This window comes from Pan troglodytes, chromosome 19, assembly GCF_028858775.2.
Source record: "Pan troglodytes isolate AG18354 chromosome 19, NHGRI_mPanTro3-v2.0_pri, whole genome shotgun sequence".
In the NCBI taxonomy this organism is placed as follows: Eukaryota; Metazoa; Chordata; class Mammalia; order Primates; family Hominidae; genus Pan; species Pan troglodytes.
Genome location: NC_072417.2, coordinates 38,574,533 through 38,629,710, shown reverse-complemented (window position 1 = coordinate 38,629,710; position 55,178 = coordinate 38,574,533). Strand labels below are relative to the sequence as shown.

General features: G+C 53.8%; 1 protein-coding gene across 2 annotated transcripts; it reads right to left on the bottom strand.

Annotated features, from left to right (window-relative positions):
* Window positions 1-3,003: 3,003 nt before the first annotated feature.
* SEZ6 (seizure related 6 homolog) lies at window positions 3,004-54,067 on the bottom strand. 2 transcript variants are annotated; one of them, XM_001139913.5, is made up of 17 exons: window positions 53,838-54,067; window positions 29,450-30,118; window positions 27,760-27,893; window positions 17,834-18,029; window positions 12,051-12,236; window positions 8,895-9,063; window positions 8,595-8,761; window positions 7,788-7,982; window positions 7,424-7,562; window positions 7,115-7,311; window positions 6,038-6,232; window positions 5,438-5,629; window positions 5,135-5,332; window positions 4,809-4,847; window positions 4,440-4,557; window positions 4,249-4,351; window positions 3,004-4,084 (listed from the first exon to the last, which is right to left on the bottom strand). In XM_001139913.5, the coding sequence occupies exons 1-17, from the start codon at window positions 53,890-53,892 to the stop codon at window positions 4,052-4,054; spliced, it is 2,985 nt and encodes a 994-aa protein (XP_001139913.1). In that variant the 5' UTR covers window positions 53,893-54,067; the 3' UTR covers window positions 3,004-4,051. The 2 variants fall into 2 exon arrangements, with proteins under 2 accessions (XP_001139913.1, XP_511368.2); XM_511368.6 differs by having other exon boundaries at window positions 3,004-4,068.
* Between the last annotated feature and the right edge of the window lie 1,111 nt (window positions 54,068-55,178).

Here is a 55,178-nt window from a genome sequence, read left to right as displayed (position 1 = left end):
TGGGATATGGGCTATCATGCCCTTGGAGTCCTCAGGCATGAACAGAAAGGAGCAAGGTGTGGTGTTGGATGGAGCTGGTCGCCTGTCGGTGACAGCAGTATTCCTAGGGATGTTGTACTTGACCGTTTGGTTCTACCATCAGGTGTGGCTGGACCAGGCCACCATATTGGTAAAGAGAAAAGCCATTTGAGACAGAAAATGACGCTTTTGGAGGCGTGTGGGATGACTGTGGTTCCTAATTCTCTCCCGCTCCTGACAGATAATTTTATCAGTTAATTGTATCCTGAGCATCCCTGTCTTGCGTGGTGGTGGCACTGGAGAGTTCCGCCTGCCCGTTACCACCCTCTCTTCACCACTGTCCCTGAGATCTGCTCTTCAAGAGGAAGCCTAAAGTGGAGAGTTTGTAATCCTGACAACGCCCAGCTACCTGCGTACCCCGGACTCCAACTCCCAGTTTGCAACGCCAAAGGGTCTAAAGGGCGAACGGGGGCGCATTGCATCCTGGGAGCAAGAATCGCGATAGGTCTGATGGATTGTGGGAACTGTAGTTCCATGTGCGTGCGATGCACTCTATGGTAGGATAGACCCGGGGAAGAGTCATTTGCCGGCCAGGAAGGGATACTTTTGAGAGCGTCAGTGCTGCATGCCGGGATTTGTAGTCTGAGGGCCCGCCTCGCATTCTGGGCAGGGATTCATGCTCCTTTTCAGGGCGCCCGCTCCTCCCCTTGGTATTGCCGTCAGAGATGGGCGGCTGGTTATTGCTGCCTGATGGTGGATGAAGCAGTGGAAAAGAGAATTGTATCGTTGTGCTTGACACTAGGGGTTTAGTTGGAATTGTTGCTTCGTAGCTGTGCTCGGCCCACTTTTAATGTTAAGGGACACAGCATTCTCAGAGTCGTCAAACTAGCAAGGGTTTAGAGACCATCTGATTTAATCCCCTCTTTTCCAGATGCACAGGGAGGCGCAGTGATTTGCCTAGGTCACATAGTGCATTTATGGCAGACCTAAGAATTGGATTTCTTGATTCTCAAGCCAGACACTGTCCATTACACTATGTCGACTGTGTCTAAGGAATTACTATGCTTGCTTTGGGGACAGTAAGGAGGATGAGTTAGATAGAGTGGGGATGTCAGTGTATGGAGTCTTAGGTTTCTGTTTTCCTGACTTTTCGCTTTTCTGATGACCCTCTTGGTGCCTGGAAAGAATGATAAGGTCATGGATGGTGGGGTGGAGAATGTCATGTGAATTGGCTGCTCTCTGCTTTCTACCATTCTGAGCCAACAGTAAACTTCAGGAGCTGTGGACCAGAGATGTGGCCGTCAGAGAGGGGAGGGCTGAGCTAGATTGTTTGTATGAAAGAGGCAAGATTTTCTATCTCCTATGGCTATATTTTATGTCACAGGCTCTCAGAGTTTAGAACCTCATGTGCCCTCTCTCTTTGGCTTTTTTTCCTACTGCTCAGGGCCCAGCTGTGCTGCTGTGTTAACCTGGAGGCATTATGGAACAGGTAAGTAAGCCATTGGCATCCATCCACTGGACAAGGCTTTGCTTTGATCAACACCATCAATTGCAGCTGATAATAGGAACTATGGGCTAATGAGGGAAATAAGACTTGGCTCTGTTGACAAGAGCCAGGGAAACTTCACACATCTTCCTCTTGGAACTTGCAGGATGAGGTTAGGCCAGTGGGGCCAAGGAATGCTCCCACCTTGGAGAGCTCCCGCCCTGACAGTTGAGGGGGGATTGAGGGGCGAGCAGGTGGGATACAGACGCCTTTGGAAGTGACCTCTTGTGGCTAATCTAGGCACTGCACTCTGCATGGACAAGAGCTTCTCCATCCTTCAAGGTGGCTTGTGCTAGAGCCAGGGGTAGGCAGCATGAGTGATCAAGACCTCCCTTTTGGAAGACTGTAGAAGCAGAAGGTGCTGGTTGCTGCTATTATTTCTTTCATGGATTTTTCTCTACTGGTTTCTGAGCTCCCATAATTTCCTGTTGCCTGCCTCTTGCTGTCACTCTTGGAGAGCAGCAATGCAGGGCACACCTCTCAGCATGGAATGTGCATACTGGGGGCCAACGCTGGGCACTTTCCATCTTGGTAGGTGCTGGGGCCCATAGGGAAGGGGCAAACTTGAGCAGATCCTCCCAGCCACCTTTTTCCAGAGCCCATGGTTAGGGCCTTTGCCTAACTTAGAATCCAAGCCCCTAAGCTGCATTACCACTGCTCCTGACAATCTAAGGGTTTTCTAAGGCCAAGCCAGATTAGGGCTTCATGTTTCGGGGATCAGTCTCTGTTTCCTATTCTAATTTCCCAAGCCTTGCTTACTTAGAAATAAGGGGAAGGAGAGATGCAGCAGACTTCCTGAGCCTAGTTAGCATTGAGAAGGGCATCAGTGGTGTTGAGAAGGATTTGGGAGTGTGCCAGCCTGTAGTTCTGGACCTGGCAAAGATGAGGAAATAAGGCATTGGGTGGATGTGCAGTGGGGTTCCTGGGCTCCCACATCCCTGTAACATCAGCCATTGGGGCCTCTGATTTTGCCTGCTATCTGTTGCACTGTCCCTTTTGGGACAGGGGACCCTGTTCAACTGCATGCAATAATTTCTTTTAAAATAAAATCTGAGCACTTTGGGTGGCTGAGGTGGGAGGATCACTTGAGCCCAGGAGTTGGAGACCAGCCTGGGCAACATAGTAAGACCCCATCTCTACAATAATTTTTTTTTTTAATTAGCCATGTGTGGTGGCCTGCATCTATAGTCTTAACTATTCAGGAGGCTGAGGTGGATCACTTGAGCCTTGGAGATTGAGGCTGCAGTGAACCGTGATCCAGTCATTGCACTCCACCCTGGTTGACAGAGTGAGACCCTATCTCAAAAACAGTAGTAATAAAATAAAATCTGAAGATGATTGATTGGTGGGTCTAGCATGCCTTCTGGTCCTGAAGTCCATATCCCATTTATCTCCCACCTCCCGTCCCTCCAAGAAAGCATCATTCACCTGGCCATTGCTTTTTTTTTTTTTTTTTCCAAAAACACCATTTTAATAAGGAAACAACAGAAATAAAAGATTGTTCTCTGGCTGGAGCCCAGACCCCATATAATACATTACATGTACAAAGTGGCTTTCAGCCAGCTCCTGGGCGTCTCCCTGGGGCTCTCCTACCACCTGTTCCATGCCAAATTCCTGGGTCCTTGGACCTCTGCTCCTCTCCAGAATATGCCCACCCCCTCCCCTTATCCCATAACACAGTGGTCAAGAGGAGAGCCTGACAAGTGGCTGGAATTGGAGGAGGGACTATTAGGGTGAAGATGTTTGCAACAGCTAAATAAACATCGGAGGAAAGTCTCCCTTTCCTCAGGGTATAGGGTGGTCAGTGGAAAATGGCGTGTCCTGCTTTGGTGTGGAGCATGAGTGCCCAGGGAAGCCCAACCTGAGGTGGGGGTAGGGTCCCCCTGAACCCCTTAGGATCTCCTAGAATTACTGCCTCCACTGGGACAGGGCAGGAGGCAGAACTGTCCAGAACTTTAGAGAACTAGAGACCTCCCAAGAGGCTGATGTTGGCATGCCAGGACTACCCAGAGGTCACCGTTGAGAGGAGTTTTGGCCATTGGTGATGGCGCTGTGAGGAGTACCCTGGTGCAGTTCCCACCATGGTCAGGTTAATCCTGCTGCAGGTTGCCATGCCAGGGCGGGATGGTGGTCATGTGAAGAAAGGTACTCCTGCTCTGCTAGTATGTTCCAGGCTGGTCCAGGGCATGAGGAGGCTCAGGATGCTGGCTGTTGATGCTTGTGCTCCAGCTGTGTTCTGCCCACAGATAGATGCCCCCTGACATGGGCCCAATGAAGGGCCCCAAGTGGGCAATGACACCAAGAAAATAGGCCATGGTGGGCATCACAGGCGGGGGAGGGCACAACTTCTTGAGGGCTTGGTGGCATCTCCTCCTAGGTGGTATGTACAGGAGGTGGAGGGACAGCAGGAAGCAAGGAGCCTTGCTGCTGGACTGTGGTGCAAGTCTGAGTTGACTTCCCTAGGCTGCCCCCACCTAGATGGAGACTTCATATTCTCTCGTCTCCTGCAAAGGAAAGAGACTGCTGGGAGTTGGAAACTTGTATTAGGTTTGCCAGGCCATAATTCACCTTCCCTAGGAAAAGGGAAAAAGTGAGAGGGCTTGGCAGGACCCTCAGGGTTATCTGCCCAAAGAAGCAAAGAACTGGGTCTTGGATAGGGTGGCAAGGCTGGCATGGTTACTTACTCCAGTCTCGTAAGTTGGATTGTCAAACGCTGACTCTATGGTAATGCGGTTGTAGGGGCGGGGGCGTGGGCGGGGCAGCTGCAGGGAGCTTTTTCCCTGGAGCCTGTGGGGCAGAGAAGCCTGCAAGTCAGGAGCACTGGGTAGGAGTGAGGTATGCAGGTATGCAGAGCAGAAAGAGAAGCCAGACTCACCTGGAGAAGTAGAAGTATATACCTCCTACCAACAACATCATCGCCACCAGTGGCAAGAAGATGGCAGCTGCAATGTGGGCAGCATCCAGGGTGCTGGAGGCAGCAGGTGCCTTGGCAACTGAAGACACAGAGGGTGTGACTGGAGCAGAGGTCTCTGTCACCTGGAGCCCATATTCTCTCACCTCTGCCCAAGGGCATCTGACTACCAGCTCCCTCTAGCTGGCTGGGTGTAGGGAAGGAGCTTTTTATCCTGCTAGGCCCAAACCTCTCTCTTTCTCTGCCCTCCCTCCTTGGGAAGCCCATGACCTGGGAACCGTGAGAACCAGGACCAGGGAGACCACTTCTCTGGCCTCAAGGGTGGAGACTCACCATCCAGGCTGCGACTGTTGTAGAACCCATCCAGAGAGGCTGGAACAAAAGGGGAGGGCCAAGGGCAGTGGGTGAGCCCAATGGGCCAAACCACTAAGGCAGGGAGAGGAGGTAGTGGGATGATCATGGGAAGGATTTGTCCAAGGAGAGGCCACTCCAGCATTTGTCTTGGTGATGCCAGGTCAGAAGGATCTGGCAGAGACTGGGGAGACCAAGGGTAACATGAGGGTGGCATGGGCAGGTGGTTCTGGTTCTAAACATTGGACATCTTTGCCAGAGCAGCTCTATGGGCCAGGGAGGGTTTTGAGGGGTGACAGGGCACTCACCAGCCCTACAGATGGGTGGGGGGTCACTCCAATGCGAGGGGTGCCCAGGCACACACTTGATGCTGGCCTGGCCCTTCAGCACATAGCCAGGGGCACACGAGAAGTGGATGGTGGCCCCTGCTGGGTGTAGCCGCTTCTCAGGACTTCGGGCACCATTCTCAGGGGCACTGAGACCATGGCATGGCTTGAGCTGTTCCACTGCAAAGCAGGCAGAGTGCAGTGAGGGTGTCATGCCCTTGGCCTCCAGGGCAGCATCTTTTATCTCCAGCTAGAGGTTTTCCCTCCTACTCAATTGACACTTACGGAGACATTTAGGGGCCCGGTCACTCCACTTGGGGCTGCCAGCCTGGCGATCATGGCAGGTGAGGATGGAGCTGCCCGTCAGCACAAAACCCTGGTCACAGATATATTGCACGGTGGCCCCCACGGGAAACTTGGGGCTGGATATGAGGCGTCGGCTGTGCTCCACATCTCCAGGATCGTGGCAGGAAGTCACTATGGGTAGGGGGTGATGGGGAGAAGTAGCCCAAGAAGAACTAAGCAGAGGCCAATCCACCCTGGCTTTGTTCCAGGCCAGCTAACTTCTTCATGTCGTATGGGTCTACCCCCTACGTATCTGTCCCTACCATTATGCTGGTGTGTCCTCCCATTTGTCCCCTTCCCATCTATTAGGTTCGATAAAAACTGATTGGCCATCTACCAGGAATGAAATACTTAGAGTTCGTGGCTGATAACCCCATGAAAAGATATCATCCCCATTTCACAGATGAGGAAACTGAGGCTATAAGAGGTGAAGGAACTTTGAAGATACTAGCTAATAACAGCTACAGTCTGGTTCAGAATCCAGGAGAGAGGTCTGGAGTTTGTGTTGGGAAGGGGAGCGTGGGGAACAGGTATACTCACCCCTCTGGCATGAGGGCAGGTCCTCACTCCAAGTTAGGTCCCACTGGCACATGAGGACACTGGATCCCACTACCTGGTAGCCAGGGTAGCACTGGTAAGTGACCACGGTGCCGTGCACTAGCTCAGGCTGCGATGGGCTCTTCCAGCCATTGGGGATCTCAGGCAGCTCCGGACATGTGTCATTGCGGGGCACCTCTGGGGGCACAGAGGCACAAGATGCAGGCCCTCGGCCAGCACCAAAGTGACTGTCCCCCTCACCTTGAGGGCACTCTGGCTCCTGCTAGTTTGTCCTGGACCTAGACTGTCCTGGGCAGGCTCAGGGATCCATTCCTCCCTGCTCAAGGGCCCCTCCTTGACTGCCTGACATTGCTCTGTCTCGTAGATTCCAGGGTTAGCATTTAAGCTTTGGCCTTACTTCCAAAAGCACCTTGACCAGTTCCTTAGGCCTGAGAGATGGGGCCAGGTAGGGTGAGGGAAATCGTCACTTCTATGAAAGATTGTCAGAAAGATAGAAGCCAGCACCTTTCCTTAGTTCCCCCATTTTTGTTTGAAAGTTGTTCTGGCCAGGTGCAGTGGCTCACACCTGTAATCCCAGCACTTTGGGAGGCTGAGGTGGGCAGATCGCTTGAAGCCAGGAGTTCGAGACCAGCCAGGCCAACATGGCAAAATCCGGTCTCCACTAAAAATAAAAAAATTAGCCAGGCGTGGTGGCGTGTGCCTATAATCCCAGCTACTCAGGAGGATGAGGCACGAGAATCGCTTGAGCCCAGGGGGTGGAGGTTGCAATGAACAGAGATCACACCATGGTCTGGGTGACAGAGGGAAACTGTCTCAGAAAAAAAAAAAAGGAAGAAAAAGAAAGTTGTTCTGCTGCCTACCCAAACCCCTCTTGCCACTATAGAATTCTGGCTCTCCCTCAGGGCAGATGGAGAACAGGACTAGCTTCCTCCAGGTGATCCCTGGTGCTTTTCCAGCTTACTCTTGTCTGAGACAGCATTCAGGCACCTCACTGCCCTAGCCTCTTTGACTTGCCATGGCTTGCTGTCTGCACTCTGAGTGGGGTAGGGACAAGCTCACCAAAGAAGTGGATGACGAAGCCCTGCTGGTAGCCCAGCACTGAGGTCCCGGGGTCCGACTGGAACTGAATGGTGACATCAGCCATGGAGGTAAAGAGCTTGAAGTGGCTACGGGGCCCTGAGTACTGGCCCAGAACCCGGGCCGTCAGGTCATCCCCATCATAGAAGGTAAGCACATCACCAGGGCCTATGCGCAGCCTGTGAAGGAGGAGCGTCAGGGCAGAGCCGGCCTGGGGGCCTGAGGATGGGCTGGACAAGGGATATCCCCAGACCTCAGGAGTTGGCTCGGCCTGACCCGGTAGGCACTCACACTCGGATGTCCAGCATGATGCGCTTGTCCTCTTCCACATGCACACCCCAGATACAATCCTGCCCACGACCGTAGGGCTCTGGCCAGTTGGGAGAGAGTACCACGCCAGCCGAGTCTGTGATCTCCCCGCTGCACACGGCTGGAAGGCAGAGGAGGCCCAGAAGGGTCTTTTCAAGCTTACCATGGTGTTGCTTACCATCTGCCCACAGGAGTGCCCACAAATTGCTGGGACCCCCCACCTCCTCCTTGGAGGAAGCCTGAACCATGCATATCACAGGGCCCCTGTGGCCCCGGGCTCTGCTGCTATTCTCCTGGTATGACCCTGCCTTTTGCCCGGCAGGCCCATCCACTGGTGTCTACTGACCTCGGCAGGCTGGCTCTGTCTCATTCCACTGGGGGTCGTGGGGGTCAACACACTCGATGATGATGGAGCCCTGCTCCAGGGTGTAGCCAGGGTCGCAGCTGAACTCCACAGTGGTACCCACAGGGTAGGTGGGTTCGCTGCTGCTGAAGTTACCGTATTTGACAAAGGGCTCATAGCAATGGCCCTGCTGGAAGGCTGTAAACCACAGGTCCCAGCCCAGCTCAGCCTTGACTGGTATTAAACACAGTGGGCAAGCATCCCCCTACTTCCCTCCCCAGAGCCTTTCTTTTCCTGGGTACGAATGACAAATATATGTCCTGGGGTTGGAGCAGGAATGTGATGGAGGAGGGACAGCCAAGAGCATCCATCCCTATTATGCTCAGGAGGCCATCTTGATCACCATCCTGTTCCCACTGCCTGGTTTTGTGCTTAGTACACAGAAGGTACTTCATACATGTTTTTTGAATGAATTAATCAATGCATGCATGCATAAATAGTTCTAGAATGTCTCTTACAGCAATTCTTTCTTAAGGGTTGAGGCCTTTTTTGCTTTTCAAAATCTGGAGAATTTATTCCCTTGGACCATAGGGCCTGGGTCCAGGCAGAGGTTTCCTGCAAAGCTGCGGTAGGGATCCCGGACCCAAAGAGAGGGGCAGGGAAAGGGGGCCTAAGTACTGAGTGAGCAGGGGCTGACTTGGAAGGAGTGACAGCATGGAGGCAGAGAGGGGTAGGGTGTGGGAGAAAGACCCTAGGCCCGAGCCCATCCCCGTGGACCCGCCACCCCCAGTGAGGCCCCAGCAGGCTCACCCTCATAGCGCAGGGCCATGCCTGCAGCTGCCCCGCTGCTGTCAGTACTGAGCTCAACAAAGAAGTGTTTGCCAGAGCTGAGCAGGCCCTCAATGGGCAGGTATTCCACCTCATAGGAATCATACACCGGTGGGGCCTCCACGTTGTCCCCATTGCGAATGATGAGCCTGAACCAGGAGAGTGGCAGCTATGTAGGCTGGTGGCTGACCCAGATGGGGTGTGGCCCCAGGCTTGGGTAGCGTCCCTCCAGCAGGGTATTACCAGGCCAGGCACTCCCATTCCACTAGGACAGCCCCTCACCTGTCATCATCCTCTGCCAGGGAAACCTTCTCAAAGTGCAGGTGTAGCCGCTGGCCCTCAGGAGCCTCAAGCAGCCAGTGACAGGTGAGGTTGTTGCTGTAGTTGCCCGGGAAGCCTGGAGAGACGATGCGGCCGGTGGTGGCATTGCGGATCACTCCGCCGCAAGCAGCTGTAAGACCAGGACAGGACGTAGGCTAGGCCCCTGCCTGAACCCAGGCAGCCTAACATGCCTTCCTCCCTATCCCAGCCCTATATCCTCTCCTTGGAGCAGCGGGGACCTTGCCTCCCTGCCATCTTGGCCCTCATGGTCCTGAAGGTCAACCTTTTAGCCCTGTGAACCTGCATCTCCAGGCAGCCTGAGCTCCAGAATCCTGCCGCCTAACCTTTCCCACCCCTGGGACTGACCAGGGTAACTCTCTTGACTGTGGGTAGATGTATCACTACCTGGCTGTGTGCCCAGGTAAGTCACTTTCCCTCTCTGCTGACTTCTCTAGAAGGCCGACTCTCCCTAGGTAGACTTTACTAAAGCCCTTACTGTGGGCTTCAACCTTCTTGGATACATCTGCTACTTCTACCTCATGCCACTTTCCTAAAATCAGTTGTTTGGGTATGTCCCTTAACTAGGACCCCCTGGAGCAGGAACCAGGTCTTTCCAGGCCAGGCACAGAGTTGGTGTTCAGCGTTGGTTGAGTAAAATGAGTGAATGAATGTAAAAAGGGGTTAGCACTAGATCCGGGCGGCAAACACCTGATGTGCATGCCATCCGCCCCGGCCTCACTACCACTGCCGTTCCTGGGCTGACTGACCTTTCTAGTGCTGACCCTACTGGCTTGGGGCTGTCCTCTCTTTCTAAGGAGAGACTGAACAGTTTGCCTATGGCTGTCTGTGAGGATTGCTGGGTTACTTGGCCACAAACTCCTGGCGGTTATGTGAGGCCAGAGAGGGGTCCTCAGGCAAGAGGAGTATGGCTGGTTCCAGGCAGTGCTTTCCTCTCCTGGACACATAGCTCTGACCTACCCAACTCTCAGAGACCAGGCTGCCATGACCAATACACAGGACCTTTGTCTCCAAATGCTCAAGGCAGCAGAATATTGTAACCTAGTAAAGCTCCTGCGGGGCTGGGGCAAGTTTCTTCTCTGCAGAAAGGACAGACCTGCCTCGGCTTGGTCTCAGAATGGAACTGCCCTTCAAATCTGATCATGCCCCATCCTTTGCTGAAAATTGCTTAGTGGCTCCCCATTACCCTCAGGATAGAGTTAAAGCTGAAAATGGTGTTCAAGCCCTTTATGAATCCAACTCTCTCTAGACTCAGCTTCAGTCCCCTCTCCCCGCATACCCTCTGCTTCAGGCACACTTCACTGTGTGCTCACTATCTTGTGCTATTTCATGCCTGCACACCTCTGCATATGCAGTTCCAGGAACCCACCCCACTTTCCCAAACTAATATTTCTGAAATCCTTCCATGCTGTCTCCTTGGGAAGCCTTGCTTGCCTCCTCTCTTATCTTGGAGTAGCTCTCCGTACCTTGGGCTCCTCCACCACTCTGCCTTTACTCCTATTGTAGCATCCTCTGCACTGAGCTGCTTGCCAGCCTCCCCGCTAGATCCTCGAGGGCTGAGAAAGCATCTGTGTTATTCAACTCTGGTTGTGCCTGGCACCCAGGAAGAATTTATAGAATGAAATAAGATTCATGGCTGGGTATGGTGGCTCAAGTCTGTAATCCCAGCACTTTGGGAGGCCGAGGCAGGTGGATCACCTGAGGTCAAGAGTTCGAGATCAGACTGGCCAACATGGTGAAACCCCATCTCTACTAAAAATACAAAAAAATTAGCTGGGTATGGTGGCATGCACCTGTAACCCCAGCTACTCTGGAGGGTGAGGCAGAAGAATCGCTTGAACCCGGGAGGCGGAGGTTGCAGTGAGCGGAGATTGTGCCACTGCACTCCAGCCTGGGTGACAGAGGGAGACTCCATCTCAAAAAAAAAAAAAAAAAAGATTCAAAAGCCTAAGCCCATACCCACTAAAAAGAAAAAGCCCGGCCAGGCGCGGTGGCTCACGCCTGTAATCCCAGCACTTTGGGAGGCCGAGGTGGGTGGATCACGAGGTCAGGAGATCAAGACCATCTTGGCTAACACGGTGAAACCCCATCTCTACTAAAAATACAAAAAATTAGCTGGGAGTGGTGGCGGGCGCCTGTAGTCCCAGCTACTCGGGAGGCTGAGGCAGGAGAATGGCGTGAACCTGGGAGGCAGAGCTTGCAGTGAGCCGAGATAGCGCCACTGCAGTCTGGCCTGGGTGAAAGAGCGAGACTCCGTCTCGAAGGAAAAAAAAAAAAAAAGCCCAAGTTGCTTTTCATACTGCAAACCAAACACTGAGTCTTCCTTTCTCCAACAAGCCCCTTTTCATTGGCAGCAATCCCAGACCTGATCACTCAGGACCAGACCTGGGAGTCCCCTTTCCCTTTTCCCAGTTCCCATCAGTTTCTGGAACTTCCCTCTGCTTCATTCCCCAAATCACAATCTAAGTTCAAACTGTCTTGCCTGGCTGGCCTCCCAGTCATCTCCTGAGGAATTCTAAGCCCCTCCCTTCTCATAAGCTTCAACAGCTCCTCAGCCTGTATCTTGCCCTGACACTCAAGGCCCTTCCATTGCCACATGTCTCAGGCTTCAGCCAAACCTGGCTGTCTTCTGTGTCCCTAAACACCCTCACCTGCCTGCCTCTATGTCCCTGCCCACGTTGTTCTCTCCATTTAAATGTCAAACCTGCAGTGCCTCCTCCCCTAGGAAGCCTCCTAAATGTCCAGCTAAGAATGATTGCGCCCTTGCCTCCCAGGTCACTTTATGTCTTTTCATTGGTGCTTTTTACTTCTTGCCCTGGAAATTGGTGACCTCTGTGCTTTCTCCTTTCTCCCTTTCCTGGAAATGTGGGTTCTTTGAGGGCAGAGTCGCTGTTTAATTCAGCTGTTTGTACCTGTGGTGCCTTCATCTGGTAGATGCTCAATAAGTGCAGGTTGGATGAATGCCACTGAGGTGCATGGCCATTTTCTGGCTTCCTTATGAAGAGCAAATGAAAGTGGCAGAGAGCAATAGAGAGCAGGGATGAGCCCCCACCTCACTTCTCTGCTCAGCACTGAGCCCTTTCCCCTGGGGACACTCACCAATGCAGACGGGCTCCTTTGAATCCCAGAAGGGCTGGGTGGCATTGAGACAGGTGAGATGCCTGGTGCCCTTCAGCTGGTAGCCAGTGGCACAATGGAAGCGGGCACTACCCCCTGGGTGGAGGCTGGTGACAGTCACATCTCCATAAGCTGGACGACGGGGAAAGTGGCAGCTCAGGAGATAGGCTGCAAACAGAGAACGGGTGACACTGTGTATGTGTGCAGGGTGGGGGTGGGAGCTGGGCCATTGGTTGGGGGAGGTCTGCCTCAGTCTGCCTGGAGGTGTCATTTGGGGCCAGAGGAAGCACTAGGAGTTCCAAAACAACTCCAATCTCCTCCCTAGAAGGTTGCCAGTGATATTTCCAGCAGCCTGGGCTGGTTAGTGGAGCAGACAGAGCTGGAAATTAGAAGGGTTAGGTTCTGGCTCAAGCTTTATGACACTTTAGGCAGGTTATTTAATCTTTGTGTGTGTGTTTCCTCGTTTGTTAAATGAGGTTTAAAATCCTAGCCCACCTACAGCGTTACTGTGAGAAGAAATGATAGAGTATTTTATCTAGCTTGGTATCTCTGGTACCCAGCTGATATTATATCTTCAGGAAATGCTTATTGAATGACTGGTAGACATGAAAGCACTTGAAATAGTGAAAAACCTATACAGATGTAAAGTGTTGATACTGTTTTTCCTTTAGGGAATAAATATGAATTGCAGCAGCAAAGAGTGAAATCAGACAGTAAAGGCTTTCCCAGTATTCACTGAGAAATGCTAAAAAGCTTGATGCCAATGGCCATGGACTTCTTTTAAAAACAGAATGGTGGCCGGGCCGGTGTCTCATGCCTGTAATCCCAGCACTTTGGGAGGCCGAGGTGGGCGGATCACCTGAGGTCGGGAGTTCGAGACAAGCCTGACCAACATGGATAAACCCCGTCTCTACTAAAAATACAAAATTAGCCGGGCATGGTGGCGCATGCCTGTAATCCCAGCTACGGGGGAGGCTGAGGCAGGAGAATCACTTGAACCCGGGAGGTGGAGGTTGTGGTGAGCTGAGATCGCTCCATTGCATTCCAGCTTGGGCAACGAGAGCAAAACTTCATCTCAAAACAAACAAACAGCCGGGAGTGGTGGCTCATGCCTGTAATCCCAGCACTTTGGGAGGCCGAAGTGGGCGGATCACCTGAGGTCAGGAGTTCGAGACCAGCCTGGCCAACATGGAGAAACCCCATCTCTACTAAAAATACAAAAATCAGCCGGACGTGATGGCAGGCGCCTGTAATCCCAGCTACTCGGGAGGCTGAGGCAGGAGAATCGCTTGAACCCGGCAGGTGGAGGTTGCAGTGAGCCGAGATCGTGCCATTGCGCTCCAGCCTAGGGGACGAGAGCGAGACTTCATCTCAAAAAAACAAACTTACAAACAAACAAAATCCAGAATGGTGGTAGGCTAGGGCAAGGTGGGAGGATTGCTTGAGGCCAGGAGTTCAAGAGCAGCCTGGGCAACATAGTGAGGTCCCCATCTCTGTAAAAATTTTTTAAAAAATACCCAGGCATGGTGATGTGTACCTGTAGTCTTAGCTACTCAGGAGGCTGAAGTGGGATCGCTTGAGCCTAGGAGTTTAAGGCTGCAGTGAACTATGATTGCACCACTGCGCTCCAGCCTAGGTGACAGAGTGAGTCCCTGTTTCGAAAAACAACATCAAACAAACAAGAAAAAGATGGGGACGAGGGTAGGGAGGCAGTGCACTGCCTTCATGGAAGTTGGGGGAAGAACAAGTTGCCCTGGGAAAGCTGGTAGCTTTGGAATTGTCATACCAAATTTGACCAAATGGTGGCAGCAAATCCTACAAAACAATCTGGCATATCCCGATCCTGGGGTCAAGCTGGGGTGGTAGCTAAAAGGATCAACCCGGTGCAGTGGCTCACGCCTGTAATCCCAGCACTTTGGGAGGCTGAGGTGGACGGATGGCCTGAGGTCAAGAGTTCAAGACCAGCCTGGCCAACATGGAAAACCCCATCTCTACTAAAAAAAATACAAAAATATTAGCTGGGCATGGTGGCAGGCGCCTGTTATCCCAGCTACTCGGGAGGCTGAGGCAGGAGAATCGCTTGGACCGGGGAGATGGAGGTTGCAGTGAGTCGATATCATGCCATTGCACTCCAGCCTGGGCGACAGAGTGAGACTCCACGTTCCAAAAAATAAAATAAATAAATAAAATAAAATAAAATAAAATAAAATAAAAGTGAAGATCCAGCTGGGCGCGGTGGCTCACACCTGTAATCCCAGCACTTTGGGAGGCCAAGGCAGGTGGATCACAAAATCAGGAGTTCGAGTCCAGCTAACATGGTAAAACCCCATCTCTACTAAAAATACAAAAAAAAAAAAAAATGATCTGGGCATGGTGGCACGCGCCTGTAGTCCCAGTTACTTGGGAGGCTGAGGCAGGAGAATCGCTTGAACTCGGGAGGCAGAGGTTGCAGTGAGTGGAGATTGCGCTACTGCACTCCAGCCTGGGCGGCAGAGTGAGACTCTTTCTCAAAAAAAAGTGAAGATCCTGGCTTGCGTCTAAGAGGTGAGAGCAAAGGCCTGGAGGGGTCAAGGAGAGGCTGAGAGGCTTGTGCTACAGAGCCTGATAACCCTTGGGGTGGTAGGAAAAGTGAGGACTGTCTAGACTGAAGATCTTGGGTCTTGGGGTAGGGGGCAGCCCCACTGATGGTATCAGGTAAATGGGAGAAGAGGTCCATGCAAGGCCTCTGTTCCTGGGTGCCTTTGTGTGAATAGAAAAATGGGCCCTCTTTCTTCCCCCCATTAAGAAGAAAAAGAAAAAGAGGCTGTCTCAGGGCAGACCAGGGTCCAGAAATTTGAGTTTTATGACTTTCACCTGTCCTGTTACTATGTCTGTGAAAGTGGGAGGAGAATTCCTCCTCTTCTGTCTCTCACGGGGCTCTGGAGAGAATGGTCGGTAAGTGGCTAGTTGTGCTTGGCAGGCAGTACAGGGCAGTGCTTAGCAGGTGGGCTGTGGGTCAGACTGCCTGGGTTTGAATGCAGGCTTCTTCCCTACGTGCTGTGCCACCGTGGGCAAGTTACCTAAATTCTCTGTGCCTCAGTTGCCTCATTTATCCACCCATTTTCAGTATTACATCCAAGGTTGTGGAGGTTAAGTGAGAAGACATATGTGCAGTTCCTGAACAAATGCCTAAGACATCAGCCTGCTGTTATTGTTTGTAATCTTGATTAATAATAGCACCTCACATCTGCATGTACTTTCCAGATTCTAAAATGCCTTCACACTCTTCTTTCTTGATGTCTACAATATGCTTGGGAGAAAGGCAGGCAAGGTAGGAGCTATGAGCCCATTTTCAGATGAGAACAGGTTCAGAGAGACCCTGTGCCCTCATCACACAGCAAGGAAGTACTAGACCAGGAACTTGAAGCTCCTGGGCTCTGAAGCCTTCTTGCTTTCCACCACCACCCCACCTGCTTCCCCATTTGAAGTAGAAACTTGGGTTCAGGGGTCAGAGAAATCTGAGAGTAACAGACAAGCCTGCTCTGGGTGGTTGTCCAGGGCAGCCACTCACAGTGACCTGGGGAGAGATCCCAGGCCAGGATGGGACGAAGAAAGGGGTGTGGGGCACCACGCCCAGAGTGGAGGAGGTTAAGAGGTTAACTGACGCCTAGTGGGGTCTAGACCATGAGCCAGGCTCCGGCCCAGCATTTCCCCTTACATCTTCCCCTTTGAGTTCTTATCACCACTCTAGTAAGGGAGGGCCCTCGTTTCACAGATGAGGAAACTGGGCTGGAATGGGGTGGAACTGGGCTGGAACTGTAGGAGGCTGGGGGCAGACAATGAAGCCCCCAGACTCCATAGTAGTTAAAGTATCACTTCCCAGGATGAGCTTCCTCCTGTTGCCATGACAACCGTTCCCGGGGAGCCTGAACCACTGCAATCTGTTGAGTTATTTTCTCACTGGAGTCTGTTTCTGGAGCCAAGTCCAGTGCCAGGAATGCTGAGGATGGAGGAGGGGGATGTCTGTCAGGGCCGTCTGCCTCCCCACCCTGCCTGAGGCTGTTGGAGGGGAGTTGGAACTTGGTCTTGCGATAAGGCCCTTGTGAGGGCTCATCCTTGTGACCTCCAACATCAGCTTGGACAGCTCCAGCACAGGTGTGGGTACTAGGCCCCTCACCCCCTCTTCTGGCACCCTCTTTCTCTAGCCCACGGAGATTTGCGTGTGAGCACACGCTCCTCCTGTTCCCATCTCTGGGATCAGGGCTAATTACAGCCTATAATTAGGGGAATTACACTCATTAAGGCAAGAGCTGATCATTGACAAAAACTGGGCTGACGAGGGAGGGCTTCTGGGAGCTGAGAAGGAGGCAGGACCAGGCCAGCTCTTCCAGCCCTTCCTTGGAGGTTGCTCCCCCTTGCTGGGCCTCCAGCTCACTGCCATTCAGCCACCTTTGTCTGGCCCGACAGAGAGGAGGTCCGGAGTTTTGTGCAAAGGAATTTGCAGCAAGAGAGAAGGTTATCATGGCGTGAAATTATGCCTGCTGCCAGGGAGGATTGATGAGCCATTAGGGAGGCTAGCTGGGCCGCCTAGACGTTTCACCCTTGCCTCAGCTGGCCCCTTGCCTCTGCCAAGCCACTCTACAGCCCCATCCACTTCCAGGCTCCCAGACTGCTCCCTTAGTTTGGGTGGAGGGGTGAGGGTAGGGTGAGTGCTCCTTAGGTGGGGTTCCAAGCAGCCCCATCTCCAGAGTGCTGGCTTTTCTGCCCGGCTGTGGTCCCCTGCAGGACCGCGGAAGTGGTCCATGACAATGCAAGACAATCCCTTGATTGTTCACACCAATTATTTCCCTATTAGTTCTCCCTAGTCTCAACTAGTTAACCCATGCAAAGGATCGAGCTGACTTTGTGCTCAGAGAGGGGGATGGGTAGGAGGGACACAGCTGAGACAGCGGCAAAGTCCTGAGCCCCTTTTCCTCCCTCTCCCATCCTGCCAGTCATGTAATACTGGTTTCCTTAATGAAGCATGTGCTAAGCACTTGACATGTACCATTTTGCTTAATCCTAACCATGACTTTGTGGGGTAGGTGTTTTGGTTTCATATTACAGCAGAAGGGTCAGAGAGATCAAATGACTTGTCCAAGGTCAACAGCCAATGAGGAGATTCAAACACAGATCTGCCCATTGCCTGAGTCTGTGATTTTTTTTCATTACATCATGCTGCTCCCTTATTTCCAGAGGTGTTCTGAGCTGATTGGGGCATGGGCCAGGTCAAGGTGGGTGAGGCAGTTCAGGAAGGGCAGTCTGGCAGCTAAGCAGATGGTCATTGTCAGATCCCTTTGACCTTCACCCTCTTGCATTTGGGGAGGGCTTCTATTGTTATTGCCTGTTTAAGTGTCTGCCTCCTCCTGAGAAAGAACTCCTTGAGGACAAGGACCTTGGTGCATCCTGACATTGCCAGTGTCCAGCACAAGCCTGGCAAAGAGCAGGTGCTAGGAAAAGTTTGCTGAATGAATGAATGAGGGACAACGGGCACACCTAGAGGCTACCTGATCCTGAGTCAAGACCAGCTCTCTGCAGGGTGGTGGGTGGAAGAGAGAAGATCCTGGAGGTTTCAGATACGCGATACTTACCTCCAATTGTCCAGAGCTTCACTGGACATTTGTGCTATGTGTCACTAGCCCCTCTCTGCTCCTTCCCTCTAGGATGTAATTGCACAGAGACCCCCCTCCCCAGCAAGGAGGGCAGCGAGTCTGGGCTGGTTCCACCTTCAACTACCCAGGCCTTACCTTGGTAATGGAAATGGAAGGTGCCAGGGCCAGCCGGTGGCGGGAGGCTCTGGAACCTCAGGGCCGCTTGGTGGGTGGGGCTGCGGATGACTTGGCCCCGCAGCAGGAAAGACTGGTTGGCCAGGGGCAGTGGGTCAGGCCCCCCCAGGCCTTCCACAGTCACTGTCTCCCCTTCCCGGAGGCTGATATTCTGGACCTGTCGGTAGAGTAGAGAGAGAAAAGCAAAGTAGTCAGACTTCTTCCTGCTGCCTGGATCCTGCCGCCCTCAGGATCCTGCAGGCCCCGGGCAGATCAATCCTCAATGCTCCTTGAGCATCGGAGCCCCCAGGCCCTGAGCTGGGCACTTCAGCAGTGCAGGAGTTGCTCATCTCAGTGTGAGACAGGACCAGAAGTTCAGAGATTAAGTAAATTATCCAAGGTCACATAGAGATTCTTAGCAGAACTGGGGTTTGTAAACACATCTTACTGTCTCCAAGCTTTTAAGATACACCAGCTGCTTCCTGTCCTGCCCCTCCCTGGGCTCTGTTTTCTCATCTGTAAAGTAGGGATGGGGTAGGTGTATTGAACCAGATGGTGTCCGAGGCCCTGGTCAGCAGTATGAGGTCTTAAATATCAGATCCATGTGCCCAGCTTCCCCTGGACATCCCTGTTGGATGCTTCACACCCAGCCTGCCTCATGCTAGGTGACTGTCTTCCCCTAGCCAGCAGTTCCCCTGGGAATGATCTTGCTATCTCCCTGGGTGTCCAAATCAGAAACTGGCATCTTGCCTCCTCCCTCATACCTGGTCAGTCATTCAGTCCTGTCAACTGGATCTCAAATCTGTTCATTACTCTTCATCCCCACTGCCATTCCCCAGCTTATCGCCATTACTGTGCACCTAGATCACCGCAGCAGCCTCCTGGCCAGCCTTCCTGCCTGTAGGGCTTAACCCACTCCTCCCTCTACAGCAGTATTTTCTGAACTATAGCCAGCTAACGGTCTTAGATCTGTTGCTGATCATGGTGCTTCCTTGTTTAAGTCCTCCAGTGGCTCCCCATTGAGTCTGTGAAGCCGATAATATGTAGTTCAAACTCTTTGCTTAGCCCTCAAGGCCCTGCCCAACTTGGCCCCTGCTGACTGTCAGCTGGGCCTTACACCATGCCCCTCCGCATGTCAATCGTGATTCTCTCTTTTTTCTGAGCCTCTTTCTCCGATCCTTTCCCCTGGCTGTCACAGTCTCCTCTGCTATCATGCTGATCTTCAGGCCCTCAGTCCCTTGAGCATCTTTCTGGGCTCCATGCCTCCATTCAGGCAAACAAGGATTGGACAACGACGGACTCTGCCCAGAGGGAAATTAGCAGCATGGCTTGATAGAAGGAACACTGGATTGATTGGGAGCCCAGAAATCTGGGACCTCATCCTAACCATGTGATCTTGGACAAATATGCTGCTATTTGAACTTCAGTTTCCTCATTTTATAAAACGAACTAGTGGAGTTCTTTGCTACTTAAAATGTGGTTCCTGGACCAGCATCAGCAGCCTCACCTGGGAACTTGTAAGAAATGCAGAATCTTGGCTGGGCGCTGTGGCTCACGCCTGTAATCCCAGCACTTTGGGAGGCCAAGGCAGGTGGATCACCTGAGGTCAGGATTTCAAGACCAGCCTGACCAACATGGAGAAACCCCGTCTCTACTAAAAATACAAAGATTAGCTGGGCGTGGTGGCACATGCCTGTAATCCCAGCTACTCAAGCAGCTGAGGCAGGAGAATCGCTTGAACCTGGGAGGCGGAGGTTGTGGTGAGCCGAGATCGCGCCATTGCACTCCAGCCTGGACAACAAAAGCGAAACTCCATTTCAAAAAAAAAAAAAAAAAGAAATACAGAATCTCAGACCCACTAAAGCATACTCTGCATTTTAACAAGATCCTCGGGCAACTCAAAAGCACTGATCTACATGGGCTCAAGGTTCCTACCATGTTGCTCTGAAGCAGGGTTTCAAGGGTTGACCACCTGGGATGGTTAAGTGGCATCAGTGAGTCACCAAATCCTTCCCAGTCTTATTTCCCAGATACTCCAATGGGTTCCTCCTCTCTATCCTTTTGTTACTGTCCTGGCCCTAATTACCTCCTGCCCATTACTTTTCACTTGAGAATGGCTTTCTGTCTGTCTAACACTTCCCATCCCCAACTCATCTCCTGCTGATTTCAGATTGCCCGGAGGACAAGCTCCAAACTGCCCAGCTCACATTTGGTGCCAGTGTCTCTGCGGCCTTCATTAACGTGCACTGCAGCCGCAGACCACCCCTCACTTCCGCCCCCTGGGCATCCACATATGGGACTCTGCGGGGGCAATATCTTCCCTTCTTCCCCTCCTGGTGAAGCTGGTCATCTTTTCAGATCTCAGGGCCGCATCGTCTGCCTCCCAGGCTAGGCCAGCAGTCCTTCTGTTTCAGACTCTCCCCACTGGCCCCTGCCCATCTTGCTGTTAAAGCCCAGGGTGGCATGTTGGGTCACAGTGCCCTCTTCACTGGCCAGTCTCAACAAAGACGTGTGGAAAGAGTAAATGTGTGGGCTGCTGGAGAGACATTCCCCATCAGATACCTGTGAGCTGAGAAGCATAGAGGATGCTGAGCCCAGCCAGGTCCAAGGATATGGCTGCTGCGAGGCTCAGGGCCCCTCAGACTGGGTGCTGAGAAGAGATGTGCCCTGGGGACTCCAGAAGGGGCAGCTGGGCAGGGAGAGGTCCCTACCCCTGCCTGAGAGGAAAGACCTGGTGGGTCTTTGGGCTGAAGAGAAGGCTCAAGGCAGGGTGCTGGAGGCCGAGGCGTCTCCTCTCTGTGAGAAACTCTCCACCCAGGCACGTTTGGGCGGAGGCTGCCTGACCATCTGCTGGGGACATTCCTCAGGGAATTCCTGCAGCAGGCGGAGGCTGGATGAGGTCCCTTCAAACTTGGAGATTCTGTGATTCTAGAGTTGGGAAAACAAGACTCACACACGTGGAATCTGTAATTATCGAGAGATGCCAGGCAGCATATAATTCTGCCTTAAGTGGCACTGAATGCAGGCAGCAGGAATCCTCGGGGGGAGAGCGAAGGGCTCACAGGCTCAGGGAAAGCGCCTGAAGCAGGTGGGTCTCAGAGTGCCTTGAAGAGAGGAGCACTGGGAGAAGGAGGAAGGGAGGACGCTCACTACAGGGAAATTACCACAAAAGCAAAGGCAGAGAAGTATTACTAGAGATTAATTTGTATTTTCTTCCTAGTTCCCCATATACCTCTGGCTTGACCTCTAGCTTCTTTTTCCTGATCTTGCTGCTTTGGGACCAGAGAGAAGCTGTAGCGACAGAGTAACAACAATTGCCATCATAGAGTGTGTCAAGCCTTGTACTAAGTGCTTTTCATCCTCACCATGATTCTGTAAGATAGGTGGTAAAATACCCACCAGTAACAGAGGCTCAGAGAAGCTAAGGAACTTGCAAAAGGTCACATAGGGGTTAAGCAGTCTTGCTTTGCTGAGACAAGGCAGCTCCCTATCCTCCCAACTTCATGGGGGCATCTTCTGTAGAAATAACATCTAGACATCTTTATTCCCAAGCTCAGCACCCCCAGGTTTAGCAAGGAGGTGGGTCTTGGCTTGGCCTGGCTTTTTTAAGATGTTGGGATTTGAGTTCCCACCAGCCACCCTTGCTCCTAGCAGTCTGTAAAGCTGGGAAAACTGAGACTGAGACCTCTGGCCCCCTCTGGTCCAGGGGAGGCATGGCCCTTTCAAGCTGGCCTGGCTCCCGGCCCGGTCTAGTGGTGAGGGTTGGGATGAGAGTGTGGAATGAAGTGGCTCCTATCCAGAAGGCTCCCTGTTCTCAACCAGAGGCTGTCTGTGCAGCTCTGGTCCCCTGGGTTTCAAGCACCCTCTTGCGGGTCTGCTGCAGTGGCTGGAATGTAATTTGTCACTTGTTTGAGGGCCAGGCTGACAGAGGCCAGACAGGGCTGGGTGTCGGACAGGAGGGGTGATGAAGTCTTGATGCAATTTGCAGGCATCTGTAGAGCCTGGGAGACAGATTGAAATGTCAGCTCTGTTCTTGAGGGCTGTCTTCCATACCCATAGCCAGTGACAGGAGGGGACCTGGGGGCCAGGCAGGGGGAAGACAAAAGCAGAGGGAGCTGAGGACAATTCCTCCAGGACCCTGGGCTGTCTAACACTGCCCTGCTTCCAGCAGACCATGGAGTCAGCTCAAGGAGGAAATACAGCCACTTTGAGAGGCTGGCCCTTTCCAGGATGGGAGGTGGGAAGGATTCAGGTTGTCTTCTGCCAACCTCTAGCTCAACAGCCTCATCTGCCCTGTCTGTCCCCATAGAAGCTGTCAGTCAGGCCTCCAGCACGTGCCCTAATGGCATAACCCACAGACGAGATGGCACTACAGTTTTTGTACTCGTTTGCACCAGTACAACCCGGCATAGGCAGATGAGCTCAAAGATGACTCTTGTGTGCGATCCCCACCCCCAGATGCTGGCTACAAGTCTTCTAGGCTCTCTTGGTCACCATCACCTGTGTGTACTTGGACACAGGCCCACTTACACGCACACAGCCCCCTCAAACGTGTCATGGCACGTGCACTTCCACCCCCTGGCAGAAAATAACCCACCAATCCAAACTCTCACACTATGCCTAGGCGCCACCACCACCCTATTCGCATGCCCTCACACACCCGTGCTCCCTCACAGCAACCATAGGATAATCACAATTTTCCCATAAGAACCTTCGCAGTTTTCACATCCATTATCTCTTCAGCTCTCATAAAGTCTCAATAAGGGAGGCAGGGCAGGCTGTTTTCCTGCACTTTATAGATAAGGGAACCTTGTAATCAGGGAAGTTGAGAGATCCTCTTTGGTCACACAGTGAGTCCAAGACAAAGCCAGGACTCGAGGCCAGGACTCATGATTCCTGGTCCAGTGTCCTGTCTTGTGTGCCTGGCAACCCCAGGCCCTCCCCAGAACTGGGAGAATTCCAAGTGGATGTCCTCCAGAATCAGGCAGGGCTGACTGGGAAAGGGCATCTGGGGCAGATCCTGACAGGTACCGGTCTCCGCCTGGGTCTCCCACTTTGGATTTGCCTTGTGCCACAGACAGGCCTATCTCCTGGGCCAAGGGAAGAACAGGGGCTTTTGAGTCTTGGATTGAATCCCGGCTCAATCATTGACCAGTTGAGGGGCCTTAGGCAAGTCATATGACCTCTCTGAGCCCCAGTTTTGCCTGTGAAGTGGGGATAGTTTACCTACTTCATGGGTTTGTAAGGGTTTGGTTAGATCCTGCCAGTAAGGGTTTTAGCACAGAGGGGCACAGCGCTAGCAGTCATCTTTCCATTTAATGGGGAGATGTGGGCCACACCCTGGTAAAACCTTGGCATTTGCAGCAGAAATGATAGCCGGCTATGAATTTACTTTGCCCTCAGGTCTGCCAGGGCTCTGCCTGGGAGGCATTGTACCTTGGAGCCACCCTCTCCCTGGCCCAGACTCTGCAGCTGCCAGGAAGCAAGCAGCAGAGCCAAGAACCTGAGGTGCCCCTGCTCAGTCAGGCCTATGAGGGAGCTTGCTGACCCCAGAGAAGGAGCCACACTCAAAGGGACTGGCTAGGAGAAGCCTGGTGCATCATCTGGTTCAATCTCCCTTTATAGAGAGGTAAACTGAGGCACAGAGAAGGCCAGGGGTTTAGCTCAGTCACAGAGAGGTGGGCTGCAGAGCCAACACTGAAACCCCAGTCTTACAAGACAGACTCTGTGCCCTTCTGAATTGGCACTTATCCAGAAAACCTTATGGGGTAAGATCTGTTTTAGGGATGAGGACAGTGGCCAAAATCCATGGGGCTAGACCTGACTGCACCCTGTCATCCCTCTTGGATAAGCCTGCCTAGAGCCAGGAAATATAAAGTTGTCCAGAAATTCCACCCAGCTGACCCCCTACCCCATGCCCACATCAGGCCTGGTCCTGACACGGCTTAGAAGGGCAGGGTATTCTGGCTATCAAACTGTCAGCTGGCCTGGCATGGGCGAGCTGTGTGCCAACAGAGCCACCTGGGGCACGAGGGCAGGGACTGTGGGCAGCTGTGCCCAGGCTCCAGATGGTACAGAGAGCAGCCAAGCCAAGATGGAGGCTGGCAGTGGGAAGGCTCTTGGAATGCCAAGTGCAGAGAGAGGCAGGCGCCAGGCCTGGAAAGGCCTGGAGCCCTCAGGGGGAGACTGACTGCCTGGGGAGGGGCTGGGACCCACATGGGCCGTGAGGCTCATGCCCATCCATCCTGAAGGGGCTTCTCTGGACCTCTCAAGAAAGAGCCTAGCCCAGTGCCTGATCCCCAGATGAATCAGGCAAGCCTCCTTGGATCACAGAGGGCCTGACCTGGCCTCCTCCCTGTGGATGGCTCAGACCTTCAGCCTCAGAGGGCATCAATAACTGCAGCACCATCAAAGGAGGTGGGAGGCAGGGGATGAAGCAGGTTATGAGAGGCTGTGGTCCAAGCCATGGAGAATAGGGCTTTTAGGGATTCTGGTACCCCTGAGGCTGGTCCTCCAAAAAAAAGGGAATTGAGAGGGTCTTGCTCAAGGCCCCGGACTTGAGGCAAGGGCTGTGGTCTCATGCTAGGGTCCCAGCATGGTGTCTGGCTGCTTTGCTCAGGGGTATGATTCGTGGGTCCCTAAGACAGTCCTCTCCTCCATGGCTCCCGTCACTCTTCTTGCCCAGACTTTGTCCCACCTATCTGCCCTGAGTGATCCCAGTGAATTCATAGAGGGGCAGGTGGGGAATTCTCCATGATGGAGGGAAGCCACAGGCAGTCCCTTCTCCCCAAGCCTGAGGAGCCATGGGGAGCTCTGTAGGCCTTCCAGCTGCCTACCCATCCTGCCCCCAGTGTCCAGCATGGCCTGACACAACTGTCAGCCTGGGCAGAAGGACGCTGCTCTTGGGCTGAGCCTCTGGCAGGAGTGTGATCCGGAAGCCCTTACCCTTACCCTCTGCCCCTACACAACAAAGCCACCTTTCCAAAACACCCAGGGCAGCCTTCAAGGGCCAGGCCTGCCGCACCTGCTGCTGCCCAGGCCAGACTTGGCTGCTGGCTTCTCATCCTACAGGTCTCAGGCCAGGTGTCATCACCTCCAGGAAGCCTTCCCTGACCCCCAGGCTGGTGGAGTGTGCCCGTCCTGTGCTTCCCATCCCCATCCCTGCCAGCACTGGGCATTCCGTGGTCATTGTTTATGATTTCTGTCTTCCCTACTAATCATGAAGGTCTGTGTCCCCAGTGCCCAGCGCAGAGCATGGCACATAGCAAATTCTCAATGTATGCTTGTGGAACAAATCTACTCAACAAAACTAATTAGTTAGTAATTAACTGACTGACTTTTGGCAAGTCCCTTTTCTTGCCTGGGCCTCAGTTTTTCCAACTCTCCAGTGGGTATTGTTGGGTAGTGTCAGAAATTCTTCAGGTCCCAAGTGGCCTGGGTGGGGGTGGAGGTTGCCAGAATTGGCACTGGAAGAAGAGCCTTAAATGCTGCTTAGTTCTGGCTGATTCTTTCTCTTGCTCCTTCCCCAAATTGGGTGCTGACCCCGCTCTGGCCACCCTGTGCCCGCCTCCCCTCCATGACTTCAGACTGTCTCAGGCCGTCCGGGCCGACAGTGTCCCCAAGGACCCTGCCCCCATGGTACCGAGGTGGAGGGTGGGGCCAGCATCTGCCACATTTCCTGACAGCAATCCAGGGCTGTGGCAGGTCTTCGTCTCAAGGTTGCCTGGTAGTGGCTTTTGCATTCTGATAAAAGAAAAAAAATGTGGCAGCACCAGACAACAGACACGGGGCTTATGTGAGGGGTGGGCATCCAGCATGGGGCTTGTGCCTGGGCCAGAGAGGGGGCAGGCAGAGCCAGCATCTTGCTCCATTGTGGTGGGTGCCAGGGCTGGGCTCAGCCTTGTCCAGTGGGCTTCAGTAGGGGTGGTAGGCTTGGGGGGGGGGCAGACAGAGCCTCCCAGGCCTGTAGGGGGGCACTCAGCCTGGCACCTGCCCCCTCCCACCCCCTTTCCCACACCTGCAGCTGGTGCTTTCCACCCAGTGAGCCACAGCCGGTGCCACCTCTCATTAGGTGATGATTTTACATTAATTACCTTAATTAAGCGGTGCTGAGTGCTAATGGCTTGAGGCAGGGTGGCTGTTCCTAATTACCCGCCCAGTCAGCCCAGAGTGAGGGGCACAGGGCTTGGCAGAGTAGGAGGAAACAGTTGTAGGAAGAAGGGGAGGGGCCCAACAGGGGTAGGAGAGGGTCCCCCTGACAGGGTCTGATTCAGAGACCTGGACCTGACATCCCCAGAGGGGAGGGCTGGAGGCACTGCCCCAAGATAGGTCTAGACGGCTCCAGGCCCCAATCCAGGGACATGCAGGAATTGGAATGGGCGGGAAGCAGAACAGAAGGCAGGGAGCAGGGAGCAGGACACACTTCTCAGCGCCCTGCCAGATTCCCTCAACCAGGCTGAATGCCTCTCTTGCCCACTCCTGGTCAGTCTCCAAGATTCAAGTCAAATGTCACCACATCCCTTCCTTCCTCCATTCCTTTGTCCGATCATTCAGTCAGCGCATGGAGTACCCATTCTGGGCTCTGCACTACAAGGCACCCCTTAAGGAGCTCACAGTCTAGCTGGGGAGGTGGACAGCTGTAAACAGTTGGATGGAAGGCAGACTGCTAAGAGCTAAGATGGGGGATGCCCCAGGCTTTGGGGATCTGAGGGAATTCCCAGAGAGGGTGATGCCAGGGCCGAGTCCTAAGGGAAGGCATCATGGGATGACTCTTCCAGGCAGAGGGACCAGCATGTGCAGCTGGGACTTGGGAAAGAAGGTTTGGCCCATTCAGTTAGCTGCAAGCTGTTTAGTGCAAAGTGGGGGTAAAGAACAAGGGACGAAGTGTCTAGGGGTGGACCCAGAGAGACTGACCTTGATTCAGGAGCCCTTAGAGAGGTGTAGGGGGCAGGATTGATTTGAGAAAAATGACTGCAGTGGAGGTGGAGATGGGTAGAGTAGGGAGCAAGTGTGGGCGGGGTGACCAGTGAGGCAGCTACTGCATCATCAGGGGAGGGATGGTGGTCTAAACCACGTGTGGTTGTGGGAATGGAGGGAGAGAAGCAGAGAGATTTAGAGGGGAGTATCATGGTGACAGAATTTGGGGATGAATTGATGGGACTGGGGGAAGAGGGACAGGGAAAGGCTAAGGAGACCCCATGTTGCACATTAAGGGACACCATCCACATTGCACTATGGTGGTTCTGCTCCAGGTTTCTGACCTGGACAGGAGTGGCTTTGGGGGAACAAAAGGAAGATTTGGGTTTGTGGAGGTTGAGGAGCCTGTGGGACATCTGTGAGGACCTGTAGCCTCAGGCCTTGGGATTAAGAGAAAGTCTTAATCCTAACGGAGGGATAAGATAACCCAGGGAGGCTGGGGACAGGAGGCTGGCCTGTAGATTTGACTTTCCTATCAGCTGATCACCTCTCTGATGGTGTAATCAGGTCTGTCTTCCCCCACCTCTGCATCCCAGAAGCCAGCACAGAACCTGACCCAGAGGAACTGCTCAGAGAGGATTTGCTGAATGAATGAATGAATGAGTGAAGCTCCATGACTCTCTCAGGCCCAACGAGGCAGCCCTGTGTTCTCTGCTTAGCCCATAGATTCAGATGTAGGGTTTATACTCACCCAATCCCCTGCCCATCCAAGGCTAGAGCCCCCTCCCACAGCCCCTCTTGGATTAGGCCATTGCCAAACACACGGGACAGAATCTAACCATGTTTTAGGCCCATCTCCCAGCCCTGGCCTTAGGCGATGCCCCACAATTGATGCCCCTAATCATCCCCACATCCTCTCATAGCATGTGCCTCTCTGAAGAAAGAGAATACACCCGCCCCAGCTTTGCCCTTGCCAGATCCAGATCACTCACCTTGATTTCCACGCCATAGCCAGGGTAGACAGAGATGTAGAAGAAGCAGTCCAGGCCAACATCAGTGGGGGAGCTGAGGTCTGTAGGGGAGTCCAGAGAGCCCTCTGGGCCTGAGAAATTCCAGCTACAAGGGCCTGGGAGGCAGGAGGAGACACAAAGCTAGTGCCAGCTCTGGTGAAATGGTCCAACTAAGGCTGAACCGTGTGTGTGTGTGTGTGTGTGTGTGTGTGTGTGTGTGGTGAAGACCACCTCTTGTGATGTCTAGTCTCCTGTTGAAGGAAGGGGACCACCTTTTATTAGGCACCTACCATGTGCAATCTTTTTTTTTTTTTTTTTTTTGTATTTTTAGTAGAGATGGGGTTTCACCATGTTAGCCAGGATAGTCTCCATCTCCTGACCTCGTGATCCGCCCGCCTCAGCCTCCCAAAGTGTTGGGATTACAGGCGTGAGCCACTGCACCCGGCCCCCTAACATGTGCAATCTTATCTCAGTTTTCACAGTAGCTCAATGAGGTTTGTTTTCTTTTTTTTTTTTTTTTTTTTGAGACGGAGTTTCACTCTTGTTGCTCAGGCTGAAGTGCAATGGCGTGATCTCAGCTCACTGCAACCTCTGCCTCCTGGGTTCAAGCTGTTCTCCTGCTCAGCTTCCCGAGTAGCTAGGATTACAGGTGTACACCACCATGCCTGGCTAATTTTTTTTTTTTTTTTGAGACAGAGTCTCGCTCTGTCACCCAGGCTGGCGTGCAGTGACATGATCTTGGCTCACTGCAAGCTCTGACTCCCGGGTTCACGCCATTCTCCTGCCTCAGCCTCCTGAGTAGCTGGGACTACGGGCACCCCCCACTACGCCCGGCTAATTTTTTGTATTTTTTAGTAGAGATGGGGTTTCACCGTGTTAGCAAGGGTGGTCTTGATCTCCTGACCTTGTTCCACACGCCTCAGCCTCCCAAAGTGCTGGGATTACAGGCATGAGCCACCGCGCCTGGCTAATTTTTTGTATTTTTAGTAGAGACGGGGTTTCACCATGTTGGCCAGACTAATCTTGAACTTCTGACGTCAGGTGATCCACCTGCCTCGGCCTCCCAAAGTGCTGGGATTACAGGCATGAGCCACCGTGTCCAGCCAGAAGTTTATTTTCTTATTGCCATTTTACAGATGAGGCTCAGAGATGAGATGTTAAATAGAATTCCTAGGGTCATGTTATAGTTGGAAGAATCAAGATTTTTTCTTTTTTGAGACAGAGTCTCACTCTGTTGCCCAGGCTGGAGTGCAATGGTGCAATCTCGGCTCACTGCAACCTCTGCCTCCCAGGTTTGAGTGATTCTCCTGCCTCAGCCTCCCGAGTAGCTGGGATTACAGGTGCCCACCACCATGCCCGGCTCATTTTTGTATTTTTAGTAGAGATGGTGTTTCACCATGTTGGCCAGGAGGGTCTTGAACTCCTGACCTCAGATGATCCACTGGCCTCTGCCTCCCAAAGTGCTGGGATTACAGGCATGAGCCACTGTACCTGGCTGAAGAATCAGGATTTGAGCTCAGGTCTATCTGGGTCCAATCCACATGCCTCCTGCAGGCTGGCCCTTGGTGCCAAAGGGCAGGGCAGGCTGGCACAGTGTCAGAGACAGGCTTTTAGGGGCCCCGCAGCCTCCCCCATCCCCATTTCCACATCTGCAAGCCAGCAGGTAGCTGACCTGGTGTCTGGACTGTGGTGATGGTGGTGGTGATGATGGTGGTGGTAGTGGTGGTCTCCTCATCATCTCCTGAAGCTGTGGAGGAGGTGATGGTCCCCTGGATCCCGATCCCTGCGCCCTGGGACACAACCTCTGCAACCCACGGCCTTCCCATGTCTCCAGGACCCTCTTGGGTTGGTGTCCAGGCTCTGCTGGGGGGTGTAGTGCTGGCTATCTCCCCTGGGCCTAGGGTGGGCACTGCCATGCTGGGCCCTGGAGGTAGGGGAGCTGTGATTCGAAGCATAGGGGACTCTGACTCCGGACTCCAGGGTCCCTCCTTGGACTGGGGCTGAGTGGGTACCGCAGCCATGGCTGGAGTGGGGCTGGTAAAGACAGGGCGGCTGTCCTGGTTGGCCAGGCGGGGAAGGGGACTTGGGGTGAAGGGTGCAGGTGGGTCAGGCTGGAAGGGCAGTGCTGGCCTCAGCTCCTCATCTCCCTTTTCCAGCCCCTCTTGTAGGAATTCCTCAAGCAGCGGGTGGTGGTTGAGCAGCTTCAAGGTGGGGGCTGTTGTGACAAAGTGGACGCCTCGTTCTGGCTGCTCAGGTGTGGGGGCTGCTGTCAGCTCGCCATCTGTCTCCTCGATGCCTGGGGCTTGTCCTTTCCCCACGGTTGGGGCCTCTAAAGAGAGTCCTGAAATAATAAGGGATGGTCAGAGGTTCTCCCCCTGCTCCAGAGAGCAGCATCACGCCCAACTCGAGTAGTGGGGGGGCCCGCTCTCTTTTGACAGACAGCCCTGAGGAGCGTGCTCACTGCTGAGAATCACGGAACTACAGAATTTGTGAACTGGAAGTGAGGTGCTATTACATACTTCAAGGGTGGCACATGAGATACTCTTTCTCCTCCAGCACCAGAGGCAGGCATTTCTAGCCCATCTGTGCACTATTTCCTACTGTTCTCAGGTTCAGCCTCAGAATCCTCCTCAACACAGCACTCCACGAGGTCACACCTGACACCTCAGACTGACATGACAAATATTTGCCATCCCTAGTGAAGAGCAGAGGCCTTATTTTACTAGTGAGGAAATAGGCCAGAGAAAGGAAGTGACTTGCTCAAAGTCACGCGACCAGTTGAATTGAGATGAAAACCGTAAGTGTGTCTCCCACCACAGTGTCTTTCCTGTCTGAGATGATAGGGCATTCAAGTTCATTTCCTGTTCTCAGTGAACCTGCTGGACATTAGCCTCAGGAAATGCGTCACATATTTGGGATTTTATTTTAGATTTCCTCATGGTTGCATGACTTCTTTTTTTGTTTGTTGGTTTTGAGACAGGGTCTCGCTGTGTGGCCCGGGCTGCAATGCAGTGGTGTGATCATGGCTCCACTGCAGCCTCAACCTCTCAGGTTCAAGCGATCCTCCCACCTCAGCCACAGTCCCCACACCCCCACTTCTAGTAGCTGGTACTACAGGTGCATGCCACCATGCCTGGCTAATTTTTAGAATTTTTGTAGAGATGGAGATCTCACTATGTTGTCTGGGCTGGTCTCAAACTCCTGGGCTCAAGCAATCCTCTCACCTCAGCCTCCTAGGGATTACAGCATGAGCCACCGCACCCGACCATGGGTGCATGACTTCTTTGTTAGGGGCCCAGTAGTTTCTCTCCGTTCTCAGGAAATCATTTCTTTTGTACTCGTTTCTGTTTTTATGGTCCTTCTAGAGCAGTAATATGAGTAGAGTGGGAAGAGCCAAGTTCTGGAGCTAGGCAGACATAACTTCAAATCCCAGATCCACTACTCTAGGGCTGTGTGCCCTCAGGCAAATAACCCAAACTCTCTGAAGCTCAGTTTTCTCATCTGTAAAATTGGGTTTCCTTTTTAGGATTGACTGAGATAATATTACATCCCGTCTCTATTTGATATGTCCCCCTGAGTTCCCTTAATCTTTCTGGTGACACTAATCAGGTTCCATCTAGGGCAGGGTCAAAAACAGGTGTAGAATGGAAATCTAGCATGCTACCCACCCACTCCCTAATCCATGGCAGGCATTGCTAATCAATTTTGGTTATTTCTTGCTAAGGCCACATGGGCCTTAGCAACTTCCCTCTCACAATGTTATTCAGGCAGCCACTACCAATCAATGAGATTGGCTCTGGGGGATGAAACTGATTTGCTATCTCTGGTCCGAGGTGCAGATTGCTCTGCTATTGATTGTGTTGACTTATTCAACCACATAGCTGGAGAGATGATGCATATTCTGCTTGTGGCCCATTCGGCTTCCCAGATCCTTAACTGCCAAGAAAAGGTCAATGAATGCTGGCTCCAGATTCAGCTCATACAGAATTTTGCCAGCTCTGAGAAGCCTGGGAGGATATTTCTGATCCTTACAGCTCTCAAAATGGCTGCATGAGGACTTGAAGGGAAACACAGCCGGGGTGAGATCACAGAGTTTGCAAGGAGAAGGTCGCTTCCTCCGCACGTCTGGTGGTGGGGCTGTCATTCCAGAGGCTCACACCCACTCCATAGATTGGCAGGCATGAGGAAGCAGCAGATGGCCTACGTTCTGTTCAGGAGACCATAGCAGCTCTGATGTGTCAGACAAATAGGAGGAGGGAGGAAATTGGGTGGGGGAGGTGGGTACAGGTTGGAGGGCTCTCCATTCTTCTGGGTCAGAGGAGCTTGGGCACCCCACAGCCCTGAGAAACCAGGACCAACTGCTATCTCCTGAGATGCCCACTAAAGCAGCCCATCTGTGTCTTGGCATTGTGTGCCAGCCACTGACAACACCATCCAATCTAGATGTCCAGCCAGGCCCACACCCCCCAGAGCAGATGGTCCACCAGTGCCTGTCTTTCATCTGAATAAGTTACGGAAGGTCCAGGCAGTGCCTGTGACATGCCAGAACAGGGCTCCTCTTTTTGCCCACCCCCCAGACGTCACACAGGCTATGCCAGGTAAGCTGAGACTGATTCTAGCATAGTGCAAGGAAGGGGGGCTTTTCTAATCACATAGATTGGAGCCCCCTGGATCCGGGCATTGTTTATGCGGCCCCTTTCCAGAGTACCCAACAAGAGATGTGGCTCTTGGCTCTCAGAGTAGGTACCTGTGTGACTCTTCCTGGGAGAGGGAGTGCACAGAGATTCTCTAATTCAGGAAGTGTCCAGGGCAGGCACAGCTCTTCCCGCTGGCTGCCAGGTGGGTGCTGAGCAATGGAGCAACACTAATGGGCACCTCCCATCACTGTCGATTGCACTGATTGTGCTATCTGGGATCGAGATAGCATATCAAACGAGCAAGTTGATTCCAAAATCAGCTGCCACTTGGTCCCAGCGGGTGCCACCCACTGTCATAGAGGGTAAGATAACATCTGGGAGACAAGCCATTTCTGGGGAGAGGGCATCTCCAGACCCTCTGGTTGACTCTGTTGGAGGCCTGAGGCCCTGAGACCTGCCCCCTAGTTTCCCAGGATTGTGGCCAGTGGATAGGGGCTTCTCTCTGCCTGGGCTGACTGAATTCAGGTGTGCAGGGACTGACAAAGGGAGAGTATGATATAGGGGACAGCAGAAGAAGGTGTCAGGGGCTCTAATGCCCAGTCTCATCAGGCACTACTGTGTCAGGCCCTTCCCAGACCTTGTATCATTTAATGGATGCTGCGCCTCTGGGAGATGGGAATTTTATTTCCATTTTACAAAGACCTGAAGCCTAGAGAGCTGAGGCAAGGACTCGCCTGAAGTCTCGCAGTGACGCAGCTGGGATTTAAACCTTCGATGATTTGGCTTCAAAGCCCTAGGTCTTTCCACATACCCACCTGCCTCATGGGAGGGGCAGACTGGAGCTACACAGCAGACAACACTCCAGCCAGTTGAAGAAACTAAGTCCAGGGAGAGGCACGGACTCGTCAAAGATCTCACGCCATTTAGAAGTCTGGGGCCAGAGCTTCTGGCATTGGGACTTGGGTTGGGCCCTGGTTGAGCAGGCCCTCAGGAAGCCTTCTGGCTGGGACCCAGGGAAGCCCCCACCCTGTGCCTGAAGCACATCTGAGCCTCAAACCCAAACCGGAGACCCAACAACACTGCTGTGTGGGGCCAGGGCACAGAGCCACACAGACCTGGGTTCAAGTGTCAGTTCTGCCACTTAAAAGTCATATGAACCTGGCAAGTTGCCTCTCAGAGCCTTTGCCTCCTCAGCTATAAAATGGGCACTTTGGAAGGGTTTTGTGTGAATCTGCATGCTCTGAATAGGAGAGTTCTGAAGGCTGAGGGAGAAGGCCACAGTCAGAGGTTAGGCAGCCCCTGTCAGGGGAACACTGAGGCAGGCTTCTAGGGTAGGAAGGGGCTGGCCCCTGGCAGGTAGGGCTCTCTCTTCTCTGGGGGACTACCCATGTTCCATGTTGGGTGGCAGCATGTGTGACCCTGAGGATGTCAAATACCTCATCCATAAAACAAGGATAATACTGCACCATGCAAAGGGCGGCCACCTTCAAGGCCCTGCATGTCGGTGGGGGACACAGCGGTGGGCCGCAGCAAGATCGTCCCCGTGATCCCCACTTGCCAGGCCCACCTGGTGCCAGAACACAGGATGCACTCCGCAGTTGCTCAGTCCTCCCCTCCCGCAGGGCCGGGGGCTGCATTCTCCAAGTGGGCTGGGTCCGGGAAACACCCCTCCCTTCCCCGCGGGCCATCCCTGGTGGAGACTGCCCAGGAACTTCCCAGCGCCTGCCGCCCCCAGCCCTGGCATGGCCCCACCGCCGCCTGGGCCCTCCCCCCGCATTAGCTCTTAAGCTATGCAAATAGACATCGGAGGGAGCCCTGTTTAAAGTATTTAGACGAAATGAAAAAAGGCTTTCATCGGCACTAATGAGCCATTCAGGATGCCTCCCCGATGGATTCTCTCCCGCTCCCGCCTCCCTGCCCGCACCGCCCCGCTACGGCCCCTCTTGGGATTGGAGGCCCCTTCCTCCCAACCCCAGCCTGGGACTCCCTGGGAGGACCGCTTACCCCGCCTCACTTCCCAGGGCCCAGCTGGGTGAGGGTGGAGCGGAGGCCACCTGCGCCCCAGCCCCACCAGATCTGGATCGGGATGGGGGCGGGGCCCAGCCTGTGTTTAGGGGAAGCCTTAAGGACTGGGGCGTGTTCTAGCGTCCAGCTAGGTAGGTGTTATGACCTCTGTCTTATAGATGGGGAAACCGAGCCTCAGTGAGGCCCAGGAGCTTGCCCAGGTTCACAGTGGTGGTGTGCGGTGGAGCTGGAGTCATTACGCAGTGCCCCAGCCTGGGGGAACCGCCGAACCAGGCAGTGGTGCCACCTCAGGGCCAGCTGGCTTGCCCCTTCAGCGCTGCTGTTTCTGCAGATCTTTCTGTACCAGTCAGCCAGAAAGCCTTGGGTTCCAATCCCAAATCGATGTGACACTAGCTGTGTGACCTGGGCGGGGGCTGCCCACTCAAGCCTCTGTCTGCTCATCTGTGGAGTGAAGACATACTGGGTTTGGAGAGGGCTCATCTATGGACAGACTTATACTGTCACCCACCGCAGCCTCTGGAAGGGCAGGTGGCACTGTCTGTCACTCTGGCAGCCCCTGAAGAGGTGCCAGGCATTTCCCAAGCCTCTGGCCCCTCCGAGGTGGGCAGTCACAGGAACCAAAGTTCTGGGACGAGTTCAGGCCTGATCCCCGCCTCATGGCAGCACCAACTGTCAGCTTCGGGGGAGGGCATGACAGCGTGTGGGTACAAGGGGGAGCCTGAGGGACAGGGCGGGCAGGGGGCCCACTCCTCTGGGTTCCAGAGGTTAAGCTGGCCCAGCACGGGGACAATGAGAATTTAATGGGATCCATTTATTATCCCATAAAAGTTAATGAGTTTATTCTGGAGGTTCCCTGGCCCCTTTCAAGTTTTAATAGGGGATTAGTGAGGGCCTGGTCCCTGCAGACCCCTATTATCCCAGAACCTGAGGGAGCTGAGAGTGCTTGGGCCCCCCAGAGCCAGAGTCCCTCCTTACAGTGACAATTCCATGGGCCCAGCCCTGCCCTCTGTACTGTGAGGCCCCAGCTAGAGGCTGGCAGGGCTATATAGGGCCGCTGGGATCTGAGGCCTAGTTCTAGAGGCTTCCAATTCCATGCGCAACTGGAATAATTACCCCCACAGTGTCCAGCACCTGAGGCAGGTTTGCTGCTATCCATCTGCTTGTATTGACAGGGAAAGCAATATAACCCCCATGAGACAGATAAGGAAAGCAAGGCCCCGAGTAGGGATGTGGCTCCTCCAAGGTCACCCAGAAGCTATGGCTGAGCCAGAATGGACACATTCTGTCTCCTGTGGTTGGTAGCCAGGAAACTGGGGCTGGTAAGAGCTGCCATTCACTTACTCGGTGCCCACTGTGTGCTGACCATGCACTCAGTGCCCTCATACGTAATTTCTCATTCTCCCCTTGCTCCAGGGAGGTTTGGGACATTATCCCAAGAGATGAAGACACTGAAGCCCAGAATGGTTATGTAACTTGTCCAAGGTCATGCAGCTAATGATGGCAGAGCCTCGGACTGGAACCCAAAGCTGGACAGCCCCATAGCTCAGCTGTCTACTGCTCTTGCTGGCTTTCGGCTGTAGCACCTGGGGCCTCCTATCTCCCCACCAAGCTGGACACCACTATCCTAGCGCACTCGTGCCAGGAGCCCTGCAGCTTGGATGATGGGGAAGGGTGTTCTGGTTGTGCCCTGGAGGGGCAGTTGTTGGGTTGGACACAGAGATACACTCAAAAGGAACTTCTCATCGTCAGAACAGGTGCCTTCCCCGTTTTGGCCCCAATTGCTCACGCGATTCTGTCTCCTTGCCATGGCTTCTCTACTCCTTTGTCTCTGCAAACCCTCCCCATCCTTCACGGGTCAGTTCCTAGCCTCCTCTGGAGAGCCATCCTTGCCTGGCCCTTCTCTTGACCTCCTGGGGGCACTTCCTAGTGGGCTCCTAACACATGAATGGCTTGTGTCCCTGGGCAAGGATCCAGCAGTGGGTATCTCTCTTCCCATTTCTCTACCTGGTGCTAGGCATAGTGAAGGCTGGGCTCAGGGCACACTGTTTCCAAGCCCCGATTCTGCCTCTCTGCACACTCAGAAGGCAACCTGCTCCCCAAAGTGCCTAGCCCTTGGCCAGCAAGGTGAGCAGGAGCGGGTCCTGCCAGGAGAAGATGGGCAGCCAGCCCTTGGCTGTGCCCCATCACAGCCCCAACTGGCAGTTGATGGGGAGTGTCTGCTGGCACAAGCTGATGGGTCCCCATTGCCCCGGACTACCCTCTCTTCCCCTGCCACTGATCATCCCCATCACAGCCTCTCACCACCCTCTCTTTCTTGGTCAACCCCTGCAGTCCAGTCAAATTTGGATTGCAAATATGAATGGGGGCACCTCCTCTTGGCCAGGCTCCAAGTGGGGCAGTGGCTGGTTCCCAGAACATGAGCCCTTGTAGCATCTCATCCCTCCCTCACTTACCCAAGAGGAAACCAAGTCCAGAGGGTTTTCCCAAGTCACACAGCAAACCTGGGGCAGGGTTGGGACTCAGTATGGGGCTGGGACATCTAGCCCAACTACTGGGAAGAGTGAACCCTCCAGTCTGGAGCTGTCTGTTATCTGTGGGCATACCTCCAGGGACAGAGACCCCACTGCCTCCTTAGCCATCCTGGTTGGGGACAGGGGTAACTGTGGGCTTTGGCATCTCCAGAGTTGGGGTCTCATTGTCACATGGAGGGAGCATGGGTGGAGGTAGCGGGCACTAGCTAGGAGTCAGGCCATGCTATCCTCGTCCCACCCCTGACAAGCCAGGTCCCTCAGCACAAATCACTTCCACAACCTGAGTTTCCATATTTTTGTCAGTAAAATGGGTCCCTGCCAGTTCTCACATTCCAGGATCTAGTGAACCATGAAGGGCTCTATGAATAAAAATATTGAATGCTGCTGTTTACTGAGTATACATTTACCACATGCCCAGCAACACTCTAAGTGCTTTATGAGAATTAATCCCTATAATAACTTTATGAGATGGGAACTTTTATTATCCCATTTTGTAGATGAGGACACTGAGACCCAGGGAAATGCATTAGCAGTTTGGATGCTAATGCAGTCTGATTCAAACCTGGGTTGTCTAGCCTAGAGCAGCCCTGTCCAATAGACCTTTGTGATGATGGAAATATTTTTATTTATTTATCTTATTTTTAGAGATGAGGGTCTTGCTATGTTGCCCAGACTGGGCTTGGAACCACCTTTGCCAAAATTATAATGGTGAGAAAATTATGACAGTGAAATAGATGTGATGTAACCAACTCCATCTTACCTTTAACCTCCAGACTGCCCTTGGTCATTCCTGGGTATGGGCCAAGCTAACTTTGGGAGAAATTTAGTTTATAGTTTAAATGATAATAGCCCTTCCCAAAACTAAGCCACCTTTTAAAAACTAATGAAAGAGGCCAGGTGCGGTGGCTCACACCTGTAATCCCAGCACTTTGAGAAGCCGAGGTGGGTGGATCACCTGAGGTCAGGAGTTCGAGACAAGCCTGGTGAAACAACATGGTGAAACCCCATTTCTACTAAAAATACAAAAGTTAGCTGGGCGTGGTGGTGCACACCTGTAATCCCAGCTACTCAGGAAGCTAAGGCAGGAGAATCACTTGAATCTGGGAGGCGGAGGTTGCAGTGAGCTGAGATAGCACCATTGCACTCCATCCTGGGCGACAAGAGTTAAACTCTGTCCCCTGCCCACAAAAAAAAAAAAAAAAAAAAAAAAGAATGAAAGACCACCAGGTTTGGAGGCTGAGAGGGGCCTGAATTCTGCTGAGATGTAGGCATAGTTAGCAGCCGTTATTCTGGAAGTCACAAGATTTGCAACTTTCCCAATTACTCCTGTAAATAACATCACTATAGTAGAACCTACGATTGGCTTTTTGAGATGTCTTTTCAGACTTTTGCATTTCTTTTTTTCTTTACTCTGTCACCCAGGCTGGAGTGCAGTGGCATGGTCTTGGCTTGCTGCAGCCTTGACCTCCCAGGCTCAGGTGATTCTCCCACCTCAGCTTCCTAAGTAGCTGGGATTACAAGCATGTGCCACCACACCCAGACAGTTTTTTGTATTTTTAGTAGAGATGGGGTTTCACCATGTTGCCCAGGCTGGTCTAGAACTCCTGAACTCAAGCAATCTGCCCACCTCAGCCTCCCAAAGTGCTGGGATTACAGGTGTGAACCACTGTGCCTGGCAAGACTTTTGCATTTCTGTTGACAAGATGGCTCCACCTGGCTCAAGACTCATGACTCCCGGGTCCTGTGGCCCCCACCCAGAAGTGGACTCAGTGTAGGAGGACCATTTTCCAGACCCCTATGATTTCATCCCCAACCAATCAGCAGCACCCATTCCCCATCTCCCGGCTATAAAAAAAACCCTAGCCTCCTTCAGGCTTGAAAGGAGACTCCTGAATAATAGTAATAATAATAATAATAATAAAAGTAAAAAACCAAAAAAACACCAAAACCCTAGCCTCCAAATATTCAGGGAGGCTGATTTGAGTAGTAATAAAACTCTGGTCTCTCATTTATTTATTTATTTATTTAAAAAAAATTTTTTTTGAGACAGTCTCACTCTGTCACTCAGGCTGGAGTGCAGTGGCATGATCTCGTCTCACTGCAACCTCTGCCTCCTGGGTTCAAGCAATTTTCCTGTCTCAGCCTCCCAAGTAGCTGGGACTACAGGCATGTGCCACCATGGCCAGCTAATTTTTGTATTTTAGTAGGGATGAGGTTTCGCTGTGTTGGCCAGGCTGATCTCAAACTCCTGACCTCAGGTGATCTACCCGCCTTGGCCTCCCAAAATGCTGGGATTACAGGCGTGAACCACCACTCCCAGCCTCCATTTATTTATTTATTGAGACGGAATCTCGCTCTGTCACCGAGGCTGGAGTGCAGTGGCACGATCTTGGCTCACTGCAACCTCCGCCTCCTGGGTTCAAGCGATTCTCCTGCCTCAGCCTCCTGAGTAGCTGGGATTGCAGGCGCCCGCCACTACACCTGGCTAATTTTTGGTATTTTTAGTAGAGACAGGGTTTCACCATGTTGGCCAGGCTGGTCTCGAACTCCTGACCTCAGGTGATCGGCCTGCCTCGGCCTCCCAAAGTGCTGGGATTACAGGTATGAGTCACAGCGCCCGGCCAGTTTACATTTAAATAGCCACATGTGGTCAGTGGCTACCATAATGGAAAGTGCATATCCCTACCTGACTTCTCAGCCTTACAGTAGTCACACCTCTCAGTGAGGAAGAGCCCAGGGTGGGGCTCCTGGAAAAGAGTTAAGATGGGGTGTCTGCTCCCCTCCTTTTGGGTCTGGGAAAACTGCGGCTTGGGATTGGCAGGGAGAGATGACAAGGAGCCCTGGACTTCTTCGAGTTTTTCAGAAAGGCCTCGGGGAACTGGGCGTAGCAGCCACTCATTCCTCAGGGAGGATTCTTGTCATCCACCGATGAGGTTTGCTTCCCAAACTTGGCCGCGCACTGGTGCTCTGAGGGTTGGATGTATGATGGGCAATTCTGGAAGCTCAGAGCCAGTTTAGGAGGATTTTATGGGTGGAGGACAGCCAGGAACACTTAGCTTCGTACTTTGCCCTCACATGTGTGTTCCAGGGGAACGTTTGCTGCGCTCTGTTGGCTTGCCCCTGCCTCACTGCCCAGCCAGCAGCACGGAGGGCAGAGTATCTGGCCTGGCTACTACCCCAGAGCAGCTGCCTGGCCTCGGGCACAGGAGAGGCACTCACATTTACTGAGCACCTGCTATGGGCTAGCCATGCACTTCACAAAGAGCTGTCTTCCACCTAGAGTGGCAGCCCTTTGTGCTTGGAATCAATAGTTTATGCTTGGCCTATGAAGAAACTAAGGCTGAGAGGCAAAGTGAATCCTCCTAGTTCACACAGAGGAAAGTGACAAATAGAGTTTGAACTGAGTCTGCCTGTTCCATAGCCTGGGATGAAAATGTCTACTGCCTTGGCTGCTGCTTGGTGTGAGCATGTGTGCACGTGCGTGTGTGTGTGGGCGTACGTGTGTGCATGAGACCGGGTGTGTGTGTGTGTGTTCATGTGCATGTGCATGTGCAGGTCCAGATACATGCCTGTGCCACAAGTCACTACCATGTGTCCCTGCCCAAGGATGCCACACCCTGGGACCTGGCTTCAAGCAGTCCCCAAGCCCAGAAAGGCCCTACCCCCCAAAAGAAGGGATATATTTCTCTCCAAGCTGGCTGTTGTGCCCCTTTTTCACTCTGCCCTCTCCTTGGGGCCTGACCTGACCCGCCCCAGGGCCATCTGTCCTGGACAGCATCTCAGGCTCTGGGTGGGTGGGGGAGGGAGAGACTAGTTGGGGCTGCGGCTGGGCCAGTCCTCTCTCCTCCAGTGTCCCCTCCCTCCCATGAGGCTGTGACCAGGGGCCCAGGGTAGAGAGCTCCCAGCTAACTGCCACGTTCTCTGCTTTTCAATTTACAGTCTAATATGGTCTCGCCACTGCAGAGCTGGGGGCTGGAGAGGTGATGAATGAGGCCTCTGCTCCTGCGTCACCTGCTGCACTCTACACCGTCCCCTGCAGCCCTGTGTTCCCTTCTCCTGTTTGCCTGCTGGCCCTGGGGACCCCAGCCCTGCCTGCCCACAGTTCCTCAGACTGGGCAGGTGGCACTGGAGCTGGGGGCCTGGAGTGGGGGTTAGGTGAGAGGGAGGGACTGACCTTGAGGTAGGGGCAGGAATTGACCCCAGCCCCTGGGGTAGGATGGAAGGAATGGTCTTCTTGGCATCACCCCCTCACCAGTCTGATAAATAATCAATCTGCTGTACCTCACCCTGCTTATGCCACCTCCCAGGAGTGTGGCCAGGGCAGAGTCCTAGGTAGGGGCGGAGCTGGGGACTGGGCTTCGTTCTCTCCCTGGAGGCGTTTCTGTCCATCAGCTCCTTCTGTCCATCTGCTAGCCCCAGGCCTCTTCTCCTACCTGCTATGTTAGGAGGCAGAGAATGAGGAGCTACCCACTGGCCCCAAGGTGGGGGTGTGGAGCAAGTGGGCAGAAGTATGTGGCCCTGAGCTGGGTGCTTGACTCACAGCCCTCTCCCTGTGCCAGCCACTTCTACCACCACCATATCAGCAGCAGAGACCATATTTCTCTGAATGGAAAATCTTGGAGGTGTCAGCTGGGACAAGGAAGGATGTGGAGGCAGGAGCTGCATTCTCCCTAGAGCCAGTACCAGGGTCAGCTCTGCCCAGCGCAGTGGTGAAGTTGGGGGACAGGGGTTGATCTAGGGAGGAATAGCATCCCCTCCATCCTTTGCCCTACTGCCTCGCTCCACATACCCAACAAAGACAGTCCTTCCTAGCCATGGAGCCCAGCAAGACAGGGCCATGAGGTGCCAGGGCCAGAGAGTAGGTTCCTTCCTGGGCCCCAGGCCAGCATCTTTGGACTACTGCCCCCTCCCAGCCTCTACCCTGAGGTTCAAAAGGCCACACCACTGAGGCTGTTCCAGCACGCGTGTCCACTTTTGAGCTGAATCACCGGCCTGGCAGCCCCAAGCCTCTGTGGCCTTTGGGTTAGATGAAGGGGCTTGTTTTGTGCACCAGGACCAAAGTTACCTCCCTGACTTTGTGACCTTTGCCCTGTGGTTACTTTTGTCTGCTGCATCTGGGAGGAGATGAAGTTGGAGAGCTTGACTGTAGATGGAGGGGCCCTAAGCCCAGACCCCTGGGCTACCCTGATGCTGAGGTGAGCTCTGGCCACTCCCCACCCTGAAAGTCCCTAGCATGTCTGTTCTTAGCTGTGGAAGCTGAGGAGCCTGGTGAGGCCTTATTAGAAGGCCTCGAGCATGGATGGAGCTCTGCCACTGACAGGCTATGCGACCTTGGGTTTGCCCGGCCTCTCTGGGCCTGGCCGGTTTTTCACACAGTATTTGGTTACTGACTTTTTTTTTTTTTTCCTTTTTGGAGACGGAGTCTCACTCTGTCACCCAGGCTGGAGTACAGTGGCATAATCTTGGCTCACTGCAACCTCTGCCGCCCGGGTTCAAGCGATTCTCTTGCCTCAGCCTCCCGAGTAGGTGGGAGTACAGGTGCCTGCCATAGTGCCCGGCTAATTTTTGTATTTTTATTAGAGACAGGGTTTTACCGTGTTAGCCAGGATGGTCTCGATCTCTTGACCTCATGATCCGCCCGCCTCAGCCTCCCAAAGTGCTGGGACTACAGGCGCCCACCACTGAGCCTGGCTAATTTTTTGTATTTTTTAGTAGAGACGGGGTTTCACCGTGTTAGCCAGGATGGTCTCGATCTCCTGACCTTGTGATCCACCTGCCTCGGCCTCCCAAAGTGCTGGGATTACAGGCGTAAGCCACCGCGTCCGGCCCGGTTACTGACTTTTTAGAGAGTCTTTTGGGTGGGTGGGACATAGTCACTGACCCTTTATTATCAGTGCTCAACCCTGGGGGCTGATGGAGCCTCCGGGTGGGCAGGGGTAGAGGCGGAGGGGGCTTGGCATGGTGGGGGACTGTGCTCTGTTGACTTGCCACTTTTCTTTTCTTTTTTTTTGAGACAGAGTCTCACTCTGTCGCCTAGGCTGGAGTGCAGTGGTGCGATCTTGACTCATGCAAGCTCCACCTCCAGGGTTCACGCCATTCTCCTGCCTCAGCCTCCCGAGTAGCTAGGACTACAGGCACCCACCACCATGCCTGGCTAATTTTTTGTATTTTGTAGTACAGACGGGGTTTCACCGTGTTAGCCAGGATGGTCTCGATCTCCTGACCTCGTGATCCACCCGCCTTGGCCTCACAAAGTGCTTGGATTACAGGCGTGAGCCACCGCACCCAGCCGACTTGTCACTTTTCTTTTGAGTGTGCTGGAGCCTGTCACCTCATCTCCCTCTGCTGAGCATCTGCAGGGCTAGGCTGTGTGTATGTGTTTGTGTGTCTGTGTGTGTGCACATGTGTATGTATGTAGGTGTGTGAGCATATTTGTTTGTGTGTCTCTGTGTGTATGCATGTATGTGGGGGGGGGTGCATTAGGTGAGGAATAGGAGTCAGGGATGGAGGTGTGAGAAGAGGGCCTGGAGAGAGCGCTAAGGTTTCTGGGCAGCTGCTGTGTGCTAGACTCCATGCTGCCCCATCATCTACACCATCTGATTAATCCTCTCCATCCCGCAGGTGGAGAAACAGGGTCTGAGAGCTGACGTGACCTGTGGGAGGTGGTCTAGCTGGGCCTGGGAGGCAGACCCTGGGGCATCCTTGTCCTGCTGAGCTCAAGAGACAGACAGAAGGACAGATGCAGGAACAAAAGACTTTGAAAGCAAAGATGGCCTGCGACCAGAGGACTCCCTCCTTGGTTTCTCAGTTCAGACCCCTTGAACTGCCCTACCATACCTTCTCCCAGCTGGCAACAGTTTCCAGAGCAGCTGCAGCTGGTGGTGGTGGGACCCAGGGTGAAGGCTCAAGGGTGTGGAAGGCAATGAGCTCTAATGGTGGCCTTTTGGCAGAGTTGAGCTGTAGTAGGGGCCTGAAGCCCTGCTGGGGAGTGCAAGGACAGTACTGGAGGTCCCTGGGTGGGCCACCTCCTCCAGGCATGCCTCCCTCCTCTCCACATCCTGACACTTTGAGCTCCTTTCTGCCTCTCCCAGCCTCTGTGTGGGAGACACAGAAGCTCCAGCCTTATTTCCTGCCATTCTCCTGCCTCAGCCTCCCGGGAGGCTGGGACTACAGCGGGTGCCTGTAGTCCCAGCCACCACACCCAGCTTATTAGCTCCAGCCTTATTTCCAAATGGCTTAGGGAGGAGTCACTGGAGGCCTGGGCTCTGCCCTTAGGGACTTGGCGAGGTTGTAGAGGCAGAGGGAGGTCATCGTGGGACCTCTCCCATCGGCAGGCAGGAGGAATGAGCTTCGCCTGCCCCAGGGTGTGGGCCCTGAGCCTGTGGGCTATCCCAGGCACCTTTTGCTCTCCAAGGCCTTGTGGGCCTGAGGGGAAGGGGCCCCGCCCACCCAGCACTCCAGCCCATGAGGCTGGCCTGGTCCTTCACTTCCCCAGCAAACCTGAGTGGGGGAGGGGAGGGGTGCAGAGCTGCTAAAAATAGCTGCAGCAGCTCCAGCTATGAGTCTCCTTGAGGGGTCAGTGAAGCCCAAGATTGGGGACGAAGAGACTGGAGTGGGCTGCAGGGAGGGAGAGAGACCAGTCTGAGCTGGGGCCTGGTGTACCTTACACCCAGGCCACAGTCCTAGGATGCAGGGACAGAGGGCACAGACATGCAGGGACATGTGAACACAGACACTCAAGGACAGGTGAACGAGCCAGGCAGAAATGCACGTAGACATGGCTACCAGCACAACTGGGGCTTCCTCTCCCCAGAACCTCAGGAACACCAGATGGGCCCAACTGCACAGCCCCCAGCCTCTCAGGCCTGTCCCTTGTCTCCACCTTGTTTTGACCTCCAAGGACCCTGCAGAGCTGGGTGTGTGGACACCTTGAGTTGACAGGGCTAAGCCCTCCTCCCTTGTCTCTTTCAGTCTCCTGTGTGTGCAGCTTAGGGTAGGGAAGGACCAAGGGTCACCGGAGGCAGCATCAGGGATAGAGTTACAGCACAGACCAGAGTTAGGGCACCAACAAGTGGCTGTCGGCTCAGGAGCATCACTCGACCTGAGCAACAGGCTCTTTCTATCCTGGCTGGCAGGCAGAGGGAGGCATGGGAGAGAAGTGATTGGACCCAGTAGGGCAGGACTGGGGCTCTGCCAGGAGATGCGTGGGAATTGAGGGAAGGGGGCCAAGGGGATCTAGAGAAGTAAATGCGTGGATGACCACTCTCGTGCATGCGTTGTTTGATCCCACATTCACACCTTTGCCCGGAGATGCCCCCTTTGCCAGGGGCTCTTTGGTCCACAAAAGTTGACTCCATGTCTTACCTTTCCTCTAACCAGCCAGAAAATAGGGCTTCATGACAAGAGGGGGCCTGCCAGCTGCTGGACCAGACATTTCAAATCACCAGCATATCTCTTTGCTGGACGTAAATGATGCCTAAGACAATGTCCATCAGAGCAGCAAGCCAGGGTGAAGGCCTTAGAAGCACCCTGATCTTGGTCCCTCTGCATTGCTAGTCTCACCTTCTTGGACAGACCCAAACCAGCTGGCGCTCACCCCCACTGCTGCCTCAGCGGTCCAGCTCTGGACTCCTGGGTTGTATGATTCAGCCCCTCCAGAGATGCCTGACAAATCAGCCTCTCCTGGTGATGGACAGTTCTGGCTGTTGGAGGGGCTCCTCTCAAGGGGTCTTGTGGTTTCTTCCCAGTCACCATCCCCCCACCCCGATTTCCTTTGATCTTCATGCTGTTCTACAAAAGAGGTGGGGCAGGGACAGGCATCATGAATTCTCAAGGAAACTGAGGCTTTGGGTGTGACACAACTTGCCCAAGGTCACACAGCCAGCAAAACCCATCACTGGGTGTCCTGACTCCCTGACCAGCCTTCTTCCTCTTATGTTCTTCCTTTAGGACTCCCCCCTCCTCCTTGAGCACAACTTGGCTCCCCACACTGCCTGATGCCTCCCTGCCCCCACCCCCAGGCTCTGGGACTCCTTAGGCACCTGCTGGCTGGTGGGACCCAGGCCAGACACTCAGCAGGTGGCTGCCTGGGGGACAAAGGAGTTGGCACTCAGCTGCTGAGCTGGGAGGGAGGGAGGGAAGGAGAGAGGAAGGGAGGAAAGGAGAAGCTATGGGGAGGGAGGAGGGATGGGGCTGGAAGTTGAGGGGAGAAGGGTCCGCTTTGGTGTCTTTAACAAGGAGCCATGAGCAAAAAGGGGTAAACCAGCATGCACATGAGCATGGGGGGCGCTCAGTGGTTTAGGCACTTTTCACAGTAACCCCAAGTTCTGTCCTCCCAGACTCATGACCAGTTAGAGGGAGGGGCTTGAGGGTAGAGAGAAGAGCCTGTTGAGAGGGGGGACGGAGAGACTGAGAGAGATGCCAAGGTTGATGCCACAGTATCAAGGTTCTGGCTGGGCCCTGGGGACCCAGGGGTAGGGAGGGATGGCATGAGAAGGAGGGCATTGTGAGGAGAGATTCTGCAGCACAAGCGATTTGGTGCTGCAGAATCCAAGCAGCGGGTCTCCCCCTTCTTTCCCCACCACAAATTCATGATGCCTGTCCTTTTTCCAGCTCTTTAATGGAACAGCATCAGGATCAAAGGAAATCAGGGGGGTGGTGACTGGGAAGAAACCAGAAGTCCCCCCTACCCCTTGAGAGGAGGGTCCTCCAATAGCCAGAGCTGTCCAGTGGCAGGAGAGGTCCTGTACCTGCTCTTCAGGGGCACACCTGACCTGCCAGAGATAGGAAGGGTTGTGATGAAGGGCACCCATCATGGATTGGCCCAGGGACCCCAGAGGCTTGCTGGGTCGTCACAGACTCAGAGGCAAACTCTTTTCCTACAAATGAGAAACTGAGGCCTTGAGCGGTCCCTGGCCAGGAGTCTCCTGTCCTTCTGGAGGCCAGAGTAGTTGGATCATATAGGTGCTGTTTGTCATTTCATCTGTATCTCTTTCTATTAAAATCTAACTGGAGAGATAGTCACAACTGAGCTTATTAAAAAGGCAGCTCTCCTCTAAACTGAGTTCCTTAAGGGGAGGGACTATGTTATATTCCTGCCAATCAAAACACCTGGTAGCTGTTGAATAGAGGGTTGCTGAATGGAGAATGGAAGGATGGATGGATGGAGGATGGACAGGCTAAGTTCTATTGGTGTTTGGGAAACAGAGAGAGCCATCTGGGCTGGGTGATCAGGAAAAGAGGGGATGGGAGAATTGAAATAAGCAGAAGGACCCAGGATGGCCTTCCAGGTATGAAAAAATGGCTGAGCAAAACTGTAGGGGATGAGTGAAACAGGGCATGCGCAGGGTCTAGGATTCACCCTAGCATCCTCATGGCATCTTTCCACTGCCCCCCTTCATTCAGTCCCTGCTCATCTCCTGGCAGAGCCCCTTGTTCCAGATGGACCCAGCCAGGACTTCCCACCCTACCCCCTCCCTTCCTGCCAGACTGCCTGCCAGCAAGGCTGCAGGCTCTGCAGCCTGAGACCTGGAGACCCGGATTGTTGTTGGAGAATCGGCAGGTTTGTGGATTGTTGTTGGAGAAGCCGCAGGTTTGTTTGCTCCGGAGCCCGCAGAGAAATCCCAACAATCAATGGCCAACAACACTCTGCCTGTGGCTGCAGCATCCATCCTCCCCCCACAGGTCTGGTGGTTTGGGCAGCAGGTAGGCAGGTGGAAGGAAGCTGGGGCAGGGTTGGGCCTTCCCACCTGGGGGCTGGGCCTCAGTGGAGGCTGAAGGGGAGAGGTAGGGAAGCCCAGGATGCCAGGACAGGAGTGACTGGTCCTCTCATTCACAAAGCCCTCAAAGGATTGAAGAGTAAGAGCCACCCCACATCACTCTGCTCTGGCCCAAGACTTCAGGGACCATAGTTCACCTGACTCCCAGCCCCTTATTCTTTCCTGACCTCCAAATATTGGAAAGGATGTTTTATTCCTTTGCCACTAATGACTGAGAAGCACTTATCATCACCAGAAATGTGCTAGAAGAAAGTGAAGGGCTGTTTATGTCTTGGGTCTGTCTGACAACATGGGTTTCAACTTGATTAATAAAAGGCAGATAATAACTTCTATCTCACAGAGATGATAAGAGAACTAAATGAGCTAATGTATACAAAGCACTTCATACAGTGCCTGGCACATAGTTGGTACCATATAAATGTTTGCTATTATTGTTGTTGCTATTATTTGGATAGTGATACTCTCCTGGGTTCCCATCTGCCTGTAGTGAAGCTCTCCCCTATGCCGGGAAAGTGGACATAGTGCTAGCTGAAGCCAGGTTTTGTGAAATGGGCAGACACTTTGGAGTAGCCTTACTACTTACTGGCTGTGCAGCCTCAGGGTAAGTGACTTAATCTCATCAAAACTCAGTTTTTCCATGTGTAAAATGGGAACAACTAATATCTTACTGCGAGTACTAAATAGAAAAGTCATGTGAAATGCTTGACCAGTGAAGGCTGGGCCCCTAAGGATTCTGGGCCAGGCCTCACGCCTCAATATGTATCTATGGAATGAATGAATGAATGAATGATGGATGGATGGGTAGATATACCCCAGGGCCTGCTCTTTTAGGAGCTGTGGACCTGAATTATTGTGGTTCTGGATGATTCTTAGGCCTCCACCTCTCCATTAAAGGGCATGTAGGCTCAGAGCTGCTCCCAAAGATTCATGTTGGTCCCTGCAAGCTATGTGAGAGTGTCCGAAGCTGGGAGATGGATGAGGGGGCTATGGAGCCAGATGACATGGATTCATCCTTCCCTTACCTCTTAGTGCCAGCCAAGTCCATTCGAGGCATCCCTCTCAGCCATTAGGGGTAGCGGGTGGGTGCTTAGGGTGGCTGTTATGGGGGGGGTGGTCAGGAATCCTGGGCTTTACCTCTGCCAATATCCACCTGTGCAACTCTCATTAATTTATTCAACATGTATTTAATGTCTGCCATGTGCTAGGCTTTGTGTCACTGGGGACACAAGCAGTGGTGGCACTAAGGGGTGACTGGGGAGAGGCTTTAGCCCATTCAGAATGGCCATCAGCACCCTACCCCTGAGCCACCTCAGGCTGATGGCGTGACAGCTTAATTTGTAGAAGGAAAAAACGAAGTAAAGGCTGTAATTTACAGTTGGGATAATTGGCCAACTGTTAGGAAAGGAAAAAAATTCTAACATACAATCTATGTAAAAATAGCATGCTTGCTACGCAAACTCAGCTTCAAGATTCGGTCCCAGCTGCCATAGGCCCGCCTCCCCTTTCTAACCAAGCAGCTGACCCTAAACTTCTCCCAAACAGGAATTCTAGAGCTTCCCCAAGACATAGTGGGTGAACAAAACAGACTTGGGATCATCTTTGTTGAGTTTAGTTTTGCTGCTGGAGCATCAAGCAACCAGGGACTTGTGACCTAGCAAGATGGGGACCTGGATGGGGGAAGCCAAGGGATGGTGAGAGCACAGAAGAGTCCTCTGACCCAGGCTGGAGGACAGGCCTGGCTCCCCTGAGGAACCATGTAGTAGATGCTCCTTAAATATGTACTGGAGAATTACAGGAAGTGTCAGCTAAGCTAATACTTGAAGCGTGAGGTAGAGTGAGCCAGATTGGTCCGGGAGGGGAAAGGAATTTCAGGCAGAAAGGCTGATAAGAGCCCAAAAGCTGTTGAGAACTTGGTTCATTTGACTTGGCTAATTTGGAAAACCGAAGCTAAAACTCCTTTGGCCTGGCTTGGTGGGTCGGCTTCCTGGAATTGCCACTTCCTGTTGGAATTGGTCTTGGAGACCTCCTAGTGCCTGCTTCCCACCACCCAGCTGCAGACCAGTGCTGGCAGCATAGTCTCCGCCAGAAACCTCTTCTGTATAGAACCTGGCTCCTCCTCCCTGAGAATAGGCCAGTAAGCTGGGGACCCAGAAATCTGCATGACTTGACAAGAACTTTGAGGCTCTCCTGTGCTATAAGGCATGGCAACTTCCATTGAAGGCTCCAGAGAGTGGAGGCCCAGAGAGGACAGGGGTATATGTGAGATCACATGGGAGCCTGGGCTCTTAACCACCTGGATTGGGAAGTTCCTTCACTAATGTAACTCCTGCCTAATAGGCCCTTTTCTGCACCCTCTTTCTTCTTTTTTTTTTTTTTGGTGGGGGTAGGGGTGGGGTTGGTAGAGTGCTGAGCCATGACAGCTCTGCCCAGGTGGGGGCACAGCATTCCTGAGCTGATCCCAGCCCAGCAGATGGGGCTTAATTGGGCTAGGATAGGTGGGGACAAGGAGCACAGGAAGCTGGAGGGCCTGGAACTGGATGGATGGAGGGGCTAAGGAAGCAGGCTTTCTGATATGCTCCCCATATTTAGGCAGGCATGGTAGTACTGGTGGGGAATGGAAGCTCAGTTTCTAATTAAGCCCAGCCCTTGTGTCTCCTTGCTCTCCATTAGTGCCCCACAGTGTCCCCAAGGCATTTTAAGCGGCCACCTTGCTGAGGAGGCCAGGATGGCCACCAGGGCCTGCCAAGCTTAGACCTATGAGGAGCAAAAAGCCAACTCAGGCTTCTCCTGTCCATGGCAGTCTCTGGGTCCTCCAGCCTCCTTGGAAGCCCGGGGCTGGTGGGTGGGGGTGTGCTCCTGCCTGCCATGTCAACCTCTGGGTTTCTGAACAGAATCTGGACTGTCTCCCATGGGGCCTTGTCCCCAGTACCACTTCCTGATCCCGAAGTGCCAGGCTGGGGACAAGGAACAGGACCTAGTATTGGTTTCAGCAGCAGCCCCCAGACTCATGGATGTGCTGTTAGAATCCAGCACCTACCAAGGAGTCTGCAGGAAGCAGCAATTACCATTTTAGGTTAAGGCAGCCCTGGTTTGTTAACCCTTGCAGCACTAGGGCTCCTGGAAGCTGAGTCGTCCTTCCTCTCTTTTCTCCTCCAGACCTTCCCTTCCAGACATCATCCCTCAGTTCTTGGCAGAGTGAGTAACCCAGACTAGCCATCCCCAGGCCCCCTCTATCACCACATTCTCAAGTGGAGCTCAGAGAGGTGGAGCAGCAGGTCCAAGGTCACACAGCCATGGAGGCAGCCTCCATTCCTGAGACCCAACCTTACCCCAGTCTCAGCGGCTTCCACCTTCATAATCTCCCTAGGCCACATTCACACATGCAGAGTTTAATTAACTTTATTGATATTCAGAAATTAGGAGAATGACTAAAGGTAATTGCTCATTAAAAATCATTAAACTGACACAGCAGGCTCGGCACACGCAGCCCCTTCAACACCGCTTTTTCCTCCACTGTGGCTGGATGGCCCAGGCACCCCACACAGCTTGGGAAGATACCCCGTGGCCCAAGACGCCCCTGATGCCTGACGCCAATCAAGACTTGGAGGCTGCAGAAGGGAATAGGGGACTGAGCCTGTGAGCTTGGGCCAAGCCCAGCACGATTTTGCCCTACCTCCGCAGCCTCGGCATACCAGGCCTTCCAAGGCATCTGGGCCGTGCCTGGCTACATCCTGCAGTCTGCATCCTGCCTATGAGCAAAGCTCTGAGGGCCTCATCAGAGAGGTGGCGGGGCTGAAAGGCTGAGGGATGCACCCCTCCGGCCGAAAAGGCTCATAGCCTGAGGCCTTTGCTCCTTTAGGCTCGCCTTCACAAAGCTAAAGTGCCCAGGAACCCCGGGATGGCCAAATGCGCTGCTCCCCACTGAGATGACTCACTATCCCAATGGTTGGGACCTCCAGTCCAGCCGAGGAGAGAGGAGCCTCTGGCTACCCAGCTCTGACATCCCAGCCCTCTCACCCTCAGGCTTGGCACTTCGGGGCTGCCTCTTCGTCTCCCTTGGGGAGTGAAAATAGAGGTCTTTCCCAACAGCCAGACTCCTACCCCACATATCCCACTGGCAGGTGCCTCCATGGGCACTGGAGATCCTGATAGTCAGGAAGGGACACTGCCCAGGGACACACAGACTTGAGGCCACAGAGTGAGCAGATTCCTCCTAACACTCACACCCACATCCCCATCAGGGCTGGTCGGACTCCTGGCCACACCAGCCTTCCTCCTGGATTCCCACAGTCTCACTCTAGCCCTGCAGGGAGCTCTCTGGCTGAGGCTGCACCCACACACTAGTGGCCTCACACAGTCCTCACACCCATTCACTGCTGACCCCTCACCCAAGATTCGGACCACTTGAAGTGCAGACACACTGGGACTGGCTCCTCTAGTCATGCAGGGCACTGATTACTCTCACATTCAGACCCACAAACTCACACACAAGGCCTTGACTAACTGCCAGGGGACAGACACAGGCCCTGCGCCCCAGGGGAGCTGTCCAGCGCCAGGACCCATCAGGACGCAAGATAGGCTCAGAATTCCTAGGGACATCCCCAGGCAGCTAGGCAGGGATTCACACTTCTCCTTCCCAGTCTTCGTCCCTGGGGTGGGTCTTGCAGGACTCTTCCCCTCTCCCCAGAACGTGAGCACACGGTTTCAAGTTCTGGGCGCTGCCGGAGGATCCAGCATGGGCAGCCCGGTAGCGGGGTGAGGACACTGGGCTGTGTGCAAGTGGAGCTAGAGGCTCAGAAAAAGGCTTCTGTGTCTCCGGGGCCACAGTTTTTCTTCCTGGATGAAGAAAACTGCCGTCCGGGGGCCCAGCCTGTCCCTGGCCGCGCTGCCTTGACCTCGGCAGCGGCCTGGAAAGATCGAGCAGGGAGGTTAGAAACTCCCACCCCCACACTTCACATCAGGCGCTTCAAACCATATGGCAAGGGATGGCAGGTCTCAACTCCAAGTGCGGTTCTGCCGACCCTACCAGCCTACTGCAGCGGGAGAAGGACGTGGGTGCCAGTAGCTTCCATGAGAGCTTGTTTGAGCCAGGACGGCAGGTCCAGACAAGACTCTTCCCCGAGGCACGGAACCCCTATCCTCTCCCCAACACTCCCTTGCCGCTCACACCATGGCCAAGCTTCCCTCTACCCGAGACCGATGAAGTTGGGGACCAGACTCCTAGAGGGGGTGCGGGGATTCTCAGGGTGTGGGGAACAGGTCCTCCAGAGACAAATCTGCCTTGCAGGTGGGGAGTGGACCAGGGCCGGGCAGGAAGGCAGGCCGGGAGGGAGGCAGAGCTCGGGGCAGTGGTGTGTGTGTGTGTGTGTGTGTGTGTGTGTGTGTGTGTGTGTACAAGGAAAGGACTTTGGGGAGGACAGAGTCTCTATCCCAGGATCTCCGCTGCTGCAGCCGAGGGCAGAGCCAGGAGCCAGATAGGGGGTCCAGGCCCTTGGAGTTTCTCTCTAGAATTGTGCTCTAGGTCCCGACTCTGGCGTGGCAGCGCCAGGGCATGGGGAGGTGAGCGAGGTCCCAACCCCGGGTCCGGCCGCCATCCGGCCCCGTCTCCCCTCAGTAAGAACACTAGAGGCCCTGGAACCGGCGGCAAAGTCGAGCGAAGTTTGGCGGGCGGCAGGGGAAGCGGGACCACGGGCCGCCAGCTGGACCGTCCCGACTCACTGCCTTGCGCCCCCCGGCACGCGCCCCAGCACCCTGAGATGCCTAGAGTGTGGCGAGGTAGCGCGCGGGTGAGCGCGTGTGTGCGGGGAGTGGGTGGCGTGATGAATTGCATCAGAGAAATCCCATTAGATCTGGGGAGATGATTAAAGACGAGGTCTCGGCCGGGCGCGAATGGCGGGAGCCGCGGCAGCTTCCCGCCCGCGAAGCCCGCGCCCCGCCCGGCTTGGCCGGCGCCGGGGGCAGCGCAGCCGGCGGGGCGCGGTGCTTGGACTGGGCAGCCAGATGCCCGAAGCTGGGCACCGGGTCTCCCTTCCCACCCCTGGGGCCCCGCTCCCGCCCCCGTCCTACCGCCGGACGCCGGGGTCCCTTACCGTGAGCCAGGAGCGCCAGCAGCGAGGGCAGGAGCAGCAGGGCTACCGGGCGCATGGTGCTGGTTGCGGCCGCGCCCTGGGCTGGGACCGCGGCGGGAGGGCGGGGGGCTTGGTGGGGCTTGGGCGCGGGGGCAGAGCCGGGTCCGGCCGGGTAGAGGGAGCGGGGCCGCAGCCGTCACCGCCGCTGCCGCCGCCAGCGCCTGACAGAATCAGCACCACGGCCAGCGCCTGGCGACGGCGCCGGGGATCGCCGCGCGGGGCTGGGGGCGGGGGCGCGGGAGGAGCGGCTTACCGTAAAGTCTCATGCAAAGGCGCAGAGACCCAGGGGCAGGAGCCCAGGCTCCCGCTCCACCGCGACTGCCCTACTCATGTGGGCACACGGCCCCTGCCCTTCTGCGCTGCCCACCCCCAGCCAAGCATGCCACCCTCTTTCCCGTTAACGGCCTGCTAAGGAACCTCAATTAATAGCTCACTGTAGCCTTCTGATTCTCCATGAGAAAGAGCAACACTTTCCCCACCCCTCTCCACCCAATCCTGGTACCTGAGGGCGTCAAGGGTGACCTGGGAAGACATCCGAGAGTGAGGCAGCTGGTGAGGCCCGCGTGCCCTTGTGGCAGTTCCGTCTTGGGACGATAATGAAGATGGCTTTTGAGCGTACAAAGGATAATAAATTATTACTTTGCGCTCAATAAATGCCAGGGCTCCAGGCAGCTGCATCAGCAGCAAACTGTGCTCACAGAAAAGCTTAATTATCCTGATATTATAGTTAAAAGCCAGTGGCACTCGCATCCTGGGGAGACATTCTTCACTTGGCAGGAGGAAACCTGGGCCAAGCTGTGGGCAGCTGAAGGTAGTATCCTGGGTCCCCACGTAGCCCTGGGTCTCCAGGACTCTGCCTTGGCCCCTCTGCAGGACCAGAGAAGCCACAGTGACAGTCGATACAGACCCTTCATGCCATCTCTGCCCAGGTTTCTGGAATTGGTGGAGAAAATGGCATAGGGATGAGAGAGGGTTTCCTAGAGCTGTTATTTTATTTTATTTTATTTTATTTTATTTTATTTTATTTTATTTTATTATTGTTTTTAGAGACAGGGTCTCTGTTGCTTAGGCTGGAAATGCAGTGGCACAATTATATTAATAGCTCACTCAAACTCCTGGGCTCAAGAGATCCTCCCACTTCAGCCTCTCAAGTAGCTAGAACTACAGGCATGCACCCCCAAGCCTGGCTAATTTTTAAATTTTTTGCAGAGATAAGGTCTCATTATGTTGCCCAGACTGGTCTTGAAATCCTGGCCTCAAGAGATCCTCCCACCTTGGCCTCCCAAAGTGCTGGGATTACAG

What these genes read in the sequence shown, in the direction of transcription:
- SEZ6 (XM_001139913.5), bottom strand. Translation starts at nt 53,892, where the DNA reads ATGCGCCCGGTAGCCCTGCTGCTCCTGCCCTCGCTGCTGGCGCTCCTG. An exon ending in ATCATGCTGGACATCCGAGT is followed by an intron (nt 7,312 to 7,423) that starts GTGAGTGCCTAC and finishes CCTCCTTCACAG; the next exon opens with GCTGCGCATAGGCCCTGGTG. An exon ending in ATCCAACTTACGAGACTGGA is followed by an intron (nt 4,085 to 4,248) that starts GTAAGTAACCAT and finishes AACTCCCAGCAG; the next exon opens with TCTCTTTCCTTTGCAGGAGA.